We start from the raw sequence: 72,089 nt of genomic DNA on the forward strand, positions 1-72,089 counted from the left end.
GTTATACGATTTAAAGGCCATAACAACTTCATGCGTTACAGCTCCTCACTTTATGAGACTGGCTTAAACAGGGATCTTGCGAAATGCATTTCGCTCTGTTCGTCCATGAGGCGGTACTCCTTGATTTCCTCAAGGTATTCGATACAGTTCCACACTGTCGGTTAGTAACGAAAACACGAGCTTTTCCAATATCGGACAGGATTTGTGTCTGAATTCAGAATTAGAACTCAACACGTTGTTTTCAAGGGGGCGAAATCGACAGATGCAGAGGTAATTTCGGGAGGATCCGAAAGGTGTTACGGGCTCATTGTTGTTTGCAATATACATAGGTGATCGAATGGATAATATCGAAAGCTCTAAGCAGCTTCGGTGGACGTTGCTGCCTATAGGCAGATTGTAATACAGAAGTCTGCAGTGAAATACAGGAAGACCGGCGGATCATCGACGATTCGTGCAGGGACTGGCTGTTGACTCTAAATGTAAATAAATGTAAGCCATCGCGCGTAAGTAGCGGAATAGATTAATCACTTTCGATTTCGCTAGTGCTGATAAATCACTGGACGCAGAAATAACTGTAAATTACCTAAGAATAACCGTCCGGAACGAACTAAAGTAGAATGTCATTAAAAAATTAGTTGTATGGAAAGCAGATGTCAGACTGAAATTCATTGGAAGAATCCTAAGGAAATGTATCTTATCAACGGAAGAAGGGGATTGATGAACGCTTTTAACACTGATTCCTGAGTATCGCCCATCGGTTTAGGACCCTTTACCAGTTTGGATTAATAAAAAAGATACAGAAGATCCAAAGCAGAGCGGTGAGCTTAGTCACGGGATCGTTTAGTATAGGCGAGAGCGTTATGGAGGCATAGACGTTGTGGATCATGGAGAAGTAGGCTACGCTGTCGCAATTTCGAGAGCGTGCGTTCTAAAAAGTGTTGAGCAACATATTGCTTCCTCCCACATATGTCTCGCGAAATGACCATGACAGTTGTTCTTTTCAAGCACCATTCCCGAATGCAACAGTGAAAAGGAGAAATCTATGTGTTACCTGAAGTAACTTCCGCCAAGCTCCGTAACGTTGCTTGCAGAATATAAATGTAGGGTGTGGGATATGCTGATGTCATGGTAAATGCGAGTAGTAGGGAGATGGCGTTACAGGTGCAATTTTCATGTCAAATTGATATGCAAATTAATTAAATTGATCAATTAATCAACCCCACCTCCGACCACACCCGCCCCCGACCACGCCCACTCCAACCCTCAGATGACTCAGGTTCGCAGGAGGGCTTCTGTTAAGTTTGGAAGGTAGGAGACGAGGTACTGGTCAGAAGTAAGGTTGTGAGGACGGGCCGTGAGTCGTGCTTGGGTAGCTCAGTTGGTAGAGCACTTGCCCGCGAAAGGCAGAGGTCCCGAGTTCGAGTCTCGGTCCGGCACACAGTTTTAATCTGTCAGGAAGTTTGACTTCACGTGTTTTTCTCAACCTGCATGTGGGCCCCAGCCCAATCCCTCCCTCCTCCCCCTCCGCAAACTACCCTATTGGCGGGTATTTCGAATTTTGGCGGGAATTTTTTTGTCCCAGGACTGTGCTGACATCCTACCTCATCCTCCACCCACGAATTGGCGGTACCCTTTCTGGGACTCGAACCCTTGTCCTCCTGGATAGAAAGCCCAAGTGCACCCCCATAACACTATTATACTACCAGAGGCGCTTGGGTTTGATGGGAAATTAAAAATAGCGGTGTCATTTCCAGGACTCGAACCCTGATTCTACTTGATGGAAAACCCAAGTGCACCCCCCCCCCCCCCACCCAACACATGAAAGCTGTGTCCAGATGCAGGAGAGGAAGGTTAGGTTACTGTACTTTATTTCTTTTGGTCGGGAAACTGACGCTAAGATCGATCCTAATTACGTAATTCATCGTAAAGATCCAACCTAATTACACAACTATACGCATAGCGCTACACAAGGATGGTCTTAAATCGTAATACGGCTCAAGAATTGACGATACTACTCAATGGGGTTATCCTGTTGGGAAAAAAATTTCACAATACCGCTCGAAACTAGTGATGGGAAATACGTTCAACTGACGTGATGCTGATGTTGGACAGAGAGGAGTTTAAAAAGCACCTGCAAAAAGGTGGGAATTTAAGGAAATGGGACCTGGATAAACTGAAAGAACCAGAGGTTGTACAGAGTTTCAGGGAGAGCATAAGGGAACAATTGACAGGAATGGGGGAAAGAAATACAGTAGAAGAAGAATGGGTAGCTCTGCGGGATAAAATAGTGAAGGCAGCAGAGGATCATGTAGGTAAAAAGACGAGGGCTAGTAGAAATCCTTGGGTAACAGAAGAAATATTGAATTTAATTGATGAAAGGAGAAAATATAAAAACGCAGTAAATGAAGCAGGCAAGAAGGAATACAAACGTCTCAAAAATGAGATCGACAGGAAGTGCAAAATGGCTAAGCAGCGATGGCTAGAGGACAAATGTAAGGATGTAGAGGCTTATCTCACTAGGGGTAAGATAGATACTGCCTACAGGAAAATAAAAGAGACCTTTGGAGAAAAGAGAGCCACTTTTATGAATATCAAGAGCTCAGATGGAAACCCAGTTCCAAGCAAAGAAGGGAAAGCAGAAAGGTGGGAGGAGTATATAGAGGGTCTATACAAGGGCGATGCACTTGAGGACAATATTATGGAAATGGAAGAGGATGTAGATGAAGATGAAATGGGAGATACGATACTGCGTGACGAGTTTGACAGAGCACTGAAAGACCTGAGTCGTAACAAGGCCCCGGGAGTAGACAACATTCCATTAGAACTACTGACGGCCTTGGGAGAGCCAGTCCTGACAAAACTCTACCATCTGGTGAGCAAGATGTATGAGACAGGCGAAATACCCTCAGACTTCAAGAAGAATGTGTTGTTGTTGTTGTTATCTTGAGTCCTGAGACTGGTTTGATGCAGCTCTCCATGCTACTCTATCCTGTGCAAGCTTCTTCATCTCCCAGTACTTACTGCAACCTACATCCTTCTGAATCTGCATATTGTATTCATCTCTTGGTCTCCCTCTACGATTTTTACCCTCCACGCTGCCCTCCAACGCTAAATTTTGTGATCCCTTCATGCCTCAGAACATGTCCTACCAACCGGTCCCTTCTTCTTGTCAAGTTGTGCCACAAACTCCTCCCCAATTCTATTCAATACCTCCTCATTAGTTATGTGATCCACCCATCCAATCAATATAATAATTCAAATCCCAAAGAAAGCAGGTGTTGACAGATGTGAAAATTACCGAACTATCAGTTTAATAAGTCACAGCTGCAAAATACTAACGCGAATTCTTTACAGACGAATGGAAAAACTAGTAGAAGTCGACCTCGGGGAAGATCAGTTTGGATTCCGCAGAAATGTTGGAACACGAGGCAATACTGACCCTACGACTTATCTTAGAAAATAGCTTAAGGAAAGGCAAACCTACATTTCTAGCATTTGTAGACTTAGAGAAAGCTTTTGACAATGTTGACTGGAATACTCTCTTTCAAATTCTAAAGGTGGCAGGTGTAAAATACAGGGAGCGAAAGGCTATTTACAATTTGTACAGAAACCAGATGGCAGTTATAACAGTCGAGGGGCATGAAAGGGAAGGAACTGTTGGGAAGGGAGTGAGACAGGTTTGTAGCCTCTCCCCGATGTTATTCAATCTGTATATTGAGCAAGCAGTGAAGGAAACAAAGGAAAAATTTGGAGTAGGTATTAAAGTCAAAGGAGAAGAAATAAAAACGTTGAGGTTCGCCGATGACTTTGTAATTCTGTCAGAGACAGCAAAGGACTTGGAAGAACAGTTGAACGGAATGGACAGTGTCTTGAAAGGAGGTTATAAGATGAACATCAACAAAAGAAAAACGAGGATAATGGAATGTAGTCGAATTAAGTCGGGTGATGCTGAGGGAATTAGATTAGGAAATGAGACACTTAAAGTAGTAAAGGAGTTTTGCTATTTGGGGAGCAAAATAACTGATGATGGCCGAAGTAGAGAGGATATAAAATGTAGACTGGCAATGGCAAGGAAAGCGTTTCTGAAGAAGAGAAATTTGTTAACATCGAGTATTGATTTAAGTGTCAGGAAATCGTTTCTGAAAGTATTTGTATGGAGTGAAGCCATGTATGGAAGTGAAAGATGGACGATAAATAGTTTGGACAAGAAGACTATAGAAGCTTTCGAAATGTGGTGCTACAGAAAAAATGCTGAAGATTAGATGAGTAGATCGCATAAGTAATGAGGAGGGATTGAATAGAATTGGGGAGAAGAGGAGTTTGTGGCACAACTTGACAAGAAGAAGGGACCGGTTGGTAGGACATGTTCTGAGGCATCAAGGGATCACAAATTTAGTATTGGAGGGCAGCGTGGAGGGTAAAAATCGTAGAGGGAGACCAAGAGATGAATACACTAAGCAGATTCAGAAGGATGTACGTTGCAGTAAGTACGGGGAGATGAAGAAGCTTGCAGAGGATAGAGTAGCATGGAGAGCTGCATCAAACCAGTCTCAGGACTGAAGACCACATCAACAACAACAACTGTAAGCACACAGTATCCATCACTGTTTTACGTCAGAGTTCCTACAGATGCCTGCCGAGATAACCACCCTATAACTCAGGTAATTGAAGCCAATAAACGCTATCACAACTGATGGAAAAAAATGTGTCACAGTTCTAATTACACTTCCAAAATATCGTGAAAAAATACCAGCACTCGTAATGAACAGGTCATAATGCAACACATGTACTGGCGAAAATCGTCGTCCTATGAGACTGCACGGGGACAACAGTTGAACATGCATCCTCCTCGATGTACAATCACAAACTGCCGAAAACTGAATCCCTCTCACCTCCCCTCACGCCACCCCCTCCCCTCTCCCTCCCACCATTCACCTACAGGAAGGACACAGGCTTTCTCAAACGGCCAGATGCTCTGCCGACCGTCTCATAGTTTTTTTGCACCCCCGCTACCACCCCTCTTCAGCTGCTAGCCACACCAGGCGTTCTATTACCTCTACCCTTCGCGGTCACTCGCTGCAAGCGGCCTGCCTTGAGCCGGTGGTCTAGACAACACAAAAGGGTAATTTACCAGCACAACCCCACCCCTCCGGAGAACGCTCCAGATGGATTTTCAAAAGTCGGCTGCTTGTGAAACAGGAAGTCCCTTCCGCCTAAAGCGAGCACAGCCTCACACCGCACTGCCTTCAGTACACAGCGCGACGTCAGCATCGCTCAGAACAAAACCGTGATAAATGAGTGTTATAGCAAATGAGGGTTGTTTGTCTAAAGAGCCAGCCGTGACCTCTTAGGGAACTCAGCCACCACGCGGTTCCGAGCATCTACATCTACATCTACATTGATACTCCGCAAGCCACCCAACGGTGTGTGGCGGAGGGCACTTTACGTGCCACTGTCATTACCTCCCTTTCCTGTTCCAGTCGCGTATGGTTCGCGGGAAGAACGACTGTCTGAAAGCCTCCGTGCGCGCTCTAATCTCTCTAATTTTACATTCGTGATCTCCTCGGGAAGTATAAGTAGGGGGAAGCAATATATTCGATACCTCATCCAGAAACGCACCCTCTCGAAACCTGGCGAGCAAGCTACACCGCGATGCAGAGCGCCTCTCTTGCAGAGTCTGCCACTTGAGTTTATTAAACATCTCCGTAACGCTATCACGGTTACCAAATAACCCAGTGACGAAACGCGCCGCTCTTCTTTGGATCTTCTCTATCTCCTCCGTCAACCCGACCTGGTACGGATCCCACACTGATGAGCAATACTCAAGTATAGGTCGAACGAGTGTTTTGTAAGCCACCTCCTTTGTTGATGGACTACATTTTCTAAGCACTCTCCCAATGAATCTCAACCTGGTACCCGCCTTACCAACAATTAGTTTTATATGATCATTCCACTTCAAATCGTTCCGTACGCATACTCCCAGATATTTTACAGAAGTAACTGCTACCAGTGTTTGTTCCGCTATCAAATAATCATACAATAAAGGATCCTTCTTTCTATGTATTCGCAATACATTACATTTGTCTATGTTAAGGGTCAGTTGCCACTCCCTGCACCAAGTGCCTATCCGCTGCAGATCTTCCTGTATTTCGCTACAATTTTCTAATGCAGCAACTTCTCTGTATACTACAGCATCATCCGCGAAAAGCCGCATGGAACTTCCGACACTATCTACTAAGTCATTTATATACACTCCTGGAAATGGAAAAAAGAACACATTGAAACCGGTGTGTCAGACCCACCATACTTGCTCCGGACACTGTGAGAGGGCTGTACAAGCAATGATCACACGCACGGCACAGCGGACACACCAGGAACCGCGGTGTTGGCCGTCGAATGGCGCTAGCTGCGCAGCATTTGTGCACCGCCGCCGTCAGTGTCAGCCAGTTTGCCGTGGCATACGGAGCTCCATCGCAGTCTTTAACACTGGTAGCATGCCGCGACAGCGTGGACGTGAACCGTATGTGCAGTTGACGGACTTTGAGCGAGGGCGTATAGTGGGCATGCGGGAGGCCGGGTGGACGTACCGCCGAATTGCTTAACACGTGGAGCGTGAGGTCTCCACAGTACATCGATGTTGTCGCCAGTGGTCGGCGGAAGGTGCACGTGCCCGTCGACCTGGGACCGGACCGCAGCGACGCACGGATGCACGCCAAGACCGTAGGATCCTACGCAGTGCCGTAGGGGACCGCACCGCCACTTCCCAGCAAATTAGGGACACTGTTGCTCCTGGGGTATCGGCGAGGACCATTCGCAACCGTCTCCATGAAGCTGGGCTACGGTCCCGCACACCGTTAGGCCGTCTTCCGCTCACGCCCCAACATCGTACAGCTCGCTTCCAGTGGTGCCGCGACAGGCGTGAATGGAGGGACGAATGGAGACGTGTCGTCTTCAGCGATGAGAGTCGCTTCTGCCTTGGTGCCAATGATGGTCGTATGCGTGTTTGGCGCCGTGCAGGTGAGCGCCACAATCAGGACTGCATACGACCGAGGCACACAGGGCCAACACCCGGCATCATGGTGTGGGGAGCGATCTCCTACACTGGCCGTACACCACTGGTGATCGTCGAGGGGACACTGAATAGTGCACGGTACATCCAAACCGTCATCGAACCCATCGTTCTACCATTCCTAGACCGGCAAGGGAACTTGCTGTTCCAACAGGACAATGCACGTCCGCATGTATCCCGTGCCACCCAACGTGCTCTAGAAGGTGTAAGTCAACTACCCTGGCCAGCAAGATCTCCGGATCTGTCCCCCATTGAGCATGTTTGGGACTGGATGAAGCGTCGTCTCACGCGGTCTGCACGTCCAGCACGAACGCTGGTCCAACTGAGGCGCCAGGTGGAAATGGCATGGCAAGCCGTTCCACAGGACTACATCCAGCATCTCTACGATCGTCTCCATGGGAGAATAGCAGCCTGCATTGCTGCGAAAGGTGGATATACACTGTACTAGTGCCGACATTGTGCATGCTCTGTTGCCTGTGTCTATGTGCCTGTGGTTCTGTCAGTGTGATCATGTGATGTATCTGACCCCAGGAATGTGTCAATAAAGTTTCCCCTTCCTGGGACAATGAATTCACGGTGTTCTTATTTCAATTTCCAGGAGTGTATATTGTGAAAAGCAATGGTCCCATAACACTCCCCTGTGGCACGCCAGAGGTTACTTTAACGTCTGTAGACGTCTCTCCATTGATAACAACATGCTGTGTTCTGTTTGCTAAAAACTCTTCAATCCAGCCACACAGCTGGTCTGATATTCCGTAGGCTCTTACTTTGTTTATCAGGCGACAGTGCGGAACTGTATCGAACGCCTTCCGGAAGTCAAGAAAAATAGCATCTACCTGGGAGCCTGTATCTGATATTTTCTGGGTCTCATGAACAAATAAGGCGAGTTGGGTCTCACACGATCGCTGTTTCCGGAATCCATGTTGATTCCTACATAGTAGATTCTGGGTTTCCAGAAATGACATGATACGCGAGCAAAAAACATGTTCTAAAATTCTACAAGAGATTGACGTAAGAGATATAGGTCTATAGTTTTGCGCATCTGCTCGACGACCCTTCTTGAAGACTGGGACTATCTGTGCTCTTTTCCAATCATTTGGAACCCCCCGTTCCTCTAGAGACTTGCGGTACACGGCTGTTAGAAGGGGGGCAAGTTCTTTCGCGTACTCTGTGTAGAATCGAATTGGTATCCCGTCAGGTCCAGTGGACTTTCCTCTATTGAGTGATTCCAGTTGCTTTTCTATTCCTTGGACACTTATTTCGATGTCAGCCATTTTTTCGTTTGTGCGAGGATTTAGAGAAGGAACTGCAGTGCGGTCTTCCTCTGTGAAACAGCTTTGGAAAAAGGTGTTTAGTATTTCAGCTTTACGCGTGTCATCCTCTGTTTCAATGCCGTCATCATCCCGTAGTGTCTGCATATGCTGTTTCGAGCCACTTACTGATTTAACGTAAGACCAGAACTTCCTAGGATTTTCTGTCAAGTCGGTACATAGAATTTTACTTTCGAATTCAATGAACGCTTCACGCAAAGCCCTCCTTACGCTAACTTTGACATCGTTTAGCTTCTGTTTGTCTGAGAGGTTTTGGCTGCGTTTAAACTTGGAGTGGAGCTCTCTTTGCTTTCGCAGTAGTTTCCTAACTTTGTTGTTGTACCACGGTGGGTTTTTCCCGTCCCTCACAGTTTTACTCGGCACGTACCTGTCTAAAACGCATTTTACGATTGCCTTGAACTTTTTCCATAAACACTCAACATTGTCAGTGTCGGAACAGAAATTTTCGTTTTGATCTGTTAGGTAGTCTGAAATCTGCCTTCTATTACTCTTGCTAAACAGATAAACCTTCCTCCCTTTTTTTATATTCCTATTAACTTCCATATTCAGGGATGCTGCAACGGCCTTATGATCACTGATTCCCTGTTCTGTACATACAGATTCGAAAACTTCGGGTCTGTTTGTTATCAGTAGGTCCAATATGTTATCTCCACGAGTCGGTTCTCTGTTTAATTGCTCGAGGTAATTTTCGGATAGTGCACTCAGTATAATGTCACTCGATGCTCTGTCCCTACCACCCGTCCTAAACATCTGAGTGTCCCAGTCTATATCTGGTAAATTGAAATCTCCACCTAAGACTATAACATGCTGAGAAAATTTATGTGAAATGTATTCCAAATTTTCTCTCAGTTGTTCTGCCACTAATGCTGCTGAGTCGGGAGGTCGGTAAAAGGAGCCAATTATTAACCTAGTTCGGTTGTTTAGTGTAACCTCCACCCATAATAATTCACAGGAACTATCCACTTCTACTTCACTACAGGATAAACTACTACTAACAGCGATGAACACTCCACCACCGGTTGCATGCAATCTATCCTTTCTAAACACCGTCTGTACCTTTGTAAAAATTTCGGCAGAATTTATCTCTGGCTTAAGCCAGCTTTCTGTACCTATAACGATTTCAGCTTCGGTGCTTTCTATCAGCGCTTGAAGTTCCGGTACTTTACCAACGCAGCTTCGACAGTTGACAATTAGAATACCGATTGCTGCTTGTTCCCCGCATGTCCTGACTTTGCCCCGCACCCGTTGAGGCTGTTGCCCTTTCTGTACTTGCCCAAGGCCATCTAACCTAAAAAACCGCCCAGCCCACGCCACACAACCCCTGCTACCCGTGTAGCCGCTTGTTGCGTGTAGTGGACTCCTGACCTATCCAGCGGAACCCGAAACCCCACCACCCTATGGCGCAAGTCGAGGAATCTGCAGCCCACACGGTCGCAGAACCGTCTCAGCCTCTGATTCAGACCCTCCACTCGGCTCTGTACCAAAGGTCCGCAGTCAGTCCTGTCGACGATGCTGCAGATGGTGAGCTCTGCTTTCATCCCGCTAGCGAGACTGGCAGTCTTCACCAAATCAGATAGCCGCCGGAAGCCAGAGAGGATTTCCTCCGATCCATAGCGACACACATCATTGGTGCCGACATGAGCGACCACCTGCAGATGGGTGCACCCTGTACCCTTCATGGCATCCGGAAGGACCCTTTCCACATCTGGAATGACTCCCCCCGGTATGCACACGGAGTGCACATTGGTTTTCTTCCCCTCTCTTGCTGCCATTTCCCTAAGGGGCCCCATTACGCGCCTGACGTTGGAGCTCCCAACTACCAGTAAGCCCACCATCTGCGACTGCCCGGATCTTGCAGACTGAGGGGCAACCTTTGGAACAGGACAAGCAGCCATGTCAGGCCGAAGATCAGTATCAGCCTGAGACAGAGCCTGAAACCGGTTCGTCAGACAAACTGGAGAGGCTTTCCGTTCAGCCCTCCGGAATGTCTTTCGCCCCCTGCCACACCTTGAAACGACCTCCCACTCTACCACAGGTGAGGGATCAGCCTCAATGCGGGCAGTATCCCGGGCAACCACAGTCGTAGTCCGATCAGGGGATGCGTGGGACGAGCTGGCCGTCCCCGACAAACCCCCATCCCGACCCCCACAGTGATGCCCATTGGCAACAGCCTCAAGCTGTGTGACCGAAGCCAACACTGCCTGAAGCTGGGAGCGAAGGGATGCCAACTCAGCCTGCATCCGAACACAGCAGTTGCAGTCCCTATCCATGGTAAAAACTGTTTTGCTAAGAACGTCTGAACTAATCTACAGAGAGCGCAAACAAATCGACAAAATTTAAACGGTTATTAAAATACAAGATTGCCTAGTAAATGCAGTAATGCTGCTACTTGCGCACTGCTGACACTGCTCGGCGGCGGAAGGAGACTAAGCGAAATTACACTATTCAGGTACTAAAACACGATGCTACACTCTCAAATACTGGACTTGTTAACATCAATGCATCCCCTATAATAAACCAACTATTAAAAAAGGAAAACAATGATAAATATCCTCTTTCTACGAAAATTGGCAAGGTCCATTTTGTTTTAGTTTTTATGTTCTGCAGCAGGATACAATTCGCTTCTCGTTATTTTGTGATATTCAACGAAGTGCACCGTCACTGATCACAAATGATCAGCAGAGACATGTCCACCTTGTGTAAAATCAGGAAAAACAAACTTCAACTATTTTGCTGCGAAAATTACCAATCACTGCAGAATGTCTTCGATTTCTCGAAACCGTCATCAGAAAGCGAAAGAAATAGCGAGAATTTAAACTACAAAGAAAAAAATCTATATTAAGTAATTTCTTTCAGCTTGTTGAACAAATTACACGGCCTGAGAGTGTCTCTCGCGTTCAGCGTTTATAAATAAACTGTCATGCATGTGTGCAATACAAACGTTTCAGACAATCTTTCATGCCACATGTCGGGAAAAAACACATTCATTCTACATTTGACAACAAAAAGCTATAATTGAAGAGGACATAGCTGTTTTGTACACTGTGGCAGGTCCTGTTTTACCAGTGAGGTGCTATATCAGACTAGCATTTACGAAACAAATCGTGAGAGCCTGTCTCGCCCTGTGTAGGTGGGAGATTGAAATTAAGTTAAAGGATATGGCTGCAAAAGAAAAGAAAAGAAAAAAACGGAAACATGTGTCAAGAATCATTCTGTGGTCCCCTAGCATTGTCCTCCACCCACCCGGCGGGAGGTCGTTGATATCAATTTGATATTCTAAGTAATTAAATTGATCATGAGAGTCAGTTTGGTTGACGGGTAATTTTTTTTCTGTTGGCGGATTACACTCAACAGGTAGGACAGCTGGGAATCTGGAAAGGGAAGACAATGTTCTTTTGCGAGGAATACTATTGAGAACCGGCATTTCAAGCTAACCATAGATGGATTCCACAGCCCACACCATACATTTCGCATAAGGACTACGCTATTGAAAACACGATCATAACGCCTATGGTACCATCACCCAGTATAAAAAGCGGTCTTGAGTCTACAGAGGCACACAAAAGTCTCTGATAGTGTCAGACTCTTGGGGAGAAATGGTGTCTGTGATTTGGGATCAAGTATATCGATTCTACCACTTACTTGTGTTGGATCCTGTAGAGACGTCTTTTAATTTTTACAGCCACTGGTGAATCATATTCGTGCCACCCTCATATCTCGAAACGAGTCACCTTTCTTGAACCTATCTGCTAAGGATCGCATATAGCAGAAACACCAGTGCTGTTTTATAGACAGTCGCTCTGCATCTTGTAACTGCTCCTCAGTCTCTGGCCTGCAGCTTAGTCTATGTGATCGTCCCAGTTTGCGTCTGACCTGTACAGAAGTCACAGAGCGCTATATCTAAGACCTTCTGCATCCTGTGGGGAAACGGACCGAGCTGAGTAAATGCGACATGAGCGCGTTTTGACCACTCGGTGGAAATGGGAACATGGTGTCATAGCTCCGCCAACCATGTACAGTGCGTAAGGCCAGCGCCAAACGAAGCTTCCCCTTCAACACAAGGTATTAGAAGAGATAGTATGAGCAGTTATGGTTTCTTGTTGGAAAAATTAGGAAGACTGAACATCATAAATGGCATGGAGGAAGGAGGAGGACTTTGCTACTGCATTGCGACACATCTCCGAATTACATACAGGTACTGCAGTCCAAAGGAGATCTGTGTCTCTCAGGGTGCATTCGTGGCTATCACCCAAACATTCTCTCCCCCTTCGGTATTTTATACCATCCAACAGAGAAAACTTGCGAACTACAAAAACTCCACTAATGTCATCTGTTAGAGAACTTGATAAGATATTACCACATCCCTGTCTTCTGTTATACCGAAAACATATACAGTCTGTTTTCCAGCACTGGCCACATGTGGCGATCCTATTAAATATACAGGTATTGATCCACTGGAGCAGGTGGTTCGTGATCAAAGTCACTTCCACAGACTATTGTAAAGTTTCATCACCTGTACTGAAGGAGAACCATATCCAACAGACTATCAATCACACGAGAGGGTTTCTGTATTGTTCCTTTATAAGCAGTTTAATACATTGATTTTCCGGTTGAAGCACACCCAATCAGTGTACACTGCCATACACTTTGTTTTTCCTACCACGACTTAGAGGTCTATGTCAGCTGCTGCTAATCTGACATTAACACCTTTCGATCCTCTGGCTTCCACAGAAAGCTGAACATCGCATGGCATAAACTATATAGCTACCACAACACAGGCTGATAGAAATAAAACACAGAGGCGATGTTTCTCATTGACAAAAATGTGGAAGACATCGCAACATATGGAAACTAGAAGAGTTTGCGGTATTGTAGAGCGCTTCCAAAAGCTATTCGAAAGTGATGACCTGTAGAGTTCACCTCATCTTCCCCATCGACAGGGTAGCGGATGTCTCGGTGTTCCATTTCGAAAAGTATTATTCCTTCATTTTGCAGTCATGTACATGATTACTGTTCAGGTGTTGACCATCGCCGGAAGGTGCTGTTCACAACACACGTGAGGTAGCACAAATAAAAAGAGGTACTTTTACCATATTGGTGAATAAAAAAAAACATGTGGAGAGCATCGCAGCATATGGAAATAGGACGAGACTGTAGCATTGAGGAACACTACTAAACGACTGTATGGAGGTGGTGAAAACGTCCCCTTAGAAAAATTATGAATTATTGTGCTGGTAAACCTCTTATGTTATTTGATTTACAAACAGCTGAGCAAAATTCAACGTACTCAGTTTTCTCTTTACTTATCCTGATCATCACTAAACTGACACACAATATTTTTAGTGCAACGCTATCTGACTTTCAATAATCCCTACAAAAGAGTGGCCCTGACTAACAACAACTTATACCTTTCACGAATCAAAAATGGCTCTGAGCACTATGGGACTTAACATCTGAGGTCATCAGTCCCCTAGAACTTGGAACTACTTAAACCTAACCAACCTAAGGACATCACACACATCCATGCCCGAGGCAGGATTCGAACCTGCGACCATAGTTTCATGAATCACTTACCTCACAAAAATCTTCGTTACTCGAACTACTGCAATACAGCGAGCGCCAATACTGCCAGCTAAATAAAAGATTCTAAATACTGAAGGCACTAACTATCGATAGGCATAGTTAGCAAATGAAAGATTTTGATAGAGAACAAACAATGTATTTACCTTAATAGTGTTCAGAAGTCATAATATATATATCAGTTCATGACATTCAGTCTTACAAATTTCCCATTACTGACGGACACACGTTCAGATCGTCCGCTCTCAAAACTCTGGCATCTCTCCCCCCACATCCACCACTACTGGCGGCTCACCTCCAATTGCCCAACGCTACGCGCTGTTCACATCTAACTGCCCAACACTACACAAGCGAATATTCCGACAATGAGTCCAACCAGCCACAGACTGCACACAACACAGTCAGCGATTTTCATACAGAGTGCTACGTGGCGTCACCAACATAAAAACCTAAACAGCCTCCTTACCGTGGTGACCTCTACATTTAATCCCATGCTCCACAGTGACAAGTAGCAGATATCCATTGTTCCGCCAAGGCTCCCTCCATTTCAACCGAGTGGTGTCAGTCAATCATTATGCGGTAATCATCAGTGTATCCAGTGGATGGTCGGGATGGGAAAGACACTGTCGATACGGGATGATGTGCTGTAATACACACCGCAGTTGATAGCAAGGTCAATTTTATCCAGAAGTCGGAGAGAGCTATATTTACCACATTCTGCAACCTGTGCAGAAACAGAGTGAGCTGAGTTAATGCTATAGGACCATGTTTTGACCACGCGGTGGAAATGGGAACATGTTGTAGCTCCGCCACCTGTGTATGATGTGTAAGGTCAGCACCAAATGAAGCCTGCTTCTGCAACATGACGTAGTATAAAAGACAGTACTAACAGTTACAGAGGTGTTTCTTATCAGGAATATTAGGAAGACTCGACACCATACAGGTACTGCAGTCCGAAGTAGATCTGCGTCCCTCAGGATCCATTCACGCCTGTCACCCAAATATTCTATCATCGTTATTCTTTACCATCCAAAAGAGAAAAATTATGAACTATAAAAGTTCCACTAACTTCATCCAATAGAGCACTCGATAAGATTTTTACCGTATCTCCCTCTTCCCATATATCGAAAACAAATACCGTCTGTGTGCCGGCATCTAGCACATGCAGCGATCCTATCAAATATACAGGAATTGATCCAGTGGAGCAGGTGGCCAATGATCTTAGCAAACGTCATGCAATTGTAGAATATGCACTTGGAGGTGACTGGATGTACTCGAGTACAGTGCTATACTATGCCGCCCGAGCACAAAAATAGTGCATTTGCTCTAGGTTTTGGCAGCTATACTACATTTACAAGCAATTTTAGGACACGGAACGGGAAGTGATGTCATGATTGCATGGATAGAAGTGACATAAAATCGATAAAATTACGGAAAACACATATAAATTGAGGGAAATACGACGAAATTCGGGGAAATTGAGGGAATGAAACCTTCTGGCGGATTAAAACTGAGTGCTGGACCGAGACTCGAACTCGGGACCTTTGCCTTTCGCGGGAAAGTGCTCTACCATCTGAGCTAACCAAGCACGACTCACGACCCGTCCTCACAGCTTCAGTTCTGCCAGTATCTCGTCAGTTGTGTGACATAACCTGCGTTCGACTCGCATAAAACTGCGTGTTCTTTGTGTGACTTAGAGCTCTGACTACTTGTGATCGTTAACAGCAAACCTCTTGGTCGTGAGAGCCGTCCTGTTTCGACACATTCCTCTAGACGAACGTAGATTTATGCGACCCACTCCATTTCTCTGGCGCATCTTGGGCATAAAATCGAGTCTTCAGTTTCATAATTACGGTGATTCTAAGTCAGCGACAGGTGTTTTTAAGGTACTACAATCCCCATGTATACATCTGCTTGACAGATGTCCTGTTTATGGAGTTAGCGGCGGCATGGCATGTAATTTCACATGTCAAAACCACTACTATGCGTTTGTCTCTTTCTTTGGAAGAGGCATTCTCCATTACTATCATTTTATATAGGACTGATACGAGCATTATATAATTTCTGAACCGTGATCGGATGTGAACGGTGGACGCTGTACACCTCTGGAAAGCTATATTGTACATCTGTCACAAGGAATCGATGTTCTAAGGAAGTAGTTTTTCATTTTACTGTTTATCACCATAGTTTATCATAGAGAAACCTGCAAGGAGAATGTTTGCCATGCGCTGAAAATGTATTTCTTACATTGGGGTAGTAATAGCGTTGCATTTCATGTGACTAATAGGTCGGAAACGACAACAATCTAACATTACAGGGTGTTTTAAATGCAGAACCATGTAGCCTTAGGAGTGCATGTCTTTATGTTGTCTCTTACCAGTACGTTCATGGTATTGATCCCAGACACTAGAACAATACCTTAGAATTGATAGCGCATGTGACGTACGTAAAATGCAGCAAACTCCATTTATCTGGAGCTTCATTATGTATAAAAACCGGCCGTTTCTTGTTCTTCAGCGTCTGTTATACCATCACAACAGATTCGTATCTACTGCACATCAATAAGTGGTTCTAACCTCCTCGACATTCGCGCATCTGGAGAAATATTGTGTTCTTGGATGTGTGCGGGACAGCAGTTACAGCTTCGGTTCGCACTGTTCCTACACAAACGTGGAATGTAGCGATCTACTTCTGGTACGTTGCATAATAAATCGGCGCCAGTGCTGCAGGGAGCGTTGGTGACAGACAATGTGAGGAGATCCTTCGGTCTGTAACTTTATCCTAAGAATGCGAGAATCCCAGGTGACACCCATCCACTTAGAGAAAGATCGTAAATAACGCACTATGGTAAAAGTGCTAGAGATATGTAGGTTGCTGTCTGGTATACTTTGGTGCGTATGTTTGAGAATTAATAATGAATGAACGTACTGCACAGTCATCTATTTACATTCGCAATGGAACTCGCAAAGTAGTGGAAGGGCTGTTTAGCGCATACAGAAATTGGTAAGCATGCTGCCGCATCATTGGTCGGTGTAAAGTACGATAAAATTGCTAAATTGATCGCACTATCAATTATGATGCTTGTTATTACAGTACATCGACGATGTCTTTTCCATCCCAACCATCCACTGGTATCCTGTTGATTACAACATAATGATTGACTGACTTGACATGTTTGAGATGGAGAAAGAGTCTTGGTGGAGGAGGTAACACCTTCCGGGGAGGCTGACCGTAGAAGATGGCTAGGGCACCATGGAATGATTCTTGACAGGCGTTTCCTTTTTCTTTTTTTGTTGCCGCCATATCTTTTAACGAAATTTCGATCTCCTACCTACACAGGACGAGACAGGCTCTCACGATTTGTTTCGTAAATGCTAGTCTAATATAGCATCACATTGGTAAAACAGGACCTGCCACAGTGTACAAAACAGCTATGTCCTCTTCAATTATATCTTATTCTTTTCAAACGTAGGATGAATATGTTTTCTTCTGACATGAGGCGTGAAAGATTGTCTGAAATGTTTGTAATACACACATGCATGACAGTTTATTTACATACACTGAACGAGGGACGCCCTCAGGTTGTGTAATTTGTTGAACAAGCTGAAAGAAATTGCTTAATATAAATTTTTTCTTTGTAGTTTAAATTCTCGCTTTTTCTTTACTCTGACGACGGTTTCGAGAAATCGAGGACATTCTGCAGTGAGTGGTAATTTTCGCAGCAAAATAGTTGAAGTTTATTTTTCCTGATTTTACACAGGGTGGACATGTCTCTGCTGATCATTTCTGATTGATGGCGGTGCACTTCGCTGTATATCACAAAATAATGAGATGCGAATTGTATCCTGCAGTAAAACGTAACAACTATACCGATTTTGCTCATAAAACTAAAATAAAATGAAATTTGCCTATTTTTGTAGAAAGAGGACATTTATTATCGTCGTAATTGTGTATTCCTTTTTTAATAGTTGCTTTATTATAGGAGTCACGTTGATATTAAATAGTCCAGTGCTTGGAATGGCATGGTGGCCGAGTTCCCTAAGAGGTCACGGCTGGCCCTTTAGGCAAACAACTCTCTGTTGGGAAAGCACTTACTGTGGTGGTAAATTTTCCTTTTGTGTTGTCTAGACCGCCACCTCAAGGCAGGACGTATGCCACAAGAGTGACTGTTGAGGATAGTAGAACGTCTGGTGTGACCAGCAGCCACAGAGGGGGCTCAGAAAAACTACGAGACATTGACGCGTGACACTCGGCGGAGCAACTAGCCATTTGAAAAAGTAGGCCTGTGTCCTCCCTGTAGGTGGATGGAGGGAGGGAAGGGTGAGGGGGAGGCGTGAGGGGAGGTGAGAGGACCTCGGTTTATGGCAGTTTGTGATTGTACATCAAGGAGAATGCACATTCAAATACTGCCCATTCTGCAGTATTTAAGGATGACGATTTTCACCAGTACATGTGTTGCATTATGACCCATTCATTACGACTGCTGTTTTTTTTCACGACATTTTCGAAGTGTAATTAGAACTGTGACGCACTTTTTTGCCGTCAGTTGTGACAGCGTATACTGGTTTCGATTACCTGAGCTTTGTTTGTTTTTGAGCAGGCTTCTGTGGCGAACTCTGACATCAAACAGCAATAGATGCTGTATGCCTACAGGTAATACACTTTTCAAACTCCTCTCTGTCCAACACCAGTCAGTTGAACGTATTTCCCACTAAAAAGAATAAAGATAGTACCTTACACCCCTACCTTTTTTCCTGCCAACTTGTAGGTGATTCGAGTGGTATTGTGAAATTTTTTTCGCAGCAGGATAACACCAGTTGTATGGTATCGTCTATTCTTGAGTTATATTGCGATTTTAGGCCATCCTTGTGTAGCACTATGCATATAGTTGTGTAATTAGGCCTGATCGTTATAATTAATTACGTAATTAGGATAGATGTTAGCGTCAGTTTCCCGACCAAAATAAATAAAGTACACTAACCTAAAATTCCTTTCCATGTGTTGGGGGGCGCACTTGGGCTTTCCATCTTGTAGAATCAGGGTTCGAGTCGTGGAAATGGCACCGGTATTTTTAATTTCCTATCAGTTACAAACGTCTTTGGTGGTATAATTGTGTTATGGGGGTGCACTTGTGCTTTCTGTCCAGGAGGACAAGGTTTCAAGTCCTGGAAAGGGTACCGCCAATTCATGGGTGATGGTGGAATGGGATGTCAGCACAGCCCTGAGACCAAGAAATTCCCGCAAAAATTTGGCCAATAGGATAGTTTGGCGGAAGGGGGCAGTGGCTGGGGCCCACGTGCCGGCTGAGAAAAACACTTGAAGTCATCTTGGGATGTGGGTGGGCTTTGTCGGAGCGGGGGTGGTTGGGGATGGGGGGATGATTAATTGATCAAAATGGTTCAAATGGCTCTGAGCACTATGGGACTGAACATCTGTGGTCATCAGTCCCCTAGAACTTAGAACTACTTAAACCTAACTAACCTAAGGACAGTACACACATCCATGCCCGAGGCAGGATTCGAACCTGCGACCGTAGCGGTCACGCGGTTCCATACTGATGCGCCTAGAACCGCACGGCCACACTGGCCGGTATTAATTGATCAATTGAATTAATCTGCATATCAATTTGATGTCAAAATTGCGCTCATAACCCCATCTCTCTACTACTAATATGCACCTGGAAAGAATGGTCCGATGTGAGCGCTATCATCGGTGCGATATTTTAGTGGTTAGAGTTGAGGTGAACTGTGATGGCTATACGAATATCAGTGTGAATTAATACTGTCTTCGATTGGCCATATTGTTATGCCTGACAGAGTGTGATCTCGACACTATTCTAGTTCTCACACACACGTAGAGAGGTGTTTCGTCCAGTCCTCGCTAAGAAAGAGCCAGTAAATTATTAATATAGTAAATCCACTCACAGATTCGAACTGTGAAGAGATTACGAACCAAATAAGCAAAGTAATTCTCACCGCGTTTCCGAACCGACCGAGATGTTATGAAGGAAAAAGGCCACAAGATGAGAAGCTCCGGATAATTTTGAGATTACTGAAATCAGTTTATTAAAATAATCCTATAACCGTGTGTTTATTAAAAAATAAGAAAGGATCCATTGCGTTTAAACTTGCTTCCCGGCCATGGCATCGCGTAAGAACACCTTTTTTTCTGTCAGCGTCTCTGAATTGTCTCCATTCTGGTCTAGCCAACGTAAGAAACTAAATTCCCTCCTGCTGCGCAGCAGTAAAACAGTCAAGAGCAATCACCGCCACGTACCCTTTAAGGACGGACAGTATTTTACAGTGGAGGTACGCCGAATACGGGATTACAATCGAAGGGAACATGCTCTCCAGCCTGCTCTGAAGCAGTATCTAGTCGTGGTTGGTTGGTTTCGGTGCATCGGGAAGAATGGCGTTGAAACCTGCCACCATCTTAGTTGGAACGTGTGCTGAACTCCATTATCTGGGAGTAAGACTCGTACTGGAAACTCACGATGGTAATCCGGACATACAAGAAGCGATTTCCGCGATCGCTGTAACACGCGCTCACAGCCGGTTCTGCAACCCGCCTACCACCAGCATGTCGATGCGTCTATGGTAAGCCACTCGCTCATGCGCCTGCTCCCGTGTTCTCGTCTTCAGTACTCTCATGGCTCATTAACTTCTTACTTATTTCCTTCATATGGTTTCTCTTTATACGTATAGTAATTGTATCTAAAGACTCGAAATAACTCCCACAGTGCTTTTCTTTGCGTGCTTTTACATTTTTTTTTCTCCCTGATACCTTGCTTTTGCCTGTATAGTCCAGAATTATGGATTCATGCCTTTTACCACACTATGAAAGCTGCCTCGTCTTTTCCCATGTGTTTGACCACCAATAAACGAATGCTGGAGTCAAATACGGTATCTTTGTTACACGGCTGTAGCCTTACCCCTATTCCTAAGCACGTGCTTAGGTTGCAAGCTCCGATGTTGAACGGTTAAGGAGACAGGCAGATCTTACAGGTAAGCCCTAATTTATCCTTAAACTTGCAGGAAGTAATGACAAAATTGTGATCATCGGTAGGAATCAACCATCCTATTTCCACATTAGTTTAGAGCTGTCTCACGAAACGGTCGTTCAAGTGGTTCAGATGGCTCTGAGCACTATGGGACTTAACATCTTAGGTCATCAGTCCCCTATAAATTAGAACCACTTAAACCTAACTAACCTAAGAACAGCACACACATCCATGCCCGAAGCAGGATTCGAACCTGCGACCGTAGCGGTCGCGCGGGAAACGTTCGTACCTCACCATTTTGAGTTATTAATCTCGTCGCAAGTGGTGACTAAGCAACGCTACAAATCTCTCCAGGGCTTCACAGGTCTGGAACAGACACAATACAGGTAACAAAGTTATGTAGTGGAGCCGCGCTGCGTCAGATGGTTGGTAAGCACTATTAAAAACCACGCAGAGTGCCACTTGCTCGTGCTTTGCTAACACTTGACTGAGTTCAACAGGCTTCGCTGTGGGTGTGCATGTGACCCACAGTGATGCCCCCGTAGAACTCAGTCAAGTGCTAGCTGATGCAGTGGGGGTCCATTACACATGACCCACTGGTCGAATAATGCAATATATAGGCATTTTTGGTGTTGCAGATATGACAATTGCTCGATGATGGACAGAATCGAAGCAGATACGGACGTCTTAACCAGCCATTGACTATGCCCCCCCCCCTGCCCCCTCAAGCCCATCGTAAATCCTTGTATGTCTCCACAACAGTAGCTTGTGGGCTATTACGGCTATTGCACATTCCGTCTCTGCTGTTACATAATCCAAATAGTTCCCACAGGACGCTAGGTCTGAAGTCAGCAGGAGTTAAAACTTATAGCTCCTGTGAATGAATGCAGGCTATTTCAGAAAGATTCATCTCATTTCACAAGACTATACCTCGTACGTGAATGAAGATAGAAAGTTGAGGTCAATTTTAACTTATGCGCAGGACTACTAAGTTTTTATTTTCAACAGAACCATCCAGTTTTGCAATCGTATATTTTTTACATGCGTACGTATACAACCATGAGATACTTCATACAGTTACTTTTACGTTTAAAGTTTCCATTTGCGTTTCATAAATGTTAAATGGGCCGCCCACTGCACGCACTAGAAACACAGACAGTTGTCAAACTCGTCTCATTCTTTTGTGAGCATGTTGGAATCACTGCATCCACTGCTCTTGCTGTGCGACTTGACACTTTAGCCGAAGTTGTTGGAATGGGAGGCAGATGGATGGATCTCTCATAAATCCCACAAAAAATCACGTTCATTGAGATCAGGCGACCTTGGAGGCTAGTGGTACACTCTGAGGTCCGTACGCCATTTATAGCCGATGTACTCCCATTCATTCGATGAATATCACGCCGCACAGCTGTGACTGAATTGCACCTGTACAATATCCTTCGATCCATCACACATGACCATCGCATACCGCAACATCCGCTCCTATAACCTATCATCTCATGAACTAAACCGCCTATTGTTCATAATGTAAGGCGGAAAGATTTATTTTTACATTAGATCACTGTTTACAACGCACAATCGGATTATTAATCATTTGATTGGCTGATTCTGTCTGGCAACACGTAATAACCATTTCTGTAGTACTGCATACCAAGGAGTTCATCAGAGCTGAGGAAAGGGCGAAAGTGGGCCATGTGTTCCTCGGAAGCCGCTGTTGGCTAAAGAGAGGCTGGGAAGAGACTTGTCATGTTCCCCGAGAGAGAGAAGAGTGTGTAGGCGGCGATCCACAATGCTGGAGGCATCAGAACCCCTGTAGCGCAGACAGAACGGGCGGGAGGCTGCTCTCTGGTGGGACGAAAAAAGTTTCAGAACACCGTACCTGGAGAAAGAGGGAGTGGAACACGGCGAAAAGACTTCCATTTAGTGCAAAGGAATTCGCAGAGTCACAAACGATGGTCATGAGCTTGAAACGTCCCCTTTGAAAAATTATACAAGACTGTGCTTAAACTGACACACAATATTTTTAGCGCAACGCAATCTGACTTTCAAAAATCCCTACAAAAGAATGGCCCTGACTAACATTAACCTATACGTTTCACAAAAATCGCTACTCGAACTACTGCAATACAGCGAGCGCCACTACTGCCAGCTAAATAAAAGATTCAAACTACTGAAGGCACTAACTACTAACAGGCACAGTTAGCAAAAGAAAGATTTTGATAGAGACCAAACAATGTATTTACCTTAATAGTGTTCAAAAGTCATAATATATATATCAGTCCATGAATCCAATATTACAAATTTACTCTTTCTGCTGGACACATGTCCAGATCGTCCACTTTCAAAATTCCGTCATCTCACTTCCCCACATCCACCACTGCTGGCGGCTCACCTCCAACTGCGCAACGCTACGTGCTGTTAACATCCAGCTGCCCAACACTACAATGGCAGACAACAATGCAAACTAGCCACAGACTGCACACAGCACAGCCAGTGATTTTTCATACAGAGCGCTACGTGGCGTTACCAATAAGAAAACCTAAACAGCCTACTTACATAACCCCCATGCTCCCCACAAAAAATTTTACAAATTGTTTTGGGCACTGGCCAATACAGATTTGAAACAATTTTTCATAATTACAGTAAGAAAGATATTAAATGCACACACTTATTAATACAATGTTGGTCAAAAGCTAAAATTTTCTCACAGTCCATAAAGACAGTCCTGATCATTCATCACAGGCGAACGGTCTACCCGATGGGAGGCCCTAGCCACACGACATTTTCATTTCCATCACAGTAAAACTGCAGTTTGTTTTCTCAAAGTCTCAGCAGTAAAAGACAATGCACACGGAATAGTGGATTTCCATGCAGTCTTGAAGAAGTAGTGTTGTCCTTCCAACGGAAAGACAGTGCTGACTCTTTACATGCTGACAGGTAATGGGCCACAACAGAGCAAACCCACCGCAGAGTCAGTCGAAGTTTTGAAGAATATTGGTAGGTAGGTCATCACAGAGCAGACCCACTATAGTCTTGGTAGAGAGTGTGGTATTGGTGGGCCACCAGAGGTGCAGACCCACTGCAGTCCTTGTAGAGATGGCTAGCAGCCATCTGCTGTGACTATGCAGGTGCACAATCACCATTGAAGAGTCTTGCGGAGAATATAGCAAGTCCATGGACCATCACTTGTGCACTCACAAAAAATTTTTTTGAAATGTCCTTCGAACCAGCAATGCTGTTATCCAGTCCCTTGCTGAATTATTAACACACGTGCAAACACTAAGAGTCCCAACTTCTCACATATTGCGCATTAGAATGACCAACAGAAACGTGTGCAGTGAAATGTAAGTTAATTTGAAGAACTGGTGTCTATACAATTATAAATTTGCAACATAAGAATACAATTACAAAGGTACAAAATACATCATTAAAGAACATAATAGTACAGATAACATTTGTAGTAATACAGGCTTTACAAAAGAATAGAAATAGATATATACATCAGTATTACAGGAATTATGACATAAGTAAATAAATAAAATAATGCGAATAGTTTTTGAAACATTAATTTCACACATGAGAATTGAAACAGAACAGAATTAATAATGTGTAAACATCTTTACAAAGAAAATGACGTATTATTAATGCAAATTATATTTGAGGATAACAGTATTCCTCATCATAGTGAATGTAGCTGAGTATTAGAAAAATTCTACAACATCAGTCTTATCAGATAAACACATAAAGACAGGAAGAACACAAATACACAAGGGTACACAAACACATAGCAGAATAACACAGAAGGAAAGGACAGGGTTTGTTTTCAGTGTAACATTTGGTACTGCAGTCCAACCCAAAACTTCATTCCATATATCTTTCGTCTTATTTCAACATTTGTTTCCACCAAAAAAAATCCTATCCAAGCATGCTTTCTGTATTTATATGTTCACATATTTCTTACCTCATTATTTATTTTCCATTATCTTACCTCATCATTTATTTCCAAGAAAATCCTACCTATACCTGCTTTCTGTACTTTTTTCGTATAACTTCTCAATGCATTTCTTCCAATTCATCGCAACTCATTCTCTTATATAGTCTACCCCCTCTTAAGCTAACTTAAATCTACTGAGCTCAGATGCTAAATTAAGGGACGAGGCAATGCAGCAGCACAAAACAATTAATACAAACAGCAATGAAAAAAAAATGGAAATTGTCAAAGCAAGCAGCAGCAAATCTAAATTAGCACAGCAAATGCAACATTACAACATTCAGTAGCACTATGCATGGCAAACAGCAGCAGCAAATGCTGTAACTTATACCTAAACATGGCAAAGCTCAAGCAGAAAAAATAGCTAAACACAACAATGCAGATAAGGGAAATGTCTATTCACATCTTAATATCTATGTAATTAAAGTGGTGCACCACAACTTATTCTACGAGAAATATTACCAAGTAGTTGAAAAGAAAATTATGTATGCAAGTCCTGTGAAGAGAAATGTCTTTTTGTGCTCCTTCGTTTTTTTTAAGTAGATTATAAAGTTATTATTTACTGGATCTGTAGGCATAAAATATGTATATTAGTACATCTATAAAATTTTATTTTAACCAATGCTGCAGTGCAGCTAGAAACTAGATATTAAACAAAATGAGCAAACTCTCAACTAGAAAGACAATAGATGTAAAATGTTTCTCTTCATTTCATTAGGCATTTTAGTAAATATCATAAATTAAGAGCTCCAAAGTATAATCATATGTTTTCAAGTTTGAGCGTGTCGTATTTGCGATGCTTTCTACAAAGAAATGTCAATAGCGAGGATAATGGCCTCCTTTTTTCTCCACCTGTGCCTCTGAAAGGCACACACTAGTGGCTTTTTTCCAGGCAACTGTCGCGCTGCTGGGTGCCCATGACGCATTACGTGAAGGTGACCTACCTTCCTTACCGAAATATTTATGACACCAGTTTGCACTACAGTGACAGTCTCATTTAAAAAATTTCACAGGTCGAGAATTTGCGTTGCAAATGTGTAGAAATAAAATCCCATGAATATAACAGTGTGCAAAAAAATTTTCGCCTGCATTGTGATACATTCACGCATTTACACACATTTCATAACTCTTAAAGTACGATTCTCAGCTTATTGATCATAAACATACCTCAACAGCATAATACACATCGTCATCGTAATAATAACATCATAACAGATCAATCACATCTCAGAATCGTCGCAGCTTCTTTCAACAATTTCAAGACCTTCAATAAAGTCATCTACCTCAAACGTACTTCAAAAATCATGATCCCTTACCAAATACATCATTCAAAGCTCTCATAGTATCACAATGGTTCCGAAAAAATATGAACAGTTCACAAAGTACAGACAAAATACAGTTTCATAAGTGTGAAGTTATCCAACTGTGTAATTACGTAAACATCTGTCACCGATGTAGTAAAATAAATGTTTGTTTCTCCTAGTTAAATAATCAGATAGCTGTGTAATTTATGTGTTAGAGAAATATGGTACCGATGTGTAAAGTTGTATAAGCAAATACCATATTAGCTAGGGCTCCTTGTGCTTGCCAAACACATGGTACACAAAGTAAGTGTGTACCCCCCTGAGGATTAATGTAATTATACCCTCAGGTGTTACAGATTACAGCAATGGAATGAAATGTATCACGGAAAACCTTTGTATCTTTGTAATTCAAAAATCTTTAAAAATAAATGTTTTAAGTGCAAAATTAATCACTCAAATACGTGTACTATAGCGCTAAACTGTGCGTCTTGTTGTAAGATAATCTCTGTGGAAGTGTCGTAGTTATCGTCCTCTGTAAGCAAAGTTCTGCTGAAATCAATGTACTTACCTCATCATAAACGAAAGTGAAATGCTTTGCGTATAGATATCGTAGTTATTACGTGCCTTACCGTGATCAAGAAAGTACTATAATGTAACGTATTGTTGTGCTACGAAAAAGGCTGTCTCATTAGCTATACCACAAAAGTTACTACTAAAACATGTTTTACTTTCCCGTGAATTCAGAAAAAATGTGCAGATATAAAACAGAAACACCGCAAAAGCAACATTGTAAATGGTCACTCATTAGTAGCGTCATGACAAAATCGTGTAGCTGTCACATAAACTGACCACTGTGTCATCTGGTATCTCACAGAAAGTACTTTAAATCCAGAATGTATTTTGAAGTAAACCAAAATGTTGCATTAAAATCTCATTAGCAGTGCCAGTATATGTTCTAAGTATGTAAGCCTGATAGTCATTACGTAATCGTGCAACTAACAAGCAAGAATGCACAAATAACAACACTGTGTCGTCTGTTCACTATAACAATGCATTCGTAATTTATGTTTAAAAATGTTCCCTAGGTTCTAGACTGGATAGTTAACTTCAAAACATTGTTGCATGTTAACAGTTTCTCAGTGGGACAAATTGTACTAGTAGCGTGAAGTGAAAAGTTTTATGGCAAAGACTAAGTTAAAAAACAGATTATCTTTCAGTAACCGGTTTTACATGTGAAATGTGGTGAAAACCTTTACTCTTCCTAGTGCGCAGAGTTTCAACTTCAACGCAATTGTCATGTGGTATACGTCGGATTCTGTAAGGTCCATTGTAAACTAGAAAGAATTTGTGACTCAAGTGTTTCTTCTTATGTGACAATGAATGAGTTTTAATGAGAACTCTCTGACCAATATATAATTTCTTTGCGTTTGCTTTACCGTGCAGTTTTCTCCTTTTGTCTGCTGCAGATTTTATATTTTTAATAGCCAAATCAATTATGTCTTTGTGTCGAAGCTTACGTGTATTCGGAAAAGGTACAAGCTCTCTGATTCTGTTCGGTGGTTCTCCATTCTTCAGTACAAGAATAGGTGGTAAAGCAGTGGAGTCATGAGGCATTTCATTCAGCACGTTTTGAAATAAGTGTAAATATCTGTCCCAATGCTGATGCTTTCTGTGACAATAAAGTCTACAAAGCTCATTGATTTCTTTCATAATCCGTTCAGACGGGTTGCAATGTGGTGAGTACAATGAAATAAAAACAGGTTTGATTTTATGATTCCGAAGCATGCGTGACCAAACAGCAGATCTGAATTGCGGTCCGTTATCTGAAATGACTTTACTAACGTGTCCAACTTCACGTAAGAAATTTTTAACAAAGGCGTTGTATACAGACCGTCCAGTGGCTTTACGTAATGGAGTGAAAGAAACAAATTTCGAAGTAAGTTCAACAGCGACTAGAACGTACGAAAATCCATTAGATGTTCTGACTAGGGGTCCCAAGAGATCAACAGCAGCAAATTCTTTTAATTTAGAAGGAATGATAGGGAACAACGGACCACGATGTGAGGCAGTAGATAGTTTAGCCTTTTGACAAAGTTTACAAATAGACAAGACTCTTTGAATTCTCTTTTCCATATTGTTAAAATAACAAGTCGTCCGAAGAATATGATAACATTTTCGTGGACCAAAATGTGCATAGCTGAAATGAATGTACCAAATGAGCTTATTAACAAAATTGTCAGGAATGCAAAGTACCAACAGCTTGTCATCAACAGTGCAGCGTTTGAACAGTATGTTGTTTCTAACCAGATAATAATGCCGAATCTGTGTGTATGTCTTTTCATGCCATTTGCTTTTGATGTCTTTCCAAATCGGATTTTTATCTTGTTCATGAGCAATATCCTTTAAAGATGTGGTGATGAAGTTTTCAAAGGCGACTTTCTGAATGTAAAGAATACTGAAATTTTTCTCGAGGTTGCCTTCTGTGTTACCTTTCTCAAGCCCAGCCGGTGCGCGTGACAGTGCGTCCGCAACAATGTTCTCCTTGCCAGGAATGTAGACTATTGTGAAGTGGAATTCTTGCAGAAACAATGCCCAACGTTTTAACCTGTCATGATTTAATTTTGAAGACATAAGAAATTGTGATGACGATGATCAGTGTATACTTTTACGTGCTTACCAGAAAGAAAGAAACGGAGTTTGTTAAATGCCCAAACGATAGTTAAAGCTTCTAATTCAGTAAGGGAATAATTTTTTTCAGACTTTGTTAGCACTCGGCTAGCAAAAGCAATGGTTTTCTGAACAGTAGTGTCATTTTCTATAGCTTCTTGAAATAAATGGGCACCAAGGCCGACTTTAGAAGAATCCGTGCTAAGGCAGAAATCTTGTGACAGATCTGGATGAGCTAGTATTGGTGCGTTAAGTAACGCTTCTTTCAAAGAACTGAATTCCAACTGTGCTTGTTCGTCCGAGTTTCAAATAGTATTTTTTCCAGTGAGAGAACAAAGTTTTGGTGTAACTAGAATTTGCATATTCAGAAAACGACGGTAAAAATTTACGAGACCTAGAAAACTGCGGACTTGTTTTTTTGTGGATGGAACTGGAATGGCTCTGATTGCTTCTAACTTTTCAGGATCCGGCTGAATGCCATCAGAAGAAATAATATGTCCCAAAAACGTCACCTTTGTCCTACCGAATTCAGACTTTTCCAAGTTAACTGTAATTCCAGATTCTGGTTCAAAAATATGTAACACGCTGTTGAGGATGCGATTGTGTTGTTCCGATGAGGCTACTGCTATCAGAATATCGTCCACATATAAGGTGATGTGACGTTTTAAGAACTCAGGTAATACGGAATTTAGCCCACGAATGAACGCTGCCGAAGAAATGCTCAAACCAAAAGGAAGTTTCCGCAACTGATAACAAACGCCGAAACAAAGGAAAGCTGTGTATTTTCTACATTCCGGATGAAGTTCGATCTGATAAAAGCTGGATCTGAGATCAATAGAAGACAATACTTTTACACCATTAAAATTTTGAAGAAGTTCTTCCAACGTTTGCGGCCTGTCTGTTTCAGGAATGATGATAGTATTGATTTATCTCGAATCTAAGGCAAGCCTGATCGATCCATTTTTCTTCTCAACAACATGTAATGGATTGTTGTATGAGCTTACTGCAGGCTCAATAATGCCCTCGTCAAGCATAGATTGTATTTCTGTTCTAACACGGTCCCTATACTGTGGCGGAATTACGTATGGTCTAACACAAAATTTAGTATGCTCACGAACACGAAATTGGTATTGAAATCCCTTGAGTGTTCCTGTTTTGTGAGTAAAAACTGTGGAATGTGCTTGTAAAATCTCAAAAAGGTCTTGCCTATCAGTATCATTACAATTCTCAATTGTTTGAATTTTATTCCGAATTAACTCATTAGTATCAAATGCGCCGTCGATATCATCCTTGTCAGTACTCGTAGAGTGATTGTTAGTGTCAAGTTCCGTCGAAAATTCCGAGCTGTTGTCTAACGGGAGGTAAAGCCGATTAATTTCTTCGTCATGGTTTGAGAGCCAATCTTCAAATTTCAAAGCTATTGACTTACCTTCTTTCTCTAAACGTATTTCAGCATCGTGAAAGTTTAAGATTGCTTTGTATTCATTCAAAAAGTCTACTTCCAATATAATTTCCGTCGACAATAGTGGAACAATAAGAAAGTTCATAGAGAAGCTGTGGCTTTGACAAAAGAATTCTAAGTTGGTTTGTTGGCGTACATCTACACTTTTTCCAAAGATTGCACCTTGTAATTTAATCTTATGTAACGGAAGTGTGGGGCAATCGTTCGATTTGTTGCATTTGCTAATGGCTGTTTCACTAATTACTTAAATGGGACTGCCAGAGTCAAGTACTGCCGTAAATTTTACGTCATTTACTGTAATGTGAATCACAGGATATGCAATGTTGTTATGTTTTATGTCGTGTTCCTGGAGTAAGATGTCCCTAATGTCTTCCATTTTTATGTAATTACTAGATACGGCAGCTGCGTCGTCAGTTTCATAAGTACGTTTAGTGGCTGCCAGCGGTATGAGTCATTGCGTATTGTCTCTTTGTTGGCGCGCGTCGTTATTGGGATTTGGAGACCTAACTTCTACAAATTCACCTTGTCGAGAGGGCCCTGCCCTGTTTGAATCCCGCCAGTTCCGATGCAATTCAAGTCTGTCGTTACGATCATATCGTCTGTCGTCATGTCGTTAGATTCCATAGTTTCTTTCTTGTCGGTCACGTGGTGGAGAATTTCTCCCGGAATCGTAACTGCGCGCTGGACCGTTGCATCTTAAGTTATTCTGTCTCCCTTGATAATAATTATTTTGGTTCCCATATTGTCTGTTTCTCTGATTGTCTCTGTGATAGTCATTACTGCGGAGAGGTGATCTTTCCCTATAATTATTACTACTCTGCCAACGGTTGTCATATGGGTGGTGTTTGTTTTGGTCACGATTTACGTTGTAATAATAGCCTTGTCGTGTCCATTTATTATTTCTGTCATCGCGGAATTGTGACGGATGTGACCTGTAATTGTTGTGTTCCTGTTTTCGCGTTCCGCGATTGTCAGTGTCAATTTCTAATTCTTGTAAGAGTCTCTGAAAAGCTTCAATGTCGTCTTTGCAACGTCGTGCCAAAATTATATGTCGTAAATGTTCAGGTAATTCGATTAAGCAAATGCGGATGAGTTCTGAGGGGCTGTATGGGTTTGACAGGCACTGATTCTTGTGCAACATGTCTTCAAAATATTTCACAAGACTGGAAAATTCAGATTGTTCGAAATGTTTCATCATTATGATGCTATGTTTTACTCGGTCTTGTGTAGCTTGAGACCAATATGCTGAGAGGAAGGCATGATAAAATTCTCCTTCACTGTGACAATCGTGAATGACCGATCGCATTCTTTCAACTGGTTCATTCTCTAAGTAGCCACACGTGAATTCTAATCTGTGCTCTAATGACCAGTTGGGAGGAAAACAATGAGAGAGTTGATGGAGCCACGCTTGTGGATGAATGTCGTTGCCAGAATTCTTAAATGTTTTGAATTTACATGTAGTAATGAACAGCTTATAGTCAAAATCATTGTGTCGGCGAGTAGCATATCGGTCATTGTTACGTCGTGTCGGCGGATCCATCTCAAAATTCGGTGCACCTTGCCAATTTCTTTCATAATTTCCGAAATGCCCTGTGTTACTATTTTGTGGCTTTTCCGTACTTCTAAGTCCCTCTTCCCGTGTTGGAGCGCGAGTGTCCTCTGAAATATGTAATTTTTGTATTACTTGTGCCAACTGATCTTGTACTTCCCGGATTTCTCTTTTGTGTTGCGTATTAATTTGATTCTGATTTTGTTTGAATTTCTAAATTTGTTCATACTCTTCTGTGTCAGTGATGGCTACAGGTCTTGTGTCATTCAGATCATCATCTACCTTTGCAGATAGGTTAGTGAACTGATCCTAATGTTCAGTTACTTTCTCCGATAGTGTACTTATTTCCTCAGTGTGTTTTTCTGAACCAAATTTCAGAGTGTCCATTTGTGTTGAAATCGTATCTACTGTGTCCTTTAAGTTTTCCTGAGTTTTTGCAAATTGCGTAACCGAATCGGTAGATGCAACTGAGTCAATATTAGCTTGCAAGGTCTGATGATTTATATGAACAATAGTTTGCAGTTCTTTTATGGCTAATTCGTGATTCTGTAATGTATTTTCACGCCGCGAAAAAATAGGTTAGAAATGCTCACAAATTTGTTTTTTTACGTCATTACAGACTTTTTGACATTTCGATTCGATTTTATGTAACTCAGTAGTTAAATCTTCACGTGTTTGTTCAAGCGTATGTTCCACTGAGTCTAACTTTTAAAGCTTTTGTTCCATTGTGTCTAACTTTTGAAGCTTTTGCTGTGTTTGTCTCTGATTTTGTTCCATTGTGTCTAACTGTTGCTGTGTTTGTCTCTGATTTTGTTTCATTTGTTGCATTAATTGCAATAATAATGTATTAGTGTCTGGAATCTGTTTCTCTATGCTTTTTTGCAGTGCATTTTCACCGGCAACATTCACATTTTGACAAGCAGAAAATGTGTCTTGACTCATTTGAGAAAACGGTGAGGACCCAAAACCTGAATCTACAGTATTTGCGAGATTGTGTCCTGTCATTTCGGATTCCTGAGGCGAGCTGTTGCCGACCGGTCGATCGATAATGGTTCCCTGTTCACTAATTGTTTCACTGCCTACACCATTATTTGCAGCCCGCTCCATTTCCCTATGCACAGTTACCAAATTACTGCTTTGAACATTAGTTAATTCATTACTCGGCGGCGCTAACACACTGCTTTCGTCTTCACTGTCATTTCTCAGTTTACTTTGGGGCCTAGTATTACGTTTTTCACACGCCATTATTGTCACAATAATTCACACGACAACACAGAAAACCACAATTTGAAGAGCAAAATAAGAAAACACATTATCATAGCATTGAAAATAATATCTCGTTAATTGCAAGCTCAGCTGCGAAATACTTGGTGCAAATCTACATGCATGCCACAACTGTTTTACTGTACAAGAATGAAAAACTACAACTACAAAGGAAATTCTCTCTACAATTACGCGCTAGCAATAAACAAAGGCTGCACTAATTACACAAACTATAAGAAAAATCAGAAGATTCCAGTGAGGTATCCTCGGCTAAGGGTCGCCATATGAAACGTCCCCTTTGAAAAATTATACAAGACTGCTTAAACTGACACACAATATTTTTAGCGCAACGCAATCTGACTTCCAAAAATCCCTACAAAAGAATGGCCCTGACTAACATTAACCTATACGTTTCACAAAAATCTTCGTTTCTCAAACTACTGCAATACAGCGAGCGCCACTACTGCCAGCTAAATAAAAGATTCAAACTACTGATGGCACTAACTACTGATAGGCACAGTTAGCAAAAGAAAGATTTTGATAGAGACCAAACAGTGTATTTACCTTAATACTGTTCAAAAGTCATAATATATATATCAGTCCATGAATCCAATATTACAAATTTATTCTTTCTGCTGGACACACGTCCAGATCGTCCACTTTCAAAATTCCGCCATCTCACTTCCCCACATCCACCACTGCTGGCGGCTCACCTCCAACTTCGCAACGCTACGAGCTGTTAACATCCAGCTGCCCAACACTACAATGGCAGACAACAATGCAAACTAGCCACAGACTGCACACAGCACAGCCAGTGATTTTTCATACAGAGCGCTACGTGGCGTTACCAATAAGAAAACCTAAACAGCCTACTTACAAGCTGACGTGACCTTAAGGAATCTTCTCACGGGAAGCGCCAGGGTACACTTCCCGCCAAAAAGCAGAGTCGCATTTTTGATCGGTGGAGTGCTAAGAATGTAGGAGGGGATATGGAAACCTCCACAAAATCTTCTGAAAAGAGTATGAACTTCAGGTGATTGGCTGGCAGGTTCATGACCCATGTAGTGGGAGGGAATGTTTTTGTAACGGTCACTTGGTTCGTTGCCTGAGCACAAACAGAGACGACGCTTGTCCAAGAGGGAGCGGGCATATGGCGTGGAGACTCTTCTCTGTGGGGATCGATCAAAGACACTTCCCTCCAGGGATCAACTTAGAGACTTCGCTGGCGAGAGCCACAGCGTAGTATCTGACGGTTGGATTTTAAGAACTGTTGCTTTCACCGCCGGGAATGCTTGAAGTCGTTTCTCTGTGAACGGAATTGTTATTCTGTTTACTCGAGTGACAGATTCTGTCTGACACACAGTGTGAAATTCTTTTTTACGGAAGAATGCTTGAGTCGAATACCTGTTCCTGGCTAGTGAACAAAGAGAGATCTTGACTCCTGTTCAGTCTTGTACTGAGGAACTTTCAGACCTAGGAGCTTGCGGACGGCATATTGCATCCACTGTGAAGACAGAGAATTTCAGGTACGCCACGTACGTCATCTGCTCAGCGGCCAATGCTCCAGTGAGCAGATCATCAGTACGGTACACCTGCTGCCTGCACTTTAATTGGTGATATGCGCAGTCCGGTTCGGCGGATAGGGAAACACTCACAGTCAGTGTGTTGAGTTCTATTTGCTTGTCCACTGAGCTTTTTCTGACTGAGAATGCCAGTCAGGTTGTAGGTCTTCGGTTTCTTATCACTAATCAGTATCAGCCAACTTGTGTCGTTCTAAGAACCGGGAGGGGGGGGGGGGGGCATGTTCTGCCAGTCTCAAAATTGCACTACTGGCCATTAAAATTGCTACACCACGAAGATGACGTGCTACAGTAAGTAGATGCTGTGATATGTAAACGATTAGCTTTTCAGAGCATTCACACAAGGTTGGCGCCGGTGGCGACGCCTACAACGTGCTGACATGAGGAAAGCTTCCAACCGATTTCTCATACACAAACAGCAGTTGACCGGCGTTGCCTGGTGAAACGTTGTTGTGATGCCTCGTGTAAGGAGGAGAAATGCGTACCATCACGTTTCCGACTTTGATAAAGGTCGAATTGTAGCCTACCGCGATTGCAGTTTATCGTATCACGACATTGCTGCTCGCGTTGGTCGAGATCCAATGACTGTTAGCAGAATATGGAATCGATGGGTTCAGGAGGGTAATACGGAACGCCGTGCTGGATCCCAACGGCCTCGTATCACTACCAGTCGAGATGACAGGCATCTTATCCGCATGGCTGTAACGGATCGTGCAGCCACGTCTCGATCCCTGAGTCAACAGATGGGAACGTTTGCAAGACAACAACCATCTGCACGAACAGTTCGACGACGTTTGCATCAGCATGGACTATCAGCTCGGAGACCATGGCTGCGGTTACCCTTGACGCTGTATCACAGACAGCAGCGCCTGCGATGGTGTACTCCACGACGGACCTGGTTGCACGAATGGCAAAACGTCTTTTTTTCGGATGAATCCAGGTTCTGCTTACGGCATCATGACGGTCGCATCCGTGTTTGGCGACATCGCTGTCAACGCACCTTGGAAGTGTGTATTCGTCATCGCCATACTGGCGTATCAGCCGGCGTGATGGTATGAGGTGCCATGGGTTACACGTCTCGGTCACCTCTTGTTCGCATTGGCGGCACTTTGAACAGTGGACGTTACATTTCAGATGTGTTACGACCCGTGGCTCTACCCTTCATTCGATCCCTGCAAAACCCTATATTTCAGCAGGATAGTGCAGGTTCTATACGGGCCTTTCTGGATACAGAAAATGTTCGACTGCTGCCCTGGCCAGCACATTCTCCAGATTTCTCACCAATTGAAAACGTCTGGTCAATGGTGGCCGAGCAACCGGCTCGTCACAATACGCCAATCACTACTCTTGATGAACTGTGGTATCGTGTTGAAGCTGCATGGGCAGCTGTACCTGTACACGCCATCCAAGCTCTGTTTGACTCAATGCCCAGGCGTATCAAGGCCGTTATTACGGCCAGAGGTGGTTGGTCTGGGTACTGATTTCTCAGGATCTATGCACCCAAATTGCGTGAAAATGTAATCACATGTCAGTTCTAGTATAATATATTTGTCCAATGAATACCCGTTTATCATCTGCATTTCTTCTTGGTGTAGCAATTTTAATGGCCATTAGTGTACATGTAGAGTAGAATCTACATTGTACTTCATACACTCCTGGAAATTGAAATAAGAACACCGTGAATTCATTGTCCCAGGAAGGGGAAACTTTATTGACACATTCCTGGGGTCAGATACATCACATGATCACACTGACAGGACCACAGACACATAGACACAGGCAACAGAGCATGCACAATGTCGGCACTAGTACAGTGTATATCCACCTTTCGCAGCAATGCAGGCTGCTATTCTCCCATGGAGACGATCGTAGAGATGCTGGATGTAGTCCTGTGGAACGGCTTGCCATGCCATTTCCACCTGGCGCCTCAGTTGGACCAGCGTTCGTGCTGGACGTGCAGACCGCGTGAGACGACGCTTCATCCAGTCCCAAACATGCTCAATGGGGGACAGATCCGGAGATCTTGCTGGCCAGGGTAGTTGACTTACACCTTCTAGAGCACGTTGGGTGGCACGGGATACATGCGGACGTGCATTGTCCTGTTGGAACAGCAAGTTCCCTTGCCGGTCTAGGAATGGTAGAACGATGGGTTCGATGACGGTTTGGATGTACCGTGCACTATTCAGTGTCCCCTCGACGATCACCAGTGGTGTAAGGCCAGTGTAGGAGATCGCTCCCCACACCATGATGCCGGGTGTTGGCCCTGTGTGCCTCGGTCGTATGCAGTCCTGATTGTGGCGCTCACCTGCACGGCGCCAGACACGCATACGACCATCATTGGCACCAAGGCAGAAGCGACTCTCATCGCTGAAGACGACACGTCTCCATTCGTCCCTCCATTCACGCCTGTCGCGACACCACTGGAGGCGGGCTGCACGATGTTGGGGCGTGAGCGGAAGACGGCCTAACGGTGTGCGGGACCGTAGCCCAGCTTCATGGAGACGGTTGCGAATGGTCCTCGCCGATACCCCAGGAGCAACAGTGTCCCTAATTTGCTGGGAAGTGGCGGTGCGGTCCCCTACGGCACTGCGTAGGATCCTACGGTCTTGGCGTGCATCCGTGCGTCGCTGCGGTCCGGTCCCAGGTCGACGGGCACATGCACCTTCCGCCGACCACTGGCGACAACATCGATGTACTGTGGAGACCTCACGCCCCACGTGTTGAGCAATTCGGCGGTACGTCCACCCAGCCTCCCGCATGCCCACTATACGCCCTCGCTCAAAGTCCGTCACCTGCACATACGGTTCACGTCCACGCTGTCGCGGCATGCTACCAGTGTTAAAGACTGCGATGGAGCTCCGTATGCCACGGCAAACTGGCTGACACTGACGGCGGCGGTGCACAAATGCTGCGCAGCTAGCGCCATTCGACGGCCAACACCGCGGTTCCTGGTGTGTCCGCTGTGCCGTACGTGTGATCATTGCTTGTACAGCCCTCTCGCAGTGTCCGGAGCAAGTATGGTGGGTCTGACACACCGGTGTCAATGTGTTCTTTTTTCCATTTCCAGGAGTGTATTTATACGAATATTTGCACTCTGCATGTTTTTTGAAAATAAATAATTTACGGTAGCCTACGCTCGCGAAGACTCATTCTAGTAGCATTCTCTTAGGAATTATTGGTTTGATGTGCTAAACTGAAGTGAATTAAAAACCACAACTCGATACTCGTTTTATGGAAATCCCTAGGCGCAGGTTGATAACGGCAGGCTCGTCTTAATCACTTGTAGGTGTGAGGACTCCACTGCGAAGACAAGATTAGGCAAGGACATGTACACACGGTATGTGTTACAATCAACACAGGGGCTTATAATAAAGCACTAAAACAGTAATCAGTTTCTGTTGTCACTTTGTGTTGTCTCACTGTGATATTACGCTGTTCACAAACACTCGACATGAAGTTAAAGTGTTCAGGGTATATATAGGAAAACCAAAATGAGTCACCAGAACTTTAACTGTGAAGTGCAGTGAGCTACACTATACCAACAGTTGTTAAGTCGCACCTAGTAACAAACTGTCTCTAAATGAACTGTTATTATCAACCAATGACATGTACCCCTCGACCAGCAACTCTGTACATTGAATCAGAACTTTCAGTTTTTTTAAATGAACACTTACTTCTGTCATTCAGCAAAACAACTTTTAAAAGATGCGTAACCAAATGATGGCACGTTATTTTCCGTTTTAAAAACTTAACCGTTCTTTGCTAACTGTCTTACTTACTTAACAGTCTTTGTAGAAAGAAACATCACTCGCACAAATTATCAGAAACTGTAACCCAAAAACTGAGCCTTGCTGTGTGTAAACCCATAAAATCTTGTTGAACAAAGTAACTATACGTTAAATCAACTGCGACTGTAAATGTGTAACTGATGAGTAACACTACTATGTCTAACGAACAACCTCTGGGAAGTATAGTTGAATGGCTATTCCAAAATCTGTACCAGTTATTGTCACAGCCATTCAAAATTAGTCTTGTTAGTAATTGAAACATTGTGATGGTAATTGAAGCATTATGACGACGAAAATGTATATCTTTGATCCATGTGTGTTAAAATCGATTGAACAATTTCATTCATTTATTGTAAAAGAAACGAGGCACACTTTGTGTCCTTCTGTGTACCCACTTCTTCTCTTGTCTAGAGGGATATAAGATCGCCGTTTTATCACTTTGTATAAATTTAGAGTAATAATTATCATATTTAAGCCCGGAAATGTTGTTTTCTCATTGTGAGAGTACTTTAATCATTACTAATCATTTGTGAAGATCTGTTTATGCTTCAGCATCTTATGTACGTTGGGAACCGATTAGTTTAGTGATATATCGTATATATGCCATCAGCGCGGCATTACATGCTTATTGTCACCTTTTCAAGTGGAGTCTGTAGTCAAAATTTCGTTATATGCAAGGTTCGATTACTGTTGTTGTCCAGTGCAACCCATTCGTCGTAGTGTACTCGATATTATTACGGTCCGCCGTCACCAGGCTTAACTTGCCCTCCCGCGATGATACCTGCGCCTGACTTCCATCATAAAGTGTAATCTTAGAGCTAAAGGCGCTGGTACTTGGTTAGTGTACAGTTATACTTAAATCTGACCTGAATTTCAATTTGCCCGCGAGAGTTTTCCACTTCCGCTATGGTCTTTGTGATAATGCCACCTCAAGAACAATTACTTTTGAGAGTCACAGTTCAGTCTATTATTCTCCTTTGTAACACGTTTTGAGGCTGCATTACACAAGGGAAGTCGCTCTCGCAAGAATCTGAAACGATACGTTACGCAGTGGGCTTCTTGCCTGCCTTAGAACTAATTTATTTAGATTTTAAACTGTTTTAACAATATCTTAAAAATACCTAGAGCAGCATCAGTACAAATCGCACACATACACATTTGTGCTTGACGTGCAGCTCAGGTTAACAGTGGCCTGAGGTTTACTGGTATGATCGGGGCCGGAAGGAACGGCTGCTGTTGGCCGTGGAAAGAGTGGCGGGAAATTATTTAGTTACTTGTTACGTGGATCATTTTGCCGGATTGATCGCAAATTAATTTGTACATATGGTTACATTCTGAGCATTTCAAAGGTTTTTTTTGCTATCTCATTTTATTTTTACAAAAAGAAAAAGAATGTGAATTGGTAATTCCTACCCACCACCTTTTACACATTACAGTAAATGAAATTCTTCTACGGTATAGAAGGCATTGTCAAGGTGAATCATTCTCAGTTTATTTTCAAATTTTACTTCGTCGTCTGTCAGACATTTTATATCACTGGGCAAGTGCTCAAAAATTTTTGTTGCAGCATTGTGCAAAAAATTTTTGTTGCAGCATTGTGCACCCCTTTTTGTGCTAAAGATAATCATAATGTGTAGTAATTTTTAATTCTGGTATTGTAATTATGTACGTCATTGTTCCTTTTGAACCGTAGTGCATTATTTACAACAAACTACAGCAGCAGTCATAATGTCCAACTTCTTACACAGCTCTCTACAAGATGATCGTGGGTGAGCAACACGTATTATTCAGCACCACATATTATTCTTACAGCTCGTTTTTGCACAATGAAGATTTTCTTTCTTAAACATGAGTTACCACAGATGAATGAAAATATGCAAAATATTTCAACCTACTGATTTTTTTCTCCCTAAGATTTGCAGTGATTTTAAACGCAAATGTGTCTGAAAGCTTTAGGATTTTCAAAATGTGTTTTTTCTAATTTAAATTGTCATCAGTATGGACACCTAAGAATTTTGAAGTTACCACCCTATTTAGTATTTCCTCACCACGTGTTACACTTGTCATTGGTGTAGTACCTCCAGATGTGCAGAACTGAATATGGTGTCACTCTTTAAAATTGAGGGTGAGACAATCGCAGAAAACAAGTCATTGATACTTTTAAGAGCTTTATTTACCATTTCATTTGTTTCTTTCATATATATGGCTGGGCTAATTACAATACTAGTGTCGTCCGCAAAAAAAGCTAATTCTGCTTGTTGTTCAAATGGTTCAAATGGCTCTGAGCACTATGGGACTTAACATCTGAGGTCATCAGTCCCCTAGAACTTAGAACTACTTAAACCTAACTGACCCAAGGACATCACACACATCCATGCCCGAGGCAGGATTCGAACCTGCGACCGTAGTGGTCACGCGCTGCTTGTTGTATACTCTACGGAAGACCGTTTACGTATATGAGGGCCAGTGGCGGATCTAAGACTGGACCTTGGGCAGCCCCATACGTGATTTCTTCCAAGTCAGAATTTGCCCGTGGACTATATTGTTTGATTACTAAGTACATATTTCTGCATTCTTTTGGTTAGATATGACATCCATTAGGTGGCTACACCATCAGTCATATAAAACATCAATTTATCTAGGAGAGTACTGTGTTTCACAAATTCAGATGCCTTAGAGAGGTCGCAGAAAATATGAACCGGTGCTATTTTATTATTTAACACTTGTAAAATCCGGTGAGTGAACTTGTAAATGGCATTCTCAGTAGAGCAACCTATCTGAAACCCAAACTGTGATTTGCTAAGGATAACTATTGTTGCTAAGGTGAGATACTAATCTAGAATACATCATCTTCTAAAAAAATTTGGGGAATGACGTCAGCAGTAAACAGGTCGGTAGTTATTGACATCTCTCTTATCAGTTTTCTTAAAGAGGGGTTTAACAACGGCATATTTTAGTCTCTCTGGAAAAACGCATTGAGTTAGTGACGCATACATATTTAAGATAAGACTGAGCTTATTACATAGGAACAAATTTTTAGTATTTTATTGGGAGCGTTATCAAAACTAGGTGAGCTTTTATTTTTAAGAGAATGTATAACTTTCTTAATTTCAAAAGGAGGAGTTCGTGGTACATTCGTATGATTGAATTCTATGAAATTAAATTTTGAACATGTTACTGTAATTTGGCTTTTGGACTGTTTGTTCCTATGCTTTCTAATATATTTAAGAATTAATTATTAATAGCATTTACTACATGTGATTAATCATTTATAGCTCTTTCATTCAGTTCAATAGTGATGTCTTGTTTATGGCTGCTTGTCCTGTCCCTCGTATCACTACATTCTATATAAACTTCTGTCTTTGTCGGAAGTACTGATTTCTGATATTATGCTCGTCTGCTCTGAATTTGTAACAACTTTTGTTAGCAATTTTGAGTAATTTTGGTAGTGTGCAACTACTGCATGACCCCTATTTGTTCTCGCCAGAAGATACATTTTCCTTTTCCTTTCGCAAGATACTTTGATCCCTCTAATGATCTACAGTTTTTTACATGACTGTTTAGTGCCCTCTCTCGTTAGCTTATGTGGAAAGCTATTTTCAAATAATGATATGAATTTATCATGGAATAGATTAAATTTTATGTTAGCGTTTGGTTCATTATAAATTACATCGCATGTCGTCTCCTGCAAAATATTCTTAAAAACATTCGTCCTGTAGTCATTAATTACTATTACTGATTTCCACCGAGGAGCTACCATACTCTAAGGCGCTACGTTATTTATCCTAACTAACTGTGCATCATGGTCAGAGAAAGCATTTGTTACTAGGTAAACAGTTATTATTTTTCTTTGAGCTTCATCAATAAAAACATTATCAGTCAGTGCCCCCTATCTTTATCCACTCGTGTTGGAAAGTTAATTACAGAGACAAAATTGTAGGGTCCAAATAAGCTTTCCACATCATTTTTCTTATCAGAATCCTGTAGGAAATCTACATTGAAATGACCACAGACTATTTACTGCTTGTTGCTCTCTGACAGACAGCGCAGTAACGAATCCAGATTCCTCATAAATAGTTCAAAATTTCTCAGTGGGGATCTGCATACAGTTACAATTAAAAGTGAACTATTTTTCAGCAGTAATTCATAAGCACACATTTCTATATGCGATCACTACAAAATATACTTTTTTCAGCGTTTTTGAACTTGTGTTCTGTCTTAACGTATGCAACAACTCCTTTTCCAATGTTATTTCTGCGTGAGTAAGCTGCAATAGTGTAATCTTTTATAAGTAATTTATGTAACCCTGTAGTTACGTGGTGCTCAGAGAGGTACTGGATATCTGTCTTTACAGAGCTCTCTAAATTTTCCAAACTAACAAGAAGCTCTTATATCTTAGCGTCAAACTGAAACAGTTTCCAAGAGCTCCTCAAAGCTGCACTGAGATTCAGACGGTCGGGAGTCCATCAGCATTGTCCCCTCGTAGCGTGGCAGCTCAAGGTCAACTGTCCAAATGAAGGACTCGTGAGGTAACCAGAGAAGAGGCTGTTGTGTCATCCCTTCCCGAAGAGGCTGCACGTGACACGAGTCTGAGCTTTGCTCTGCTCGGCCTTATCGGTATGTTAAGTTAAACCGTGCAGTGAGTGTCAACAGCCAACAATTTGCAGACTTGCGTGTTGGACGTGTCTGCACCATTCAGCAAGCTCATAAATTGTTCGGGTATCCTGAGTGTGTGAAGGTGTGAATTCAGCAGATTTCAATATTCTGAAGCAATCTCGACATTAAGAGACGCAACTGAAGGCTACCTTCACTGCAGAATATGCAGCAGACTTAATGTAGTCATTTATAAGCAAATTTCTCTGAAAGTACACCAAAAAAGTTTTTCGCTCCAAATTTTTTGTACTCGATAACTGATAATGAGTTTTGCTACCATACTGATAAGTACAAATACATTATTTAGGCAGTTTCCAGTGATCATGTAGAAAAGTGTTTTTCGAATACTCGCTTTGGTATTGCAACTCTGTTTGCTCATCACTAAATTTTGTACTTTGCAGGAAAATTATGGTTCTCTCCCTTTTCCCCTTCCCTACGTAACCTCTGAATCCGTCCGCGTGGAGGACCTGATGATAGTATATATGTAGTATGACTGCAGATGACCACTACATGTGGTTCATTATTTAGATCGCTGAGTAGTGAATTAGCAGTGAGATATCTATGTTAACGATGCAGTTCTCGCTTGACGAGCAGTGTGCAAGTAAGTTAAATATTAAAAGCGCCACGAAAAATGTGAAAAGTAGTCTAATGATTTTAAGTGCAAATTGTTTTCTTGTTATTCACTACAAAGGATACTGGTGGATTGCAGTTCAGCCACTAACTTGTTTTTCCCGTGCTGGAATACTGCACAAGTCTGTGATACTAAGTTGCAAAAAATTCTTTTTTATGTGTGTCAGAACCACAGATAAAATTTGAAACTATAAGTAATTATACGAAAATAAGTAATGATAGGAGGATGATTTAAAAATAAACAATTTCTTCAAAGCGGGACAAGGAAGAATGTTACTTCAAAACATAATCAAGGTGACAAACGAAAGTGGAAAAAGAGTATAGAAGCACGAAACAGGATAAAATGAGCTAGCAAACAGCACTGGATTAAACGCTCAAATAGTTTTTGTTCAGTAATTCATCATTTCTTCTACATCTTCACTTGCTAACAGGAGCACTGATACTGCGCAAGACTAGGTACACTGTGTGCAGTGGAGCTTTAGTGGAAGGTGTGGTGAAACAATGGGTAACCGAAGGGCAGGGTGGTCATAATTAAAATTTCGCTAGTTCAATCAGTGTAGACAGAAGACTATCGGGTATCCAGCTTTATGGAAATGGTGTACGTTATTAGTACTGTTACTATCATAACTTGCCTTTAGGCGCCGCTATTGCTACGGCGACGTGGGATTGAAACACAAGCATCAGTGTGCGTTACAGCTGCGGACAGTCAATATGGGTCTGGAGAAGGTGAGCTGGACTTTACTCGTAAAGCTGCTGCTCTTCGCGAATATCGACGCATTAAAGGAATACGGAGAGGTCCTCTTTCCGCAACAGCGTTCAAGAACATGATTCGGAAATTCGAACTAACTGGCGATTTGCGAACTGTTCCTGGGAGAGGCCGATGGTCAGTTTCGCCAAAAATTGTTGAGGAAGTTATTGTTGCCATGGTTTAGAATTCTGGACGCAATGTGCAGTCTTCGAGCAGTGCATGAGCTGTGTCACGACAGTTGCACATTCCTCCGCCGCTGTTTCAGGCAGCAGTACAGCAATCTCTAGTGCGGTTCTAAGTTGTCGCGGATGCAGATGGCCGTCACGCTGAGCAACGTTTGCAATCTGGAACGCAAAATATGGTCCACAGTTAACAATGTTACCCTCTCATGTGTAAATTAAAATGTTTTTCTTTTTTTCTCAATGATGCATTCGTTATTTTCTTCCTCATATCGCTACAAATGTTTCCACAAAGTTTCATTGTTCTTAGATTTTCATGGGGGTCCTCTCAAGCATCGAAAGTTTAATTATAACCACAATGTACATAAGTAAATTTAATTTCACCCACCACAAGCATTTTCGCTGAAAGACTGTAACTGTGTTAACAATTATTTAAATACTAAAAGGAAGGAAGAGAGACTTAAGTATAACGTCCCGTCGACAGCGCGGTATAAACAGTAAAATACTGCGTCACTTACATTTTTGTCGTGCGTAGGACGACACATTTCAGGTATTCATTCCCATTTTCAACTGCTGTAAGAGTTAAGGTCCAATAATAATGCTCCTCGCACAGTACATAAAAATGTGACTTAACTCCTGAAACGCGTCGTGCTACGCCGAAGCATTACTTTATTGTGTAAAACATAAGTAAATGATATCCTAATTTAGACTTAAAATCCTTGTCCCCCCTCCATTGGCTGAATACGCGAGCGCCCCCCCCCCCCCCTTTACAGTCGCAGGTTCGAATCCTGCCTCGGGCACGGATGTGTGTGATGTCCTTAGGTTAGTTAGGTTTAAGTAGTTCTAAGTTCTAGGGGACTGATGACCTCAGAAGTTAAGTCCCATTGTGCTCAGAGCCATTTTTGAAACTACCCTTTTTTTCTACTTTGAGCGAAATAAGTATACAGAAGCGAAGTGGTTAGCATCCTGGAGGATCGTCGTTCATATCCCCGTCTGGCCATCCAGACGTAGTTTTCGTGGCTTCTCCAAGTTAATTAAGGTGAATACCAGAATCAGACAGATGACTTCCTTCCATATCATCGTCTAGTCAGAGTCTGTTTCCAGTGACCTCGCCGTCGACGAAACAGTGAACCCATCGCATCCTTCTTTCTGCCTGGGAAGAAAGACTCTTTACTAATCTACCTTGCGGTATCAAATGGTTCAAATGGCTCTGAACACTATGGGACTTAATATCTGAAGTCATCAGTCCCGTAGAACCTAGAACTACTTAAACCTAACTTAAGGACATCACACACATCCATGACCGAGGCAGGATTCGAACCTGCGACCGTAGCAGTCGCGCGGTTCCGGACTGAAGCGCCTAGAACCGCTCGGCCACCACGGCCGGCCCTTGCGGTATCTATTCAGAAATATCCACCAGCACTATCCTTAACATTTACGTACTGGCTGCATTTCGAGGTACCAGATATATACGATTAAGTTGTTTTTGATTAACAACAGTGCTCCTCCCCCCACCCACGACTCTTTAAAGATTCTAACTCCCATATATAAAAAGCTGCAAAGCTCAGATTATTTTACGGATGATTTAATTTGTTAAATACACTGCCAGAAAAAAGATTTGTGCACCTGGAAAGACAACATCGATTTTGATTCGATGACAGCATATGCCACCTGGGGTATAGCAGATGTATTGACAATGGTTTCACATTCGTCCGCCAACAGATAGTGTAGTGAAATAGGTAGCAGAACGACATCTGCTCCTACCCTTTCATAGGGAATGCTCATAGAAGAATGCTCAGTGAGGTGCAAACGTGTGATGCAAGCAGACAACCACGCCACGGAGACGCACTCGTTATACCTACAGCCAAATGAACGAGCTAGAAGAGGGTCAAATTGTGGCTTTTGAGTCGCAGGATGGTGCTCTAGGAGAACTGCCACATAAGTTGGACGTACGTCAGTTGTGCAGTGATGCTGGTATCGGTGGTCACGTGAATATTCCCACACCCGTACACGATATTCTGGGCGTCCACACAGTACAGATGCCCACCAGGATCATTGTAGTGCATGGGTAGCAGTGGCAGTTCGTACAGCTACTGTAGTACAGATAAGAGGGCTTGTGATTCCAGACGTGTCAACACGAACTGTTGCGAACGGGTTATTAGCAATGGGACAACTGGCACGCACACCTCTACCCCGTCTTCGAACCACGGCACGGTATCGACTGGTGCCGTCAGAGTGTCATTTGCAAGATGGTATGGCAGGTCGTGGTCTTCAGCGACGAAAGCAGATTCTGTCTGAACGCAACTGATGGTCGTCTGCACGTGCGACGTAGACCTGGTGAGCGCTGTCTCGTAGAGTGCGTATGTCCAAGACACACTAGCCAACAACCCAGGCCTTATGGCCTGGGGTGCGAGAAGCTACAACTCTCGTTGACCTTTGGTGTTTCTGGAGGTTACTCTAACCAGTGCTCGGTACGTGCAGAAAGTCGTTAGACCTCTTCTTTTGCTGACCGTTCTTGCAACAGAGAAGTGACATGTTATTTCAACAGGATAATGCTGACCCTAACACTACCCGTGAAACGCGACGTGCTCTGCAAGACGCGGGGCAACTTCCCTGGCCAGGATGATCTCCGAACTTACCTCCATTCGAGCACGTGTGGGATGTGATGTAACGAGAAGTGACTCGTGCGAATAGTCAACCAATAACTCTTACAGAACTAAGTGAAATGGCCGATCAGGCACGGAATAACGTATCCAAGGGGAGTATTCGCCATCTGTACGGTCGCCCGGATGCCAGTCATCGTCTGTATTGACGCCTGTGGAGACTACACTACGTATTTATAAGGGTGTCTCAGCATGGGTCGATACCTGGTACATAAGAACCATTTGTGCTATTGACCTGTAAATGTATCATTTCTTGTAATCCATATGCGCTGTTGTAACAGTATATCTTGCCTGAGTTGGAAACCTTTAAAAGGGTATACTGCTTTTTCTTCCGGCAGTGTATTTCATTTCAGGACATAAAACCTTTATGGCTGAGATAATAAAACTTGTTAAGTCATGTATGATACTGAAGTTTTACAGCATGAACAGCCAAAATATAGTAAGAGAGAAACTTTTTTTCAATTAATTATTTTGTGTGGAGCGTCAGGGATAAAAACGTTTCTAATGGTTTGAAGTTATGTGCAAAGTTTGTTATAAGTCGCTAGCTAAGTGCTGTCATTCTCAAATCCTGGATGAGTGAAGTCTGGGTAATTTGCACGCCGTGAGTTGCGCTGCATCAAGATATACACGGAGTTTCTTAATGTAATACTTGTCTTACCGTGTTAAAACTTTAAAATAAGATTGTACCTCTTAAAGAGTAGATTATACAGCTTTTTAAAAATCCGGCCAACAATTGTATGAAATATTGAAAATCAAATTTTTGTGGCTCTTAGAAGCCATTAGGTGGGGAACTTCCAACTGGGATCGGGTGACCATTTTAGCGATTTAGTAACAGATGTTTACATTAGTTTGCAATAAGTACGTCCCCAAATATCTTTCTTTTAAACAGCACTGCACGGACCCGTCATAGAAGCTGGGCTGTACTTGACAAAATAGCTAGAAACAACAGCGGAACAAATGCAGGTCGGCTACATAATGCTGCACCTTCACTTGTGTACTCAGCTGCTGAATAGTTTCCCACACAGGCAAGAGGGTGCACGTACAGCTAAGTACGGCAGAGACTGAATGAGGACGAGAGAACCAATACTGGCACTATCGAGTCTACTCCTATTGTGTGGTTGGCCGTTGTATCCAGTACTGTTCCTCCAGTTCTCAGTAGAAAAGCTACCAGTGTACAAATTATGAAGAAAACAGAGTTCTATAAGAACCCATTTCTAACCAGCTCTCTGCAGAATCTACCAGCTATGCACCTGAGGTCAGGCAAGCCTCCTTGGGTCGATATTCGTGTCACACACAATCCCCATGTCACCAAGAAGTAAGTGGAACGAGCGGAAGACTGAACGTCCACTCCAGAATGCCGAAATAATTTCGAACCTGAAAAGAAAGGTGCGATTGGTCGGGACTCCCCGTCACCCAGACTTTCAAGGGACACGTGGCCACATCTTGAAGAAGACGGGTTATTGTAAAGGGGCTACTGGGGTTATGAGTCAAGGCTCACATATATTGTTTACTGGGTAAATCGGCTTCGACACTTAAGTCATTCTCTATAGCACGCACTACTTTTTAGCCGACTGCTGTAGTCGCGGGAGTGTCTAGTAGGAAACTTTTTTGAGGAGGTGCACTCTCTTACTGCATACTGATGCTAATAAATAATATGGGCTATACAGAGTGACTCTGCTGAATGGGGACAAGCTGCAGGAAACGATCCCTGAGACGATAAAGACCAAAAAGTTCGTATGGACATTTGTCCAAGGAAGGTACACCAACTAGAAAGTGGAGATAAAAGATTATTGACAGGGCAGTGATTGACAGCATGCACGGGAACACGCCAGGCAAGTGGGGATGTTTTGTTTATGCTAGTGATCTAGTTGCACAATCAAGAGGTTAGTGAGCTGGAGGACCACCATGTACCAGCCACAATACCCTTCGTACCAACAAAGGCACTGCTTCTTCTAGCAGAGGTGACAGGGTCGCCCGCAGAAAGTGCAGATATGCGTCGAAAAAGATTTCTGGTCACCACCAGCAGCACACACCAGCAGCAGAAAATGGAACGACAAGAGTAGGATGAATAAGAGGGTAGGACAACGAGTGAGTTACTGTGAACAGATCAGTGATAGCTTTGTTCTCATCAGAATCGATAAGAAACCAACACCAACAAAAGCTGTTCAGATATACATGCCGATGTCGCAAGCAGAAGATGAAGGGACAGAGAAACTACACACATCAAAAAAAAGTTTTGCATCACCTCGGTTCCGAGAGTTCCGGAACCTGTACAGAAAATTGGAATAGAGATCAACATAAACATCATTTCCGCCCTTTTTATTGCTCATGAAAATCACACATTGCATGTTGTACCACCATACAGTGAGACCTTCAGAGGTGGTGGTCCAGATTGCTCTACACACCAGTACCTCTGATACCAGTAGCACGTCCTCTTGCATTGATGCATGCCTGTATTCGTCGTGGCATACTATCCACAAGTTCATAAAGGTACTGTTGGTCCAGATTGTCCCACTCTACATCGGCGATTGGGCGTAGATCCCTCAGTGTGGTTGGTGCGTCACGTCGTCCATAAACAGCCCTTTTCAGTCTATCCCAGGCATGTTGGATAGGATTCATGTCTGGATAAAATGATGGATACTCTAGTCGAGCGATGTCGTTATCCTGAAGGAAGTCATTCACAAAATGTGCACGATGGGGGCACGAATTGTCATCCATGAAGACGGATGCTCGCCAATATCCTGCCGATATGGTTGCCGGAGGATGGCATTCACGTATCGTAAACCCGTTACGGCGCCTTCCATGACCACCAGCGGCGTACGTCGGCCCTACATAATGCCACCCAAAAACAGCAGGGAACCTCCACCTTGTCGCACAAGCTGGACAGTGTGTCTAAGGCGTTCAGCCTGACCGGGTTGCCTCCAAACACGTCTCTGACGATTGTCTGGTTGAAAGTATATGCGACACTCATCGGTGAAGAGAACGTGATGCCACTCCTGAGCGGTCCATTCGGCATGTTGTTGGGCCCATCTGTACCGCGCTGCATTGTGTGTGGTTGCAAAGATGGACCTCGCTATGGACATTGGGATTGAAGTTGCGCAGCATGCAGCGTATTGCGCGCAGTTTGAGTCGTAACACAACGTCCTGTGGCTGCACGAAAAGCATTATTCAACATGGCGGCGTTGCTCTCAGGGTTTCTCCGAGCCACAATCTGCAGGTAGCGGTCATCCACTGCAGTAGTAGCTCTTGGGCGGCCTGAGCGAAGCATATCATCGACAGCTCCTGTCTCTCTGTACCTCCTCCATGTCCGAACAACATCACTTTGGTTTACTCCGAGACGCCTGGACACTTCCCTTCATGCATGGTTGTTTACATCTTTGTACGGGTTTAGTGACATCTCTGAACAGTCAAATGGACTGTGTCTGTTATACAATATCCACAGTCAACGTCTATCTTCAGGAGTTCTGGGAATTGGGGTGATGAAAACTTTTTTTGATATGTGTATACAAGGATACAGCCGGCCGAAGTGGCCGTGCGGTTAAAGGCGCTGCAGTCTGGAACCGCAAGACCGCTACGGTCGCAGGTTCGAATCCTGCCTCGGGCATGGATGTTTGTGATGTCTTTAGGTTAGTTAGGTTTAACTAGTTCTAAGTTCTAGGGGACTAATGACCTCAGCAGTTGAGTCCCATAGTGCTCAGAGCCATCTGAACCATTACAAGGATACTGAGCGGGTAATTCAGTATGTGAAGGGAAACGAAAATGTAACAGTCATGAGGGACTGGAATGGAGTTGTAGGGAAAGAAGTAGAAGAAAGGACTGTGGGAGAATATGGGCTTGGTACCACGGATGAGAGAGGAGAAAGACTAATTGAGTTCCGCAATAAATTTCAGATGGTAACAGCGAATACTCTGTTCCAAAATCACAAGAGGAGGAGGTACACCTGGAAAAGGTCGGGAGATACGGGAAGATTTCAGTTAGGTTACGTCGTGGTCAGACAGAGATCCCGAGATCAGATACTGATTTGTAAGGCATATCCAGGAGCTGATATAGACTCAGATCACAAGTTAGTAACAACGAAGAGTAGGTTGAAGTTTGAGAAACTAGTTAGGACGAATCATTGCTCAAAGAAAACGGATACGGAAATCCTAAGGAATAAAGAGAGACGTTTCAAGTTCTCAGAAGCTATAGATACTGCGATAATGAATACGTCAGTAGGCAGTTCAGTTGAAGGGGAATGGACATAACTACAAAGGGTAATCAGGAGTTGGAAAGAAAACCGTAGGTACAATGAAGGTAACGGCGAAGAAACCATGGGTAAGAGAAGAAATACTTCAGTTGACCGATCAAAGAAGGAAGTACAAAAACGTCCAGGGAAATTCAGGAATACAAAAATACAAGTTACTGAGGAATGAAGTAAATAACAAATTGAGGGAAGCTAACGCGTAATGGATACATGAAAAATTTGGAGAAATCGAAAAAGAAATGATTGTCGGAAGGACTAACTCAGCATACAAAAAATTAAAAGCAAGGGCGGTAACATGAAGAGTGCATGGTAATTGCACTGTTAAATATAGAGGAGAGAGCGGATAGGTGGAAAGAGTACACTGAGAGCCTCTATGAGGGAGAGGACTTACCTGACAACGTGATAGCAGAAGAAAATAGTGTCGTTAGGGAAAAGATGGGGGATCCAGTATTACAATCAGAATTTAGAAGAGTGTTGGAAGACTTAAAATCAAATAAGGCAGAAGGGATAGATAACATTCCATCCGACTTTCTAAAATCATTGGGGGGAGTGGCAACAAAACGATTATTCACGTTGATGTGCAGAAACTGGCGATATACATCAGATTCTCGGAAAAATATCATCCATACAATTCCCAAGACTGTAAGAGCCGACAAGTGCGAGAATTATCGCACAATCAACTTAACAGCTCATGCACCTAAGTTGCTGACAAGAATAATATACATAAAAATGGAAAAGAAAATTAAGGATTTGGTGGTTGATGAGCAGTTTGGGTTTAGGAAACGTATATGGACGACAGAGGCAGTTCTGATGTAGGGTTTGATAATGGAAGCAAGACTGAAGAAAAATGAAGAAATATTCTTAGGATTTGTGGACCTGGAAAAAGTGTTAGACACTGCAAAATGGTGCAAGATGTTCGAAATCTTGAGAAAAACAGGGGTAAGCTATAGGAAAAGACGGGTAATATAGAATATGCGCAAGACACAACGTGGAACAATAAGACTGGAGGACCAAAAACGAAGTCCTCAGGTTAGAAAGGATGAAAGACAGCGATGTAGTCTTTCGCCCCTAGTGTTCCATCTATACGTCGAAGAAGCAATGACAGAAGTAAAGGGAAGGTTCAAGAGTGGGATTAAAAGTCAAGGTGAAAGGATACCGATGTGAAGATGTGCTGATGACATTGCTATCCTCAGTGAAGGTGAAGAAGAAGTATGGGATGTTTTGAAAGGAATGAACAGTCTAATGAGTATAGAATATTGGCTGAGAGTAAATCGAAGGAAGACGAAAGTAATGAGAAATGAGAACAGTGAGAAACTTAACATCGTAATTGATGATCACGAAGTAGATGAAGTTAAGGAATTCTGATACCTAGGCAGCAAAATAACTCATGGCGGACAGAACAAGGAGGACATAAAAAGCAGGCTTGCACTAGCAAAATGGGCATTCCTGGCCAAGAGAAGCGTGCTAGTCTAAAACACAGGTTTTAATTTGAGGAAGAAATGTCTGAAAATGTACATTTGGGGCACAGCATTATATGGCAATGAGAGGTGTAATGTGGGAAACCGGAGCAGGAGACAGTAGAAGCATTTGAGATGTGTTCTACAGAAGAATGTTGAAATTTAGGCGTACTAATAAGTTGAGGAATGAAGAGGTTGTCCAGAGAATCGGCGAGGAAAGGAATATATGGGAAACACTGACTAGAAGAAGGGAAAGGATGGTAGAACACCTATCAAAACAGAAAGGAATAATTTCAGTAGTACTAGAGGGAGCAGTAGAGGGTAAAAACTATAGAGGAACACAGAGATTGGGTTATATCAAGCAAATAACTGAGGACGTAGGTTGCAAGCGCTACTCTGACATGAAAAGGTTGGCACAGGAGAGGAATTCGTGGTGGGCCGCATCAAACCAGTCAGAAGACTGATGACTGAAAAGGGAGAAATACTGGACCAACAAGGCGGTCGCAAATAATCCCCGCCCACACAGTGAGGTTGCCGCCATATCGTCGGTATTCTCCGTAGCCGACGGGCGGGTGTTGTGATATTTGACGATAACGCAACTTGTAAAAATCTGTGAATAGGATTGATGACACAAATCCGAGCACCCTGGTGGCCTCTGCGACGAGCCAACGGTAAATTCGTCGCCGTGCAGGCAAGCCAGTAGGTAATAAGGCCTGCATGCGTTGTAAGTCATACGGATAGTTACAGTTGTCGTGGACAATGTTCCACATAATCTTCTGACTTACCCATGCTGGCGGGCCACATGCGAGGTGCCGGTACCGGGAGCACATTCTACAGCGTTCAGCACCTTTTATCTCCACCTTTAAGAGGATGAACCTCCCTTGGAACGCATTTCCGGCCATATCTAAATACATATGACATTTTTTGCTTCTTAATCTCTCAGTGCTCGTTTCCGACATTCTGTCCGCATTTAGCAATATCAGCCTATATAGAATGACATAGTGTCGAAGCCGGTTTAGCAGCTAAACATTATACACTGAAGCGCCAAAGAAAGTGATATAGCCATGCGTATTCAAATACAGAGATATGTAAACAGACAGACTACGGCGCTGCGCTCGCAGCGCCTATATAAGACGATAAGTGGCTGGCACACTTGTTAGATCGACTACTGCTGCTACAATGGCAGGTTATCAAGATTTAAGTGAGTTTGAACGTGTTGTTATAGTCGGCGCACGAGCAATGGGACACAGCATCTCCGAGGTAGCGATGAAGTGAGGATTTTCCCGTACGACCCTTTCACGAGTGTACCGTGAATAACAGGAGTCTGGTAAAACATCAAATCACCGACTTCGCTGCGACCGGAAAAAGATCGTACAAGAACGGGACCAGCGACGACTGAAGAGAATCGTTCAACGTGACAGAAATGCAACCCTTCCGAAAATTGCTACAGATTTCAATGCTGGGCCATCACCAAGTGTCAGCGTGCGAACCATTCAGCGAAACATCATTGATATGTGCTTTCGGAGCCGAAGGCCCACTCGTGTACTCTTGATGACAGCACGACACAAAGCTTTACGCCTCGCCTGGGCCCGTCAACACCGACATTGGACTGTTGCTGACTGGAAACATATTGCCTGGTCGGACGAGTCTCGTTTCAGATTTTGTCGAGCGAATGGACGTGTACGGGTATGGAGACAATATCATGAATCCATGGACCCAGCATGTCAGCAGGGGATTGTTCAAGCTGGTGGAGGCCCTGTAATGGTGTGGGGCGTGTCAGTTGGAGTGATATGGGACCCCTGATACGTCTAGATACGACTCTTACTGGTGACACGTACGTAAGCATCCTCTCTGATCACCTGAATCCTTTCATGTTCATTGTGCATTCCGGCTGACTTGGGCAATTCCGGCAGGACAATGCGACACCCCATACGTCCAGAATTGGTACAGAGTGGCTCCAGGAACACTATTCTGAGTTTAAACACTTCCGCTGCCCACCAAATTCCCCAAACATGAACATTACTGAGCATATCTGGGATGCCTTGCAACGTGCTGTTCAGAAGAGATCTCCAACCCCTCGTACTCTTACGGACTTATGGACAATCCTTCAGGATTCATGGTGTCAATTCCCTTCAGCACTGCTTCAGACATTAGTCGAGTCCTTGCAACGTTTAGGCAGGCGTACCAGTTTCTTTGGCTCCTAAGTATATGTGATCATTGACTGATAGCCTCTGTAGTCAAATTTAGTGTACACAGATGCACTACGCCATCAACATGGGAAATTGTAACAAATTATTGTGAAGGTGCTGCAACTCACTGTGGTGCAGAGAGACAGAGGATGGGACATATTGCAGAGAACTGCCCATTCCATGCTTTTAAAGAAGGTCTGAAAGACTTGTATGAAGTGACACCTAGACCTATGATCTGATTGTCATATTTAAACGTTAATCTATAAATTCATTGCGGATGTACGCTCAGACGACGCATCACCTAGGAATTATGCGAATGGGTCGGAAATCGCTAGATGTGATGTACATGTGTAGACGAACAAATGATTACAGTTTCAGAAAAATTGGATGATTTATTCAAGAGAAAGCGCTTCACACATTGAGCAAGCAAATAACGTGTTCGTTCACCTCTTGCCCTTATTCAAGCAGTTATTTGACTTGGTATTGATTGATAGAGCTGTTGGATGTCCTCCTGAGGAATATCGTGCCGAATTCTGTCCAGTTGGCGAGTTAGATCATCAAAATCCCGAGCTGGTTGCAGGGCCCTGCTCGTAATACTTCAAACGTTCTCAATTGAGGAGAGATCCGGCGATCTTGCTGGCCAAGGCAGGCACGAAGAAAGGCAGAAGAAACTCTCGCCGTGTGCGGAAGGGCATTATCTTGCTGAAATGTAAGCCAAGGATGGTTTCCCATATAGGGCAACAAAACGGAGTGTAGAATATCGTCGACGTACCACTGTGCTGCAAGAGTGCTGCGGATGACGGCCAAAGGAGTCCTGCTATGAAATGAAATGACATCCCAGACCATCACTGCTGAATGTCGGGCCGTGTGACGGACAACAGCCAAGATGGCATCCCACCACTGTCCAGGGCGTCTCCTGACACGTCTTTGGCCTGGAATCTTATTGACTGAAGTAGAATTGTCTTTCCTGAAAGTCCCGCTTCGAATTGATCTCCATTGACCAGCGAAGCATGTCTGGAGATGGCCCAGACAGTGGTGAGATACCGATCTGATTGTCGCCGGCCATTCGGCCCGAGAAGCAGGAGCGTTGGTTTGGGATACTATTTATTTTCATAGCAGGACCCCTTTGGTTGTCATCTGCGATACGCTTACAGCTCGGCGGTACGTCGGCGATATTCTACGCCCCGTTTTATTGCCCTTCTTGACAAGCCATCCTGGGCTTACATCTCAGTAACATAATGCTCTTCCACACACGGCGAGAGTTTCTGCTGCTTGTCATTGTGCCTGCCAAACCCCACCTTGGCCAGCAAGGTCGCCGCATCTCAACTGTAAACGTTTGGAGTATTATAGGCAGGGACTTCCAAACAATTCGGGATTTTGACGGTGTAAGCGCCCGTTGAAGAGAATCTGGGACATGTAACAATTATGTCAATCAATACCAATCCGAATAACTGCTTGGATCAGGGCGAGAGATAGACCAAAACGTTAATGACCTGCTCAATTTGTAAAGTTCTTTCTCTTGAATAAATCATGCAATTTTTCTGAAACTGAAATCATTTGCTTGTCTGTACACGTACATCACAGCTACCCAATTTTCTTCCCATTCCAGTAATTTTGTCTTAGAACGTATCTGTATATGTTCTATAATACTACACCTTAATTAACAATAATATTGCTGATCTCTTAAAGATTGTTCCGTTGACGCTGGCGAGCGCAGGTGAGAGGAGCTGGAGGCGTGCCGAGTGGTAGTGTGACCGAGCGGAGCGGGCTGCCTGCCTCTTCGGATGATGTGTCTAGACTAGAGGGATCCTCCCTCTGCCTTTACTTTGTTTCCCCGGCCGGACGCGGTGTGTGTTACCATAACAAAAAGCGGAGTCTGCGCTGGGACAATGGCGCGTGGGAGTTTGTTGTGGCCGCAGAGACTTGGCAGCCGCGGACAGCCGGCAGCTGCCTGGCCTTGGCTCTCCTCTCCTCTCCCGCCTCCGCCGCTGTTCCTCTGGTGGCTGTTTCCTCACCAGAAGTCAAGGTCGCGATTCCAAAGAAACCACACTGCCCAAAGTAACTGGACACCTACTGCTGCTTTCCTTGAACGCCACCTCTGTGACTGTAGACGAGTCATCATCATAACTTTGCTCTTCGTGACCAGGGCCTTATTGCTTTTTTCTTCAGGCTGTTCTACAGTATTTATATCCAGTAATCGGATCATTCAGGATGTGAGTGCTCAGCCTTCGCTTACCCTGCACATATCCAGGCGCGGATCCAAGCTTCGGTTCTGTGGGAAAATGAGGAGGCTGGGTACAGATTGTTGCTATCCCCCCCTTCCCCCCTCCCCAACAGTGCCCTCGCCCCCCTCCCCTCCACCCAAATGCTTCCGGCCATCCGGAAACTAATATCTCAGTAATAAAAACAACAAAATACAATGACAAAGAATTACAACACCAGGAAATATTTAATGTAGAGTATTGAAATTTCGGGAATACATTTGTCTAGGCAACGTATTCAGGTGATTAATATTGCAACTTCACAGGTTAATGTAAGCGCGAGATACGCCACCGCAAATGTGAACGCTGGTACACTAATAACCGGTGTAACCGCCAGAACGTGGGTGCACTCTGTTGTACAGATGCTGGATGTTAGTTTGTGGGCTAGAATTCCATACCTGTAGAACTTGGTCAGTCAATACAGGGACGATTAATGCTGGTTGTGGATGAAGCTGGAGTTGACATCTGATTATGTCCCATATGTGCTCGACTGGAGACAGATCTGGTAATCGAGCAGGCGAATGCAACATGTCGACACACTGTAGAGCATGATGGGTTACAACAGCGGTATGTGGATCAACGTTATGCAGTTGCAAAACACTTCCTGCAAAGCTGTTCATGAATGGCAGCAAAACAGGTCGAATCACCAGATTGACATGCAGTTTTCCATTTATGTTGTATGGGATAACCACTAAAGTGCTCCTATTGTCATACGAAATCGCACCTCAGGCTATAACTCCAGGTGTAGGTCCAGTGTATGTAACATGCAGACAGTTTGGTTGCAGGCCATCAACTGGCCTTCTTCTAACCACAAACGGCCATCATTACCACCAAGGCAGAACCAGCTTTCATCATAAAACACAACACTTCCACCCTGCCCTCCAATAAGACCACTCAAGTCGCAAATGGCGTTGGTTTGGGTTCAGTGGAATGCATGATACAGGGCGTCTGGCTCGGAATTGTTCTAAAAGTAACATATTTGTAATAGATCGTCACAGTGGTGCCAACTGGTGCTCAGATTGCTGCTGCAGATGCAGTACGACACGCCAGAGTCATTAGCCAAACACGATGGCCTTCCCTCTTGGTAATGCTACGTGGCCATCCGGAGACCAGTCTTCTTGTGACTGTACAACCTCATGAGCACCATTACCAGTAATCATGTACAGTGGCTACATTCTTGCCAAGTCTTTCTGCAGTATTGCAGAATTAACATCCAGCTACTTGTATAGCCCTGTTGCACGACCTAGTTCAAACTCAGTGAAATGCTGATAATGACGTCTTTGTCGCTTTAAAGACATTCTTGACCAACATCAACTCACCACGTCCAATCTCAAAGGTATATAGCGCTCACGAACGTTACAGCGTGTATTTAAAGCAAACCAGATTTGCATCTTCATAGTGGCGCTACTAGCGGCACTATTATGCGACTGGCGCGAAATTTGAATAGACATCATCTTTCATACGTAGAAACACGCTTAGTAACATCCGTTATGTCGCACAGTTGCTTCTTGATATTACGGTTTTCTTCCGTCTGCGTATGTAAAATGTTTTAATGTAATAATAATTTGGTTGCATCAGCACTTAGCACATCCCTTCACCACATTGTCCAAGAAGTTGCACTCGTATGAAAATTTGAGAAGACGATGTATGATACAATTAATTTTAAGAGAAATAACGGTAACAAACACTCACAACTTTAACAGCATCGTAATTTACACGACATAAAATCGAATTGCGCACTCACCAGTTAGTATTACTATTCTGAACACAGCTCTGAAGGCTGTCGTTATAAGAGCGTGCAAATGAGTGGAATTGTGTTTCTTTCAATCGTTTCCACCTACGTTCGAGAAGTCAGTCTTTCTGTTATTTCTGTTTTCTTAGCGGATGGTGATTTTTCTTTTTCTGTCTTCCTCAGCTTGCTGTAGCGTGTCCATTTTCAATGAAATTTACATGTGCCATTTGACTGCAAAACAAATGGCTCAGATTAAAATGTTGGCTCTGAATATTGTTAATCTTTATCTTTAGTCTTGTAGCCGATCACTGTATCAGAACTGTTATTGTAATTACAGCAAATGAACATAAAAAATAATGCATCTGACCTTATGATAGAACTGCCTGAAAATTCACAACCTAGCACTTTACTGAATCTTCTACTGGTATAAAGCCTCTGAACTGATACGATATTATTTTCACAAATACACTCTGACAATCACTGTGTCAGGCAACGGACATTAACTCTGATGGTAATTAAATTTGTTGGCCCACCTGTGAGCACGGAACGCTCATCTCCTCTGCAACTTGTTTGAAAGTTGGCTTTTGTCATTTTTCCCATTAATATTATCTCATTTACTCAATATCTTTCCACAAAACATATTATTACAAAATCCCTTAAATATAGTGCTGCCTCCACTACAAGGAAGGTCAGCTTCCATCCTTTTTCAAACCAAATGCATTGCCAGATTGTCCAACACATACTGCTGCTACTCTGTGTTTTACTCTGACCACCATCTCTGGTCTCAAACACAGTCTTACAAAGAATATGATTCTATCGATATTACAGAGGTTCAGTACATTTATCAAATTCGCAATTTCATCCACATTAATGGCCAAAGACCTCCAGTAGCTTCACGTCATCTCTCTTTATCCCTCGAGTTCGGCAGTGAGCACTGGCATCCTTAAGAGAAACCACACCATCAACAATTTCCGTAACTCCATTTCACTACGGCTAGGATATTCCTCAGATAATGCCAATTTTACTGTTATTGTTACTTTCTATTCAACTTCGTAGGTACTTAGAATTTTGCACAGATTCCGATATGCCTCTGTTTACCATTGCTTTTATCCTTTCGTAGCAAAGGCACGCATCTCTAGCAGGGGAGCCAGCAACTATTGTAATTAATGTACAGATAAACTGCCACAGGTCGCGTAGTTATTTGATTATTTTCCTAGTTCGCTCATCAGAGACGAACAAATTACAGTATATAACAACAGCGTCACCTTTGCTCACGCCTTGGCTGGTGGCAGGAATGATTACTTTAAAATGAGGCTACGCCTCTGAAATTAGTGGGAAGAAGAAGGAACGATCAATAAATGAAATAAAAGCATTGTAGCTGTGGAGCACCTATTTGTAAAAGAAACAGATAACATGAAGTTATGGTTTAGTGAGTAAATTATCCGGTGCTTTTGTTATATATTGTAATTTCCACAGGTCTGAGGCTCTTCACGTCTGCCGGCCGGTGGCCGAGCGGTTCTAGGTGCTGCAGTCCGGAATCGCGCGACTACTACGGTCGCAGGTTCGAATCCTGCCTCGGGCTTGGATGTGTGTGATGTACTTAGGTTAGTTAGGTTTAAGTATTTCTAAGTTGTAGGGGACTGATGACCTCCGCTGTTGAGCCCCATAGTGCTCAGAACCATTTGAACCATTTGAACCAACTCTTCACGACTGATGTGCCAATAAATCACACGGCCACCTGTGGCGGTTTGTCTGCACATTCATTTCGCCCTTCTATCTCCTCCTACTTGCATTACTATCGCTTTCTTTCATTTCACTTTCATTCTGTAATATTTTCAATAATTTCTAATTCTCTTCCATTTCTTGGAACATTTCCCATCTCTGGCTACAAGAGCCATACCATTCGAAAATCACAAACATCATTATCTTTACCCTGGTCCATTAATAAATAATGCTCAGTTTTATCTTTTAAATATATATTGAAGAATGTAGATGACCGACAGCAACCTTGTCTTACACATTTCTTTAATTCTATCCAACTGCAGTCTCTCATTTCAGTCTTTCTCCAGCTTTATGGATCAGATATAATGTGTTTATAAGCCGCCTGTCTTTTCAGTTATCCAATTCCTTTTTTCTATTCACGCTATCTCCAGACGTATGAAACATACATATAGTATAAGCTCTTCAACTCCTCACTAAATCTGTCTCCTACAATGCGTAATATAAGGCTGCAACCCCTCTTCCTTCCATTTCTTCTAAATCCAAATTGCTCCTCAACCGGGTTTAACTGCATATTTTTTCCATTCTTATGTTTAATATTCTTAACATTATCTTTGCAGCATGAGGAATGATGCCGATGGCTCTGTGCTCACATTTTCTGCCTCCCTAATTTTTTGGTTCAAATGGTTCAAATGGCTCTGAGCACTATGCGACTTAACTTCTGAGGTCATCAGTCGCCTAGAACTTAGAACTAATTAGACCTAACTAACCTAAGGACAGCACACACATCCATGCGCGAGGCAGGATTCGAACCTGCGACCGTAGCGGTCGCTCGGTTCCAGACTGTAGCGTCTAGAACCGCAGGGCCACTCCTGCCGGCCCTAATTTTTTGTTAGTGAGATCACTGCTGTTCGTCAGAACATCTGCCATTCTCCAGTTTTATTTTATTACATAATCCGCCAATTTTCTTTATTTTTTTAATTCAAGTAATTCAGTACTTCCTCTTAAATAATGTATCTTCCCACCGCTTTTTCATTTTCTATTGCAACTAATTCCTCCTACTGAGATTTACAGCCTTATGTCATCCAAATTAGCGAAATATTCTAGAATTCAAAGTTTGCGCTTTTCATCGTACAGCTCTTGGGAAATACTCTTCCGACTTTGTAGGACTTACTGACGATTATTGTACTGTTTCTTTTAATCTGTGCTAAGAATTTCTGTAGTAACGTTTCCACAGCTTTGTACATACCATATAGTTCTTCTTGACCTTTCGTGTAATGTATCGTACCTTCCGATCCTCATGTACCTTAGATTCTTCTTCAAGCCATGATTACTTTTCGCAGTTCATTATCTGGTCTTTTGTGTGTTCTTTCTTCTTATTTATGAATATCTTTGAATTTATTTCTCTCTCCTATTCTAGTGCCTATTTTTGCTATTGTCTGCTCTCTAATACCCGGCTACGACCTTCCTCTGTAACCTTGTATACTGAATTTGAATCGTAAATTGTTACCGAATCTTTGGGCCATTAGAGATGCCATAGAACTAACGTTGTAGAACATCCCTATGATGATCGATTGCGTTCGGATGGAAACTTTGACCAAACTAGATCCACAAATTCTTTTGTAAAAGCTTTCACATACCTGACAATAAAAGATGACCTTATCAATATGGCCTCGTGCTTTGGACGGTTTACCCATTTCAATTAATATTTTTATTTCTGAGTTCCGAAAGGTTGACTAAAACCAGATTGACTCCACAATCATGCGATCCTTCTTTCATTTTTAAAGCTTCTCTACCTTCTTTACAGACACTACATACGATGCTTCTGATATCCTCAAGTAGATAGCAAGTGTAGTTGAGTGATAGTTAAGATATTGGACTGGTATCTAGGATAAGCGAGGTTCAGACTTCCCCATCCGACCACGTAGATTTAGACTGTTAGTTCTTTGGCTGAATCACTATCGGATGCATTTGCTTGCTTTCACATGCTTGTTCGGTGGAGCTAGATAGCGTTCAAATGAAATATCTTCAGATGTTACAGAAAAACTTGATCACATGTGAAGGACGCACACCAAACGTACCCTAGTGCTATGTAGGCGGCCATCGTTTTCCAAACGCAGTCGTTAACCACGGTGTCGTCCTCCCAGCAAGCGAAATAATGCGCTGGATGAAGTACTCACGACATGTGCGATATACGGCGATTTTGCAGGTACCGTTCCTAGGGCCAACCAGTACGACCTATTTTGCAGACACAGATAACGAAAGCAGGGCAGCTTAGCTCAGCTTCGAATGAGAGAAATGGTGCACTCGCTGTACTAACGACAATGCACAGTTTTGCGTGATAGCGTAAAATTCTAAAACACGTAATACTTCAGTAATGATGTCGCAATTGCCTGTGATACGTTCGCATAAACCGGCAGGTGCACATTGTTGTTTCTGCCTCGGCCAACGTGCTTGTGGACAGACAGGCAAGCTTCGTGATATCTCGATATAGTCACTGTTTCGTCCCTGTCTCCCACTGTTCCTGCCTCAGCCGTGGATCTGATTTTAGATGTACCGTTACTGCACACACCCTGAGTATATATGAAAACATTGTATCTAATCTACATTCGCATCTAATTTCAGATGAAACATAAAATAAATAAAGTGTAATTCATTTGTGATAAATTAATACAAGGTATATTGATTTAATCTAAAAGAGGTCATAGGCTTCAATCATACAATACTCAGCATAATAAATGCTTAGTTTGCTCTTGCGGTCAAATTTGTGCACTTAACCGCTCCGTCAACTGTATGTGTACGTCTGTTGTTGAACTAGCCATCTACTGAGCAGTATTTCAAAAACTTACTTTTTTCGGAAAGCCTCACTCAAAAGAAGTGCATGATATATTCCAGTTTAACTACAGAGATAGTGTTAACATTTCAAGACATCAGTCGATCAACAAGACATCGACAAAAGGAGAATTAAAATTTGCATATAAAGATTATATGCGGGTACCGGCATCATCTTTCTTGTAAAAAAAATATGCAGAAATTTTGGCATCAAGTGTAAGCGAACTAATAGCATGAGCACTGATGCAAGGGCATGCTCGGTGATTTGTTTCATCTTATCCTTAACGAAGAGGGGCTTTTTTTATTTTCTCACTAAGTGGTAGTACCAACTGTTTATGTTCAACCGTGAGATACGCATATGATTGTTTAACTCGTGCTACCAGTGAGTGCAACTGTAGTTACGGGAGTAGAATTTTATATCGGCATGGGCAAATAGTGTACCAATATCTAACAGGTCTGCCTCAGCCGCCTACATAGCCCAAGTAAAAACTTTCTAAAGCCAAAATCACATAAATAGTTCTTTATTTACAAACAACTGGTTTCGTCATCTTCAAGTCTTCAAAAATTTGTGTTATAAAATGTGTTCATATGGTGCTGGACCTCACGCCAAGTTGTCATGTACATAAAATCTATCACATTACATTAAGGTACGTCATAAATAAAACATTTAAAATCAAACTGCACCTTGTGCGCGTGGCCATGTCAATATACGGTATGTAGCGCTCACAGATGATTGTTACAACATAAATACGCAATAGACAATGAAATGCACAGTAGCACACCTGTTAATGTTAACTGGACGTATTCTAATCATTGAAGATCCACCTTAGACTGCGTATAAGGTACAACTGAAAAGCAGTATTTTTATGCGATCTTGGCTTTAGAAAGTTTGTACCAAGTAAAACAGGTCGCGCCTTCTAATTTCTCACAATGAGTACAGTCAGTCTTTAGTCCAGAACGGTCACGAGCGCTTTTGCGGTGGCGCTCGACTCGGTGATGGCCAGTTCTACTCCTGACGCTGGAAGGCGTTTTCACCGTCGGAATTTTTGCTGACCTTTGATCACGGGGTCCCGGGTTGGATTCCCGGCCGTGTTGGGGATTTTCTCTGCCCGGAGACTGGGTGTTTGTGTTGTCCTCATCATTTCATCATCATCATCATCATCATCATCATCATTTGTGAGAGTGACTTAGATTGTATTGTGAATAGAAAATGGACTGTGTAAAAATTGGGACTTGGTACGGGCGCTGATGACCGCGCAGTTGAGCGCCCCGGTCGTGACGTAAGGTTCCTGACCACCGGGCTACTCACCAGAATCTCAGCTGTCCCAGTAGGTTATGTGCCGACAGTGGATTTCATCATAAAACATCAACTGATACCACACTGTAGCCACATACATGTTTGTTTTAATTGCATTCTGACCCTAGATCATGTAGTCGTTTCTGTCACTTTAAAGGAAGGAAGAGTATGGTTTAACGACTTGGCAGGAGGGAGCACAAACTAGGACTGTGCAGGATGGCCGTGCCCGTTCCACAAGAACCGCCCCCGGCAGTTGTCTGAAGTGATTTAAGGGGACCGTGGGAAACCTAAACTGGATTTTCCATGTTTTAGAATACCATCCTTTCTTAAATGACAGGTTCTCACCTATGAAATTCTCTGGTCAGTATGGGTGCAATGTCCATCGAAACCTCTCTTGACGAAAGGGATACTTCTTCATCCAACACATGAAAAGTTTCCAACGGGAAAAAAAAAAAATTCCGCTGTGAATGCAACTGTCGTCGATGTCATCGGAAGGTATGGCCTTGATAAGACTGCTTCATAGTCAGGCTACCAACGCCGGAGTTACAACATACTAGAGTTGTCTGCTGAATTCAGAGAGGGTACCATCTCGTGCACCGTGAGCTGTGTACAACCCGTGTAACTATTGCATAACGTGCAGTATTGGTCTAAAGATTGTTTCTACTTATTAATACCTGACTTTATATCCGAAAAGCTGCCATAATGTGTGTTTATTCAGGTACAATCAATTTCGGACGCTGACTGTCTCCAAGTCAAGGATTAACATAATACCAGGTTAAGAAAGGGTCCCTTGGAGTCAAATTCTTGGGAGTTCAATCGTCCGTTTATCGTACTACTTTGGCCAGACGGTATGCTGGACACTGCAGAGGACTGTAGATTTGCGCTCGTACTGACTGACCAGTAATATCTGTAATTGTGACTGTAACTTCACGTTTTCTGGTCCATCATCTACTCATAAGAAATTATAACCGGGGCCGCATTAGGCCAGTGAGTAGGTTGGTAAGCGTCATTGGCAGACGTCGGTAACCGATCAAACCCACACGTTCATTAGGATAAAATGTTACGCACTGCAAGGGAGATGATCGGACGAAATATCTCAGGAGGGTTCTAGGTTCCGATTAAAAAGCAATTAACGGAAGAACAAAAATAGTGTTAGGTGGTTCGACCCCAAGCAACTGGCCTCCGTCCTCTCCTATTTTGCCAGGAATAGGATTCTAGTCTTGCTGAATAATGAACTCGATTAGTTATAATTAAATAGATAACTATTAAATCAGCAAATTATAGTGCACTCGACTATCGGTATCAAATTCTATTACACACAGGCAAAATGGTAGGTAGAAGACAAGTGAAGTAGCCCCTATCATATTTACTCAGCGAGATTACATTAGCATCCTCCACAGATCTAGAGGTTACTCCAATCAGAAATGTTCACTGGGTTTACAAAACTGTTGATTGGTTTGTTGACAAGTACATATTTTATCAAATGTATTTAGGAGCACATTCTCTTTTTTCTTGGATCATTTCAAACTAAAAATAAAAGGAAACGCTACACTACTTTCCGCTCTCTTCGGGCCCTGTTGCGGCTTAGTGAGAGTACAGGGTCTGACATGAAGAAGTTTCATAAAAGAGCCCTGAGCTAGCCGGAGGTGCTGTTGTATAAACGTGATGGAGTTGGCAGTCTTTAATTGAAGCCGAAAAATTTCTATTTGTTTATGTGAAAACTTGAAATGTGATGTTTTTGTGTGACCACGTACTGAATGAAATGGTTCAAATGGCTCTGAGCACTATGGGACTTAACTGCTGAGGTCATCTGCCCCTAGAACTTAGAACTACTTAAACCTAACTAACCTAAGGACATCACACACATCCATGCCCGAGGCAGGATTCGAACCTGCGACCGTAGCGGTACTGACAGTGAACCGTTGTCCTGTATTCGTTCTTGTTGCGATTGATGACAGAAGCTGCAAGGAGACAGTTGGAGGCGAGTACGAACTTTTATCGGTGTTCGTATTCCAGTGCAGTGACCAGATATCGGAATCTCTCTGAAAACAGTTACACGTATACAGAGCTATCTAGTCTTGTGTAGTGAGAAGTTTAACGCTGTCTCGCAGGTCAAAGCGAGGCTGGTGACCTTTACACTTGTAGCAACGCAGGGAATTAAACTCGGTCCGTCGATAAACGATTCTGAGTAAATCTGCAGAGCGGTGCGTGACGTTATTTGTCTCGCGTTCCGCACACAGGAACGAATGAAAAGTACGTTAAGCCTTTGACCGCTCTTTGAAATCGTTTACTCAGCCAGTTACGAAGGAACTACAGTTGAATATGAAAGAACTTGTGTGCTGATATTTATACAGACGATCATTAGCCATATCAAGCGCGCTGATATATGTTAAGTGAACTGTATAGAATAAGATACACACAAAATACTGTGTGGTTTCTTTCCGTTTATTTTATGGTCGCGAGGAAGCAGACACAAAGGTGTGGGAGTTCCTGACTCGGATGCTTCAAGCTGAGAAGCTGGACTCTATCTGACTATAGGGAATTAACCAAGACGCGTAACACCTTTAAAAGGCACTACTTAACGAAAATTGAAAATTTGTGTCTCAGAGAGTGATCTGTGTGATGTGGGGATATTATGACTGAAAGTTATAGTGAAAGATTATGTCAAAGTAGTGTAAAATATTATCAGAATCAAGAGAAAATATTCTTTGACTAATCTGAGATTACGTTAAAGCAGAGACATTACTGGAAGAGTTGCGCTCTTTACTGATCTGGTACAGAATATGCGATCTGTGGGAACCATAACAACAGAAGCAACATTGAATCTAGATTACGATAGTTCACGAGATTTGCTCATTAATAATATTAGAAGAGTTTGTGCCCCTCATCCATAGAAGTTACGACCTGCAATACTAGAAAATCTCTCCGGACAGACGGCAGATATTGCGTCCTTGAGTAATATACCTACCACGAATTAACGTTTTGTTATTATCCCTCGAAGACACAACTGATAAAGAACGATCGTAAGAGATTACTTGAGCTGATTGGTTGCAAATATTGTTGAATAATCCGATCAGCGTAATTGCATCTGGTCATTAACGAGTTATCGCATGTGTATCATTAACGTGCCCAAACATAGTGCGGACGCTTATCGCACTCCCTGTAATTGAGACATAGTCTGCTATACCGCCGCTCTTGAGACATTTCTCTCATCGTTAATTCGTTGCCAGAGGTGAAATAAAAAACAGTAACCGACACAAAAAATCCAACGACTGACCGACGATTTAATCCTGACCTTCTGGCTTTGTAATCTGTCACCCACATTGTGGCGTGCCACTTTAAGTTTTTTCGGTAGGTTTATTTCCTTATTGGTTGCTGAAATTATTCGCCTTCTTTTGGAGCAAAACATCGAAAATTTCCAAATTATAAGCATTGCGAAAATAGAATTATCAGTAAATTAGCGCTACATAGTTTGTTTTCCAACAACGATCATCGGATATCAATGTTGGCTACTTTAGTTTATGAAAGGCAATTTTGTTTGTACTCGATTTCCACCCACATCGATCGTATGTACATCTTTGGAGGAATGGCGTCAACAATACGACGTTTGACGTCTTTGACATAATAACAGAAGTTGATTTCAAGTGGAATGTCGTCCTAGGAACGTGGTGGCTGCGGTGGAAGTTGGTTTGGGGGATTAAAGGGACCAGACAGCGACGGTCATCGGTCCCTTGCGGTAGAAGTCCCTGCTGCAGGCCTACCATCCACTTTAGGATGTGTCGCGTAGTGAACAAATCAGAGCTTACTTGATATCGGCCCAGATTTAATGCTGGATGCTGGATTTCTAGCACAATGAAGATGGTACGCGGCCATTTTTCCCAGGTTGTTCCATAACTGACACAAAATCTGAAACAAAAAATCAAATCGGAATCAATGAATCCCCACTGATAAACGAAATATGAACCAGTACCAGCGATTGCCAGTACTTAACAGCAGTATAACAAGGTTCTTTCCTGCCTGATAACGATCATATCGCATTCTGTGTCAGATACCCGGTTTACACACTTTGCGGGTATATATTCAAAGTCACGCCCACTCCCACCCCCGGGGAATCACAGGGATTTTGTCAGGGTCCTCCAGGAGAGCCCATCATACACCTTAGGCAACGTGTGATAGTGGTCGCATGACGTACAATGGCGAATACCCTCCCTCATCCCTGTAAATGGGAGCACAACAAAATGACGGCAGACCCAGTAGACCAATAAGTATCTAGCTCTCCCGTACCCTCTCTTTATTATATTCTAAATCCATTAGCCCGTGAGCACCTCATTCGAGCCGGCCTAAGTGGCCGACCGGTTCATTATTCGTACATCAGAAATATTTTCATGATTTATCACACCCACTGCAACTATGCTTGAAATTAGAGCCCTAGTACCTAACAGTTAAGCTATAATTTATTCTCGTCTTTACTTCTCCACGCAACGGAATGGATAACTTATCTGACTCACAGCTTGTGCACGTTTCTGATGGACTCACTCTACCCTGGCAATACCACATTTCCTTTATGTGGCATATATTTTAATCAAAGCTTGGGCATACTAGAAAAAATGGAGCTTATGGTGTAATACCTCTACAAAATGGCTACCCACAACTCAATAATCAAGACCACCATTTGTTTCATATATCTCCTCTTTTATTATAATAAATTATTTCACGTTAATGTTGCATAATTTCTTGGATTACACTTACACAATAGTTAAAAAAGGGATTCTCCACCCAATGGGCATGACATTACATAAGCATATTACTATTCTATGGTCTCGTAATGTTTCTGTTTATTGGTACTGTGCACTTTCTGGATGGATAATGAATCTGTCGCTACTTCATCCTTTCCCATACTCTCATAAGCTCATTCATTAGCAACATAACGAATTTACTGATTATCGGACTGTACTAAGGAAAATCATGCTTGACCCACCGTATTTGAAACTAATCGCTACCGTCTCATGCAAATCACTCAGATTAAATGTACAAAATAAATCACATTGGCAGTATAAAGCACCTCTCAAAAACAAAATGTTTGGTTATCTACTTGTTCTGCTTTCCCACATCAATCAATAGTCATCCCAGATTCACACGCAATAAATTTCCCTACCACAAACTCTGGAGGATTTATGCACACCTCCTTGTGCAATGCAACCCACATGGTGTTGACAGGTAGATGGCTGACTCACCTTAATTCTCCCTCAGAGTATCGGAACATCAAGCTAGCGTCACAAGAATGTATCTCATAATGGAAATTTTGGTATCATTATCTCACACACGGATCCTCAACTGAAGGCTTGGACAAGCACTTCTATTTTTGTATTGTCTCATAGTCAGGTTGAGACTCATACTGTACTCACCACGTGGAAGTGCTTGTCTTTAATTGAAGTTCTGCACACGCCTATCTTAAATATTTTCAACTTAGATTTACACACGCAAGTATTTCATCTTGTTGTGTTGGCAGAAGAGCCAACACCGTGTTACTAGTAGAGGCCGAAATGCACGCGTTTTAGCTCACGCAGGCTGGCTTGAAGAGTGAAACACGTATGTAACGTAGCAGCGATGGTGAGGCATGATAAAATCTTTGACCAGAGAGCCTTTTATCGTGGTTAGTCTGCGCTTGACCGCGCGAGTGTTGCGAGCAGTACTCAGTCAGTACTCTAGTAGTCGTCGTGCAGTGCACTCTGTCGGTAGCAGTAGTTCAGTTCAGTTGCGAGTAGTAGTCGGTCGGTAGTAGTCGTGCAGTACAGTTGCGAGCAGTCTGTCAGTGGGCAGTCTGTGAGCAGTGCAGTATGTCGGTAGTAGCAGTCGAGTGCAGTTGTGTGTGACGAGTCGGCGAGCGTCGACATGGCATTCTGGTCAAGATACAGGACGAGGTATATTATTTTTAAATGCGCTCAGCTAATAATGTAAATTAACTGTAACTAATTTGTGCAATAATCGCCCCAATAATAATTTTGATTTCAAAGCAATTTTTTTACAAAAAACCATTTAATTGAACCAATGATTTCCTTCCATTTCCTTTAAAGAGAAGTTTCAGTTAAATTTCAAAAAAAAAATATTATTTGCAATGCATTTCCTCCAAGCCGTGGCCAACAATAAGAGCAGAAACCTGACATGCAGTTATACTGAGGTAAGAAATTAATTCTGATTTTTGCACAGGGCCAAAGACCGACATTTCGGTTTAATTGAGTTTACATTGTCACTGAAGTTTCATTAGCATTGAATTGTCTTTCATTATTTTCGTGACAGCTAACTCCTTGAGTCAGATTGCGATTCTCATTTTTATTGTCATTAAATTTAATTGCTAGTGAGGTTACGCTTGGCTCCCATTTCTATTAAATAATATCTTTTAAAAATTCTCCGGAAAGGTTACACTTAGCTCAATGATTATTAGCAGTCGTAAATGATAGTCTTGTAAATTTTTTTGTGGGGAGGTTACAAGAGGGAAGGACTATACTGACGTGAGGTCTGGAACATGATAAGGAATTACAAGGAATTAGAATTCAGAAAGCGGACGTAATTAGTTTGATACTTAACTTTAATCCATTAATGATGAACGTCGCTCTTGACGGTACGTGATTCACAATATTATTAGTTCAGAATACATTCATAGTAACTGAATATGGCGCCTTGCTAGGTCGTAGCAAACGACGTAGCTGAAGGCTATGCTAAACTGTCGTCTCTGCAAATGAGAGCGTATGTAGACAGTGAACCATCGCTAGCAAAGTCGGCTGTACACCTGGGGCGAGTGCTAGGGAGTCTCTCTAGACTAGATCTGCCGTGTGGCGGCGCTCGGTCTGCAAATACTGATAGTGGCGACACGCGGGTCCGACGTGTACTAACGGACCGCGGCC

Source organism: Schistocerca americana, chromosome 6 (assembly GCF_021461395.2).
Source record: "Schistocerca americana isolate TAMUIC-IGC-003095 chromosome 6, iqSchAmer2.1, whole genome shotgun sequence".
NCBI classification, from domain to species: Eukaryota; Metazoa; Arthropoda; class Insecta; order Orthoptera; family Acrididae; genus Schistocerca; species Schistocerca americana.